Genomic DNA, 72,089 nt, shown 5'->3' on the forward strand with positions numbered 1-72,089 from the left:
TTTCCATCCATATTTATCCTAGAGAACGTTCTGGGTACATGTTAGCCTGTAGTAAACAATCCAGGCAATGGATTGTATCGTACAGAGAATGTTGGTGACACTGTAATGTGGAATTCAATGTGATAATAAAAGTATACAGGGAGAGTTTTCGGTTTATATATATATATATTTTTTCTGAGACTGAACCAGCTGAGTGTCTGGACAGAATTCACTTTTTTGTAAAGAAATAAAAATAATTTTTCAAAATTTCTTTGGAAGCTCCCCCAATTCAATCTGGTCATCCAAACCTGCCTTGTACTTCCATGGAGTGAATTGTAGGTATTCTCTTAAGGCACCTGGGAAGTGAACTTAGGCAACAGCCACCTTGGCTAAGCACCGGGAATACAAAAAGAGTCAAAATAATAACGGATGGAGTGCTGGAAGTAAAACCAGGAAGACCTGAAATCAAATCTGACCTGAAACACTTACTTGCTGTGTGGCCCTGGACAAGTTACTTAACTTCTGTCAGCCTCAATTTCTTCATCTTTGAAATGGGATAGGACCCAACTTCCATGGCTGCGAGGATCAAATGAGACAATATTTCTAAAATATATCAGATTTAGCACACATACCAGGTACCTAAATGCTTATTCCCTTTTGTCATCTCATGGTACTTTCAAATTCTGCCGAGTTTTCTGAAAATTCATTTCAAAATATCTTTTTAAAAAATTTAAAATTATATTTTTAATCATCAGGCAGTCATTTTCCCCTTCCTACCTCTCCATAAACACTGAAAAGAAAGAGGAAAAAAACCCACAAAACAGAAGGCCTGACCACAGAAGCATGTTGTTGTTCAGTTATTTTAGTTGCGTCTGGTTCTTCATGACCCTATTTGGGGTTTTCTTGACAAAGATCCCAGAGTGGTCTGCCATTTTCTTCTGCAGTTCATTTTATTTTTTATTTATATTTTGAATATTTTCCCATAGTTACATGTTTCATGTTCTTTCCCTCTCCCCAAATCCCCCTAACCTCCCTTGGCCGACGCACAATTCTACAGCTCATTTTAGAGAAGAAGAAATTATGGTTTCCTTAACGAGCTTAAGTGACTTGTCTAGGATCACACAGCTAGGGTTTAAGGCTGGCCTTGAGCCGAGGTCTGGTGATTTATCCACTGTGCCATCTAGCTGCCCTTTCCACATGAGTATAGACGTTTATATATTTCTACACTGGTCATGTTTACATATTAGTCCAAAATACATTTCACATTATTTCAACTTTGGCTTTTGAGAAAATTTCAGAGTTTATGTTTGGAATATTTTTAAAAAATTGAATACTGAAGGGTTTTCTATGTATAAATGAAACAATAAGCCTGGATTTGGAATAATTTATTCTAGAACCTGCAGGGGATGCCTATATCACTAGAAAGAGACAATAGGGAATAGATGATAGACTTGGAGTCAGAATTTTCAGATCCTAGTTGTGTGTCCCTAAGCAGATCACTCATCCTCTCCAAACCTCAATTCCTTCAACTATAAAATGGGGATGATAATAACATCTTTTTTCAAAAGGTTGTCATGAACATCAAATGAGATAATGCCATGTAGAGTATTATATAAGGGCAGGTAGGTGGCACAGTGTACAGAGGGCTGGACCTGAAGCCAGGAATATTCCTCTTCATGAGTTCAAATCTGGCCTCAGACACTTCAAAGCTTGGTGACTCTGGGTAAGTCACTTCACCCTGTTTGCCTCAGTTTCCTCATCTGTCAAATGAGCTAGAGAAGGAAATGGCAAACCACTCCAGTATCTTTGCCAAGAAAACCCCAAATGGAGTCATGGAGCATTGAATACCACTGGAATGGCTCAACAACAGCATATAAATGTGAGCTACTATCATTCGTAGGTATTAGCTCCTAAAATTTATCTTAAAGTTTTATCTATTTACTTAATTTTTTTCTTTGGAAAATTGGGCTACTTAAGAGTCATTGTTTTGTCTAATTTAAGTTTTTGTGGTTATACTTTAAACAATAAAAATACATGAATGTTTTTTTAAATTCAAGTTTATTATAATTCTCTTGGGTTACTTTTGGCCCCATGACTTATTCCATGGCTTGGAACATCTTTTTCAAATAACATTATATTACTACCAGCAGTAAGTATAGATAGAAGCCAAGGGAAAGAGGAAGGACAAAAGTGTGAGAAAGGGATTAAGGGCAGCTAAAAACTGGCAAAGATTCTCTGGGCTCAAGTCTCAGGCATGCTATAAGATTGAAAATCTCACTTTCCAGTGAATGGAATGCTTCCATGCCATTCATTGTACACTCAAGCCCCCTTTACTTCAATTTACTCACATTTTACCTGGCCTATCCTGCTACTTGGGCAATTGGTGGCTTGATAGATAGCTGGGTGAATAGCTTGCTGGATCTGGAGTCCAGAAGATCTGAGTTCAAAACCAGACTCATATACTTACTGGCTGTGTGACCCTGGATAAGTCATTTCATCTTGTTTCTCGCAGTTTTCTCATCTGTAAAATTAGCTGGAGAAGGAAATGACAAACCAATCCAATATCTTTGGCAAAAAAAGAAAAGAAAAGAAAAGAAAAAAACAAAAACCCAAATGGGGTCACAAACAATCAGACACCACTGAACAAGAACAAAATTTCTGCTATTCTCCAGTTATTTCTATTACTCTATTGCTAAGTGTCTCCTTTCTCTCGTTTTTTCCCTTCCCCATTAGATTCCAGAAGAGTAAGTAAATCCACATTACCATTCTTGGTGATGATGTGTAAGACCTCAGCTCTGACTTTGACTGCCATTTTCTCTGTCTTCTCTACCCAAAACACTCATCCCTGGCCTTTGCTCCCCTAGGTGTATTCTTTCTCTATTAATATTTCTTGAGAGGAGGGACTACTAGTTAATAAATCAACAAACTAGTATTTGTATCAGCAGGGTTTAACATAAATGCTTAAACAATACTTTATTAATTCACTCATCTATTCATTTTCTCTTTTTTCTTCATCTTTATCTTCCTCTCCTTTTTCTCCCTCTTTTTCTTGCTTCTTCTTTTTCTTACTTCTTTTTTTCTTTATTTCCTTCCCTCTGCCCTCTTTCTCCTCTAAATTCAAAGAAAGGGAACTCCAATAACTCACCAACCTTCCCTCCATTACTCTCTTTCAGTGTCAGCTCAGTTTTAAAATTTGTGTTGGATAAATGCCCTTTAATTTCTTATGTTGGGGAAAAAATGTTTTAGAATGAATTTGCATAATTCTAATTCCTTTTCCCCCTACGATTGTAGAGACTCACCATTTCCCAAAGACCCTAAAAAAGTGCTTTTTCTGTGGTTTTGACTAATGAAATCATTACTATCATGCTTTTGTGGTTCATTCATCTGAAGCCACTTCCTGGAAAGTTCATAATAGGGTAAACATTTCTCTAGAACAGATGGTAACAAAACCAATAGTATTCCTCTCCTGAGAGCCAATTAAAGAATGAAAAAAAATGTTTAAAAATCCTCCTTTCCAAGATTTTAGATTTCTTTTTTCTTTCTTTCTCTTAGAACACAGTTCTTCTTCCTAGACTATCTTCTTCATTCTTTGGGAAAATTTTCCACTTCTTGACTAGGAACTATATCCATAAGGATGCAACTTAATTTATATTCTCTAAAGTATTTTTTTGGTGGGGAGGGTGGTGTAGCCTACTCTGTTCATTTTCTAGATCAGGAAACTGAGAATGTTTAAGTGATTTATTTAAAAAGTTAAAGGATTTAATCAAGGCCATAAAAGATTAGGAGTACCTAGATGGTACAGTGGATAGGATCTGGAATAGGGAAGACCTGAGTTCAAATCCTTCCTCAAATATTCCCTTAACTGTAAGATTTTGAGCAAGTCAATGAACCTCTCTCAACTTCAGTTTCTCCTCTATGAAATAGGTTTAATAATAGCATTTAACCTCACAGGATTATTAAGGATTAAGCATAAAAACATATGTGAAACATTTTTCACACTTTAAGATACTATATGAATATTATTACCACTAATATTATTATGATAAAAGTTATTAATTAATTGTTGATTAATGATGGAGCACACTATTATATCATCAATATTATCAGTTATTAATCAATTATTTATTATGTATTAATGGAGAATATTATTATTGTTGCTGCTGCTATTATATAACCAATATTATTGTTATCAGATTCAGGATTAGAACCAGGGTTTCCTGTTGTCCATCCCAGCACTTTTCACACTGTGGCACGAGCCCACGACACCTCTAAGTCATCTCATCATCAGATACATGCATTGAGGCTCTTTAAGCACTATCCATACCATTAGGTTCCTATTTATATCTAAGAATGGCTATCTGAGCTCTGACTATTTAAAAATTTTTATTTTCTACAGATTACATGTCAATGCAATTTTTAATATTCATTTCCTGATATTTTGTAATCCATGTTCTCTCTTTCTCTCCCAGCCCTCCCAGGTAATAGGACATAGGCTGTACATATGTTGTCATACCATAGCTATGTTCATGTTTGTCATGTTGTGAAACAAGACACATATTGCTTACAGTAGATAAAATGGAAGCAGCAATTGTCTGGATTTTTCCTAACATTATGGCCACACATTTATTTTTCTTTCCTTCCACCAGATTACAAATTCTTTGTTAGCATGATTCTTCATTCATGTCGAAATCTTTGTTCCCCATTTGGAATTTTTTTGGCAAAGATCCTAGAGTTGTTTGTCAATTCTTTCTCCAGCTCATTTTACAGATGAGGAAACTGAGGCAAACAAGGTTAAGTGACTTACCCAGCATTATGTAACTAGTGACTGAGGCCAGATTTAAATTCAGGAAAACGAATCTTTGTGACTCCAGGCTCTCTGCTCTTTGGTGGCAGGTCTGCACATTATTTTATCTTTTTACTCCTAAATCCTAGAATAGTTGTTTTACACTTAGCATCATAGGATCATAGATTTAGAGAAGGAAGGGATCTCCAAGTCTAACCTCCCTATTATATAGATGTGGAAACTGAGTTCCAGAAAGTTTAAGTCATGCAAGTAGTAAATCTCAGGGGCAGATTTTGAACTCAGACCCTCTTTCTCCAGAGCTATTGATCTTTCCAGTGTGTTACTTCATAAATATTGGCCATATTAGCTGCATTCTTTTTATATGTGGGCCATTTTTTAACCTTTACCTTCTGTTTTAGAGTTGATGAAAACAGTGGCAAGTCAGAAGAGCAGTAAGGGCTAGGCAACTGAGGTTAAGTGACTTGCCCAGGTCATAAAGCTAGGAAGTATCTGAGGCCAGATTTGAACCCAGGACCTCTCATCTCCAGGCCTGGCTCTCTATCCACTGAGCCAACCAGCCATACTCCCTGCCCCCTTCAGTTTTAAATCTATAACCCAAGGAGAATAATGTTATGACTTAGGGTGATACAGGACTCCAGAGATCCCATGGTCTACCTTTCATGTGTTGTTTGGCCATTTTAGTTGTGTCCAATTCTCTGTGACCCCTTTTGAGGTTTTCTTGGCCAAGATACTGGACTGGTTTGCCATTTCCTTCCCAGCTCATTTTACAGATGAGGAAACTGAGACAAATAGGATGAAGTGATTTGCCCAGGTTCACACAAGTAGGAAGTGTCTGAGGCCAGATTTGAACTCAGAAAGATGAGTCTTCTTGACTCCAGCCTGGGCATTCTATCCACTGGGCCATCTAGCTACCCTGGTGGCACGTTAGGCAAAGGGGCAGAAGAATGGAGTTGTAAGATGATACCATCATAAATAGGATGCTGCCCCTTTTCATCTTAGAAAGTTGCCTAGTGTAGAGGAGCCCAATTTGGCTAGAATTTAGATCATATGAAGGAAAACACTTTGAGATAAGATTGGAAAGAGAAGAAGGTTCCAGGTGGCAGAGGGCAATGAATGCCAGGCTGAGTGTGCATTTATTCAGTAGGCAACAAGAATCCCATAAAGGATTTTGAATGAAAGGGGGAAAAAATTTGAACCGAGCCTCCTCATATTCAAATATTTCCATGGCTTTGTTGTAGTGGATAGAGTACCACACCTGGAGTTAAAAAGATCTGAGTTTGAATCCAGCTTCAGACCCTTACTAGCTGTGTGACCTTCACAAATCTCCTAGTATCTTTGAGCTTCAGGTTCCTTATTTGTAAAATCAGAATGAAGGCAGTGAACAGAGCACTGGGCTTGGAATCAGGAAGGCTCATCTTCATGAGTTTAATTCTGGTCTCAGACACTTACTCTCTACGTGGCCCTCAGCAAGTCACTTAACCCTGTTTGCTTCAGTTTCCTCATCTGTAAAATGAGCTGAAAAAGAAATGGCGAACCACTACCTGGATGACCCTAGGCAAGTCACTTCACTCCATTTGCCTTAGTTTCTTCATCTGTAAAATGAGATAGAGAAAAAAATGGCAAACTACTCCAGTATCTTTGTCAAGAAAACCTCAAATGGGATTACGAAGTCAGTTGCTTAGTTCTGTTTGCCTCAGTTTCTTCATCTGTAAAATGAGCTAGAGAAGGAAATGGCAAACCCCTAGCTGTGTGACCCTAGGCAAGTCACTTCACTCCATTTGCCACAGTTTCCTCATCTGTAAAATGAGCTAGAGAAAGAAGTGGCAAATCATTCCAGGATCTTTGCCAAGAAAACCCCAAATGTTTCAGTTTCATGAAGATTTGGACATGATTGAACAACAACAATGACAACAAAATCAAGATTATAATAGTAGTCACCTCTCAGAGTTGTTATGAATATCCAAATAGAAAATGTATTTAAAATTATTTGCAAAATTTAAAGTATCACATAAATAATTATTATGGTAATGAGTCTTATGATATTATTTCTGTTATGCTGGAGCCACAGAATTCAAAAACTGTGGATAGCTCACAACACCAGTATCTAGTACTAAACTCTATTCTAGGATTTCTTAATTTGGAGTCTGTAAACTTAATTTTTTTTGATAACTGCATTCCAATATAATTGGTTTCCTCAGTTCATTATTATTATTATTATTATTCCTTAGTTATTATATACTTTAGTGATCTATTATTTTATGCTTTTAAAAATATTATTCTAAGAAGTTATCCTCAGGATTCATGTGGTTAACAAAGGGGTCCACATAACAACAACAACAAAAAAGATGAAGAACCTCTTCTCTGCTCACTCAATAGCTAACCCTTCTGCTTCAACTGCCCAGGGGAGAGGCTTGTTTTACCCTACTCCATGACTCAAAAGTTAGCTTTGACCTCTCCAGCTGGTTGCCTACCTCCAATTATCCAAGGGCTGGCTACTTTTGCATGAATATATTTTTCTAATGATGGTACTGAGGCAATAGTCAGTCATAGCACAGGGATCTTCCATAGTCAAGAGTTCCTCGATTCTGATTCTAGGCTCTCTGATGGGAGTGTTCCTTCATCTATGCAAATGGATAAGTCATCAACAATGCCATCTCAGACCATGTGAGTCCAAGTCTTCCCATATATCCTTTAGTATCTATTTTTCAAGCATATTGGAGACCTAGTTCTCAGATTTTTTTTTTAAAGCTGGAAGTACAGAGGCCAGGGATATGGTGGTAAATGTTTAACAACCAACTCTAGAAAAAAAAGGACCTAAGTTTAACCATCATTTTTAATACTTTCTTAAGTCTAGACCAGTAATATTAAACTCAAATAGAAATGAGGCCACTAAGCTGTATAAAACTGCATTCATGGACATCATATTGACTTAGAAAGCCACATATTAACATTACCTATATTCTATTGTATTTTATTCATTTTGTTTAATATATCCTAATTACATTTTAAGCTTGTTTCACCTGGAAGCATTTGCCATCTCTGATGTGGATAATCAACCAAACAACAAATCAAGCCCAGATTTGTAGCATATGCCTACAGTTGTCGATACACTCACTGAATATTTAACAAGGGGCCCTTGAGAGTCAGTCAGAGCTGGCTCCAGCACAGCCCAGATTATATAATAATAAATGTTTCTATATTCCTTGCATTGCCACACTCTAAGCCATTTGAATTCCTGGTAGAACCTGCCAGAGACTGCGAGCTTACTGGCTGAACTTTCAAGTACATAGTGTCTCCTTGATGCATATGGAAGATAAATATGTCATATGTGTGAAGGAGAGAATACAAATCAGAAAGGCTGGAGAGAGAGAAATCAGGTAGGAGGCTATGAGGATAGCCCAGGTGAATTGAGACCTGTGTTAGGATGGTTGTAGTAGTAATAGAAAAGAAGGGAGGGAGATACTTAGAGATCGAATCCACACAATTTAGTAATTGTTGTTTCATGTTGTTCCTCCTTTGTTTTGGAAGAAGACCAATGACAGAGGGTGATGCCTTGACTTGTGAGTTAAGTGAGGCGGAGCCGCCAAAGTTGTCAGCATCACTTTCTTTTCCAGAGTCATTAGAGTCCAGTGGCAAGACAAAAGTCATAAAGACTGGTGATGGCCTGGAATGCAGTGGATGACCTTGGCATCTTCCATGACTGACCAAACTCTAAGCACCCCTTAGAACCTGCTTCAGTGCCTTCATGGTCACTGGAATAAATTGTTCCGATTTGCCCATTTTTCTGGAGGAAGTCTTCACGTGCTCCTCACTGATGGGTTTGAGGTCCGCTGGTCATCTTCAATGGGGTTTAGTCCGTCTGCCCATGGTTTTACTGAGGTATGACAGTTGAGCATGCTACAGCTTCTAGGAGCCAAGGGCAAGAGTTGTGAGCTAGATGGACACCAAAAGTGGATGAGCAGCCCTGAAGGAAGTTCTACAAAGCCTTCATACCAGAGGTGCTAGTCCTCCCTAAACACCCCAGGCTAGATGTAGAAGATGAAGGAGAGAGAAGAATCAAAGATAACATACAGGGGGACAGCTAGGGGGCTCAGTAGATTGAAAACCAGGTCTAGAAAGAAGAGGTCCTGGGTTCAAATCTGGCCTCAGATACTTTCTAGCTGTGTGACCTGAGTAAGTCACTTAACTCCTATTGTCTAACCCTTATTGCTCTTCTTCCTTAGAACCAAGAGACAGTATTGGTTCTAAGACGGAAGGTAAACATTTAAAAAATAAGAAGTAGGCAACTAGGCTTGTGTTGCCAATGTGGGGTGACTACAGCCCAGTCTAGCTATCAGAATACAGCTCTTGTGACACAACAGAATATAATTTATTGCCACTGTGACCCACACCACAAAAGGAGAAAGACACAAAACAAAAAAAGATAACATTTTGTTCCCATGTGAGATGTGCATTAAATCCCAAGGACTGCTTTTTTCTCTCGTTTATGCTGTGGCCAATCTTCAGCAAAAAGAATTTTCGACTCATGAAAAGCAGATTGAACTTTCAGAGAATGCACATTGACTCCAAACTAGCATTGGTAGGGAAGGACACCAACTGAACTCAATTTCTGTTTAGCAAAAATGAATATTAAGTCCCTGCTGTGGACAAAGCCCTGAGCTGGGTGCTGGGAGCACAGACAGCAGTGAACAATAGTCTCTGATGCATCCTACTGGGCAAGTCACTTTACCCCATTTGACTAGTCCTTGCCCTTCTGCCTTAGAATTGATACTAAGACAGAAAGTAAGGATTTGGAAAAAAAAAGAAAAAGAAAAAGAGTTTCTGCTTTTAAGGAAAGCACATTCTATAGGAAGTTAATTTCTGGAAACAATAATGACGGGAATGAATTTTAATTATCAAGCAAAAAAATATCCAAAACCCAAGCAAAATGATTTGAGTTCACCTTTGTGAGTCTGAATGTTTTCAATCTAGACATGGAATTTCCATTTCTGTCTTGTTGTTGTTGTTGTTGTTGTTGTTGTTGTTGTTGTTGTTGTTGTGTCGTTGTCTCTTTATCTCTTCCTGTTTCTGTCTTTGTTGAAGTTTGTCTATCTTTCTGTCTGTCTGTCCGCCTATCTGGGATAGAGACTAAACTTTTGATTTCACTTGTATAAAGAACTTCTAGCTTCCAGCAACTTCTTTTTGGCTTACAAGTATAAGAAAGTTAGTTAGAACAGAAGTTACTGAGAAGTACGTGACTTGCCTAGGATCACTGACATGGCATGACTTGAACTAATTCCCTTCCCTTCCACCCTTACCCTTGCCCCAACCTCTTCACTCCCTCACACTCTTTCTTTGGTAAAAGATTGCTTGTTTAAAAAAAAGGAATGTGGAAAAAATGGAGAAGCTCAAAGAACTAAGAATTTCTTATTTCACATATAGGGAAACTGAGGCCAGAGAGGCCAGTTTACATAGAGTGGCAATATAGTATAGGATAAAGTGTGCTGAATCTGGAATCAGGAACATGGGTTCTGATCCTGGTTCTAAAAATTGCCAGCTATGTGACTTTTGTATGAGCTATTTTTTTCAGCTTATTTATTTATTTATTTATTGGCATACAAATATATTTATATATTATTTATATAAAATATATAAAAATTATATATTTTTAAGCNAGAGGCCAGTTTACATAGAGTGGCAATATAGTATAGGATAAAGTGTGCTGAATCTGGAATCAGGAACATGGGTTCTGATCCTGGTTCTAAAAATTGCCCGCTATGTGACTTTTGCATGAGCTATTTTTTTCAGCTTATTTATTTATTTATTTATTTGCATACAAATATATTTATATATTATTTATATATAATATATAAAAATTATATATTTTTAAGCTATGAGCTGAACCATAATTTCCTGTCTGTGGAATGGGGACAATAATACCTTACCTCTCACCCAGGGTTATTGTAAATCTCAAATTACTCTGGGAATGGTATGCTTATGAGCTATTATTGCCTTTGGTTACACAGGGAGTAAGTGTGAGGGTTGGAATTCAGACCCAGGTTCTCAGATACTAAGCCCAGCATGCTTTGCATACTGTAATGATTAAATAAATTCCAAAGTGCCTTCCATTCCTAGCATCCACCACCTCTACAGTTCCCCTACAGTGTCAGGACCTACCCATCTTTGCTTAGTCTCTCAGGGACTAGGGGATCAGTTAGGGACATACTCCAGTCACACTAGCACTAATAAAAATATAGCACATTTGTGGAGTTATTTGCTGTTTGCAAGTACTTTTTTCACATCAATCTATGAAACGGGTTTTAGAATAATCATACTTACTTCACAGATGAGGTAGCTGAAGCTCTAAGAAATGCAATAATACATTGCCTAATATGGTAAAACAACTCTTGGGTGTCTAAGGGAAGATTCAAACCCAGGTTCCTTATGTTCTATTTTCTAAATTCCTCTCCCTTTTGGGAGCCCTTTGGGAGACTACTGGGAAATTAAGTGACCTGAAAGAATTTGCCTTTCTCAATGAAGTGGAAACATGTATTTATTTATTTGTTTTATCGAGCCATTTTTTTTTTTCAGTTGTGCCTGATTCTCTGTGACCGCATTTTTTGTTTTCTTGGCAAAGATACTGGAGTGGTTTGCAATTTCTTTCTCCAGCTCATTTTACAGATGAGGAACTCAGGCTAACAGGGTTAAGTGATGTGCCTAAGATCACACAGCTAGTTAGTGTCTTTGATGCCACATTTGAGCTCAGGAAGGTGAGGCTTTCTGATTCCAAGCCTAGTGCCTTATCCTCTGGACCATGTAGCTGCCCTGGATTTATTTATAAATAAATTTTAAATTAATTTAAATTTTAAACCTTATATCTTAATAGAAAACCCTGTATATTTCAGTGTGTAATCATTTGTGTCGGACTTATGTCTTTATCAACTAAAAAAGGGACTTTCTTAGGCAAATGAATAACTTCTAAAATCACAGAGTATACATGTAAATTTTTGAAATAATTGTTTTTAAATACTTTAGAATTATTCACTGATATAATAAACATGTTTTCTATTTATAAAAGAAAGTCTCATGCCTTCTTCATCACCAAACTGCTTATCTATGCTTTATTAGTCCTAATTTATTACCAAAAGTCCTTGAAAAAAACACTACATTTCTTTTAACAATTTCTGAAACAGAGACTTTTTTTATTAGTTTGGATTGACCTGTCACTCCACTTAATCAACATCCCTCAAGTTTGGCCAGATGTTTGTGACTCACCACTTAAAAACCAAAAAAACAAGAACACAAACGGATCCTATAACCAGACAAGTATGGGAGTGTTTTATGTCAAGCGTGAGCCCAGTTTTGAATGCTTACTGTTTATTACATTGCAAAGAAAGAGAATCATAGAATAGGAAGACTGTCAAAGAACTCAGAACATTCATTACTTGAAGAAACCCAGGGAATTTGCTTTTTGTTGACAGAATTTAAGTTCCTTGAAGGCAGGAACTAGTTCATTCTTGTTTTCTTATCTCTAGAGCCCAGTATAGTGCCTACCACCTAGAAGGCATCTAATAAATGATTGGTTGATTAATTGATCGCCCAGCTGGACATTAGTTGGTATGAGACTAGAATGAGTTTCCAGAGCTCTTTTCCCCCCACAACATCTCTAAGTCATCTCATCATTGGATACATGCACTGAGGCTCTTTACCATTAAGACCCCGTACCATTAGGTTCCTATTTGTATCTAAGAATGGCGATCTGAGCTCTATTTTAAAATTTTTATTTTCTACAGATTACATATTGATGCAATTTTTAATATTCATTTTCTGACATTTTGTTGTTGTAATCCATGTTCCTTCTTTCCATCCCAGCCTTCCCAGGTAATAGGACATAGGTTGCACATATGTTGTCATACCATACAAATTTCCATGTTTGTCATGTGAAACAAGACACATATTGCTTACACTAGATGATATGGAAACAGCAATTGTCTGGATTTTTCCTGACATTATGGCCACACATGACCACATTTATTTTTCTTTCCTTCCACCAGATTACAAATTCTTTGTTAGCATGATTCTTCATTCATGTCCAAATCTTTGTTCCCCATTTGGAACTTTTTTGGCAAGGATCCTGGAGTGGCTTGCCATTTTTCTCCAGCTCATTTTACAGATGAAGAAACTGAGGCAAATAGGATTAAGTGACTTACCCAGGATCACACAGCTAGTGTCTGAGGCCAAATTTGACCTTAGGAAGAGGAATCTTCATGATTCCAGGCACTCTGCTCTGTCTAGCTGCCCTTTGGAGCCAGATCTGCACATTATTTTATCTTTTTACCCCTAAACATAGAATAGTTGTCTTACACATAGTAGACACTTAGGATCATAGGACCATAGATTTAGCAAAGGAAGAATTATCCAAGGCCATCTAGCCTAACCTCCCTATTATATAGAAGTGGAAACTGAGTCCCAGAGCATTTAAGTGACTTAATGAAAGTCATGGAGTTGGTAAATTTCAGAAGCAGAATTTGAACCTGGATTCTCTTCCTCCAGAGCTATCAGTCACTTCATAAATATTTGTCAGATTTAACCGAATTCTTTTTATATGTGGACCATTTTTTAAGCTTTACCTTCTGTCTTAGAGTTAATGCTATCAGTGACAAGGGGCTAGGCAACTGGTGTTAAATGACTTGGCCAGGGTGATATAGCCAAGAAAATATCTGAAGCCGGATTTGAACTCAGGAAGATGAAATGTTTGTGACTGCAGGCCCAGGACTTTATCCATTGTACTACCTAGCTGTCTCTCTCTTTGTTTATGATCAGTTTTAGGGGATATGTGCAATACTTTGGTTGACTTGTGGTTTCCTGAGTGACCTTTTTTTCATTTTTTTCTAGATTTCTAGCTACTGGACCTCAAATTCCAGTTTCCTGCTTTCAGAAACGATTTGGATTGTTGTTCTTTCTTTATGCATTGGTGGTGAATGTTTCTGCATCCACCATTCAGCTCCAGGAAAGCACAGGTGAAAAACCAAATATGAAAAGTAGAAACTAGTTTGCTGTATATTTTTTATTTTTTCTGTGTGGAAGGGGGTCATTTTGTCTGAACACAGTACCTTAATGGTTGCATATATTTGACACCAAATGGACGAAATGAGTAAAATATGGTCATTTCAATTCAGTGGCCAAATCTAACAATGAATAAGTCTCATTATGCCTCCTGTCCTCACTGTCCAGTAGATGGGGAAAATATACACTCAATCAGTCAATATGTGTTCATGGATTTTGAACTGGAAGAGATCTTAAAGATCATCCAGCCTAACCTCTTCATTTTGCAGAGGAAGGACTTGGGAATTTGAACTTTTCTTCTTTTCTGCTAGATTTTAAGTGACTTGCCAAGGCCACTTAGTTAACAGAGAGATGAGATTTAAACCCAGAGGAAACTGGTTACCAAAGAGGTGAAATTTAATTCAATTAAATTCAATTAACATTTATTTAAGCACCTAGTAGGCACCAGGCACTGTCTGGAAGAGGAGTCCCCTTTCATAATATCTGAGGGCAAGTGCCCTTCTTGAGTTCTTTCTCTTTCTTTTTTCTGTCCCTTATCACCACTGAACCTTCTTGAGACTCACCAGATGTTAGCTGCCCAAGAAACCTATCCAATGGTGTTTGCTTTTGTCTCTTAAAATTCATCGAAAGGGCAAAATGGTTTCGTCATTTCACAAACGTACAATCCTACTTGTTAAAGCTTTATCAGGGAGACATTTTCCAATAAAGTTTTGTACTTCCACCCATTTTGCACACATTCCCTTGAGTAATGAAGTGGAGGCATCTTTCTTTGCCTCCTCACCCAAAGAAAACTCCCCAACATGAGTTGTTGTAGTTTTCTTAGAAGTTCCTGAATGTTGAGTTATTTGTGCTCCTGAACTAACAGAAGATCCTTTGCTTTGGCTGGAGTCCACATATGCTTCCCCAAATCTCAACACCAACATGTTCTAGCAAGCACATAGAGTGCCGAGCAAATGTTGAATATCTTACAATTTTTTTTTCTCCTCAAAATGTGTTGAATACTAAATATGATGAGTTCCCAAACCGTTGAGTACCAAGGTTTGACTATATATACAAAGCAAGCTATAAACTAGATAAATAAATAATCAACAGAGGGAAGGGACTAGAATTAAGAAGAATTGGGATGGCTTCTTGTAAGAGGTGGGATTTTAGGAAGCCATGGAGGTCAGTGTTCAGAGTCGAGGAGGGAGGGTTAGCCAGAGAGAATGCCCAGAGCAGAGCAATGACTAGCTCAAAGTCACACCAAGAAGTAGGCTGGCAGAGATAGGATTTAAATCCAGATTACCTGACTTCAAATCCAGTGTTTTTTTTCTACTAGTTATTACTACTTACTCACAGGGGTTCAAGAATCAAAGGCTAACTGTGACCTTCTTGATCCTTTCTTACTGTAGAAAACTGCCAGTATTTGGGAGAGAATTTTAAAAGATTGAAGGTAGAAGGCGAGCCTGTGGTCCTGAGGATTTTTCTGGAGAATTTCTTCAATTTCCCCTATAACCTATCATGGCATAAAAATGATTCAGAGAAGACTGTTCTAGGAGTGGACAAATCAGGCAGAACATGGATAAAAGGCAATGCCCTCTGGATTGTGCCGGCTTCAGTGGAGGACACAGGAACTTACATTTGCACCATTAGGTAGGAGCTTTTTGTGAAGTGATGTTGATGGTGGGGATTAGGAAGGGGAAATGGATGGCATCTTTGTATGTGTGTGTGTGTTTATATGTGTGTGTGTGTGTGTGTGTATGTGTGTGTGTGTGTGTGTGTGTGTGTGTGTATCCCCAGTTTCTACAGACCTCTCTGTCAGCCTCTCTCTAAGCTGCCATGCAAAGGAAAAATTATTCACTGTGACTTTTCTTATTTCTCCTGGTCAGATTTCAGAGTGGTCTACTTTCTAGATTGTTGAGGAAAAGAGACAGTGGGAAGCTTGGATCCATGGCTTTCTCTCACTCTACCATCTTGACTTTGCCTCTTGCTCTGCTTTTAAAATTTCATTTATTTAATCATTCATTTTTTTTGTATTTATGTATGTATATATTTCTTCATTCATTCATTCATCCATTCATTCACTCATTTATTTATCCATCCATCCATTTATTTATTTGTTTATGTTTTCATTCATTCATTCATTCACTTATTCATTCATCTATCTATCTATTCATCTATCTATCTATCTATCTATCTATCTATCTATCTATCTATCTATCTATCTATCTATCTATCTATTTTAAAAGCCTTACTTTCTGTCCTAGAATTGAGATTAAGTATAGATTCTAAGGGAAAAAATATTATAGTGACATTTACAACCTTTGAGTTCAAGTGTAGATAGCAAAAACTAGAGTCTGAATTAGAGGATCTGTGAAAAAATCATTCAACCCCTTTAAGACTGGATAAAATGGATTAAATAAGCACTAATTCTCATGCTTAAAAAAATGCCTTATGGGCTAGGTAATCAGGGTTAAGTGACTTGTCGAGAGTCATACAGCTTGAAGTGTCTGAGGCCAAATTTGAACCAAGGCTTTCCCAGCTCCAGACTTGGCACTCTATCCACTATGCTACATAGTTGCCCCAGGGTGTTTGCATAAAAAACAATAGAGAAGAAATGCTTAAAACAATTCAGTTTGATTTTTATGTAGTAGACATTGGCCATATATGTGAGTGAGATTCTGAAGAAGAAATAAGCTGTGGTCTCTGCTTTCAAAGAGCATACAATGAAACTTGGAGACTAAGATGGAGGAAGATAAATATGACACAAATTAGAATAGGTTAAGTACATGTTGCTCAGTTGTTTCTTCAAATCCAAATTTTCATGACCGCATTTGGGATTTTCTTTGATAGACACTGGGGTGGTCTGCTAATACCTTCTCCAGCTCATTTTACAAATGAGGAGATTGAGGCAAACAGGCTAAATGACTTGCCCAAAGTCATGCATCTAGTAAATTTTTGAGATCATAATTGAACTCTGGTCTTCCTGACTCCAGGTCGAGCACTCTATCCACCATAACTTGCTGCCCTAAGGATGAGTGCATAAGCAAAGTCAAATGGAAGAATATTTAAGATTCAAGGAGAATCATTTCTAACTGAGTAGATCATTGACCTCTGAGGGAAGAATTAGAAGCAATGAATGGAAGCGATATGAAGCAGTCTTGACAATGAAAGGAAAAACTTTCTAATAATGAGAACTGTGGAGATGTTAAATGGATTGCATTGAAATGTAGTGGCTTCCCCCCTATTGGAGCTCTTTGGTTGACAGTTAGAAGACTACTTATTTAGGGGGTTGTAGTGGGAGTGTTTGTGGGCAGCTAGATGATACAGATAGAGTTTTGGACACGGAGTCATGAAGACTTATCTTCTTGTGTTCAAATCCAGCCTCAAATACTTAGTAGCTCTGTGACCCTGGACAAGTCATTTATTTTAACCCTGTTGGCCTCAGTTTCCTCATCTGTAAAATGAGCTGGAGAAGGAAATGGAGAAGCACTTCAGTATCTTTAACAATAAAACCCCAAATGGAATCACAAAGAGTTGAACCCAACTGAAAAATGACTGAACAACAAGAGAGTATATCTGTCTGTACCTTGGCTAGATGAGGTTTTAAGTTTTCTAGTTTTAAACTTTATGATACTATGGACTTCTTGAATACTTATGTAGTAGGAGGGGGAGGAATTCTGGGAAGATGGTAGCTTAGATGGAACAAATCTTCAGACCTCTGCACTCTTTCCACACTGAGATAAAAAGCAAAGAGCTTAGAGAAGAAAGAAAACGAAATCTAACAACAGGATAGAGCAGGGAGATCCTACTGCTGGACAGCTCAAGAGGTATGCCAAGAAAAAGGCTTGAATTCTTGAACTGTTGGCTCTGAGGGTATAGAAGGGGAATCCTAGGACCCCTCCCCCATGAGCTATGTGGAGTCTCCAGTGGCCCCTGAAATCTCTGGCTGGACTCAAGGAGTTGAACACAGATGCCAGCAAGGTGGCTAGAGGAGAAAGGCAGAGAAACACAGTAAAAATGCTCAGAAGATAGCTTAGATGATGCAAAACTTCAAACCTGCCTAAGACCTTCAGGCCTTACCACACCAAGATAAAAAAAAACAAAGCACTTGGAGAGGAAAGAAAACCAAATCTAACAACAGGACAGAGCAGGGGGATCCAAATGCTAGATAGTTCAGGGAAAACACTCCATCTTGACCTCCACCCCCCTTTTTCCCTTGAGGTTTTAGCCTCAGGGCATATTAAGCACTACAGATTGACCCAGTCCAGGCTTAATCCCATCAACTGGACAGACAAGAAGGGCAGGGAAACTCCAACACTCCTCCTCCATAGACTGCAGAGAAAGTAACTACAAACCTCCATTGCCAGCTGGGGGAAGATCTTTCATCAAAGCTCATTGAATCATTATGTAATGTCAGAAGACAAGTAGAATGTTTCAAAGGTATCTCGTTTGGCATGTGGAAAGGTTCCTTGTGACGTTAAATTTGCTCTCATACTGATTATTATTTCTTTAAATGAAAATGCATTAAATGATAAAATTTATGTGGGAATGTGTGCCACATTAGACTTGGTGTATTGATAATAATATTCCTTTAATATTATCATGATATATAATTTAACATGGAATCTAATTTTCCTATTAGCTTTTATTGTTTTGAAAGTACTTCTCTATGCTCTACTGCCTTTGATCAAGTTGATGAGCTTGTGAAGGAGATTGGATAATTGTTATGGCTTCTTTTTTTTTTTTAAACCTTTACCTTCTTTCTCAGAATTAATACTAAGTATTGGTCCAAGGCAGAAGAGCAGTAAAGAACATGCAATTGGAATTAAATGACTAGCCCAGCGTCACATAGTTATGAAGTCTCTGAGGTAAAATTTGAACTCAGGACCTCCCATCCCCAGGCTTGACTCTCTATCCATTGAGCCACCTCGCTGCCTCTATTATGACTTCTTTATGGATGTGGAAACTGAGCTTGAGAGAGATGCTGTTGTTAGGAAGGGTTCTCATAATTAGGAAATGGTAGAATCTGGATTTGATTCCAAGTCTTTTGATCCCATGGTTGTTTTACTATTTTGTTTTACCTCTTGGACATTCTTTATGCATGTATATGATCTAACAAAATGCCATTTGTCATCTCTTTGCAGGAATGAATCTTATTGTGCCACAAAATCTATTGAGTTAGAGGTCTTAAAGAAGACAAAAGCTTCTCCAAAATTAATTTCCTATCGCCAAACTGTAGTCTCTTCAAGTCCTGGAAAGATAGTGTGCCCTGAAATAAATGATTTTATCCGAAACACAAATAAAATGGAAATAAAATGGTATAAGGTATATGCCCTTAAATTTTATGTTCCATCTACTAGATAGTTAGAATACTGGGTTAGAATATGTCAATCCACTAAGTGGCTAGCCACAAGATAGTTCACGTATAGATAATGCTTCCTATCTTTCTGTATTAACCTTTATGTTTCTAGTCCTTTTAAAAGTTAAATTTAAACAGCCCACAAATGTCATCAGTTTATTTAGGGATGATAAGAAAGAGCCAGGAGGAAAATGAGTTAAGGGATAGAAGCATGGAATAATATTCCATAATAAAGCATTGTGGTTGATTGGAGTGTAATCCAAACACATCTTTAAATTAGGAAACATGTGTTTACTTTTTTTTTTTTTTACAAAAATAATCATATCCACCTATATTAAGAAAGGTGAGAGGTTTTATTTTTGTTATTTGTTTACTGAAATTTTTCGTGGTTATTGGTGTTTGTTAAATTCACAGTAAAAAAGTTAAAAAAATAGAGTGCCAAACAATTAGCCTAAGAAATGAATAAATGCTTGGATATAAACAAAAAGAGACAGCTTCTGCCCTTCAAGAGCTTACATTCTAATGATGGAAAAGGATATATAAAATGAAGATTAAGATTGGGGATGGAATGGAGGTATCCAGGTCAGAGCCATTGCACAGAAAGTCTGAGAGAAGTGAAGACATGATTAGCTTGGCTAGCCTCAAAATAGAAGTTCTGGGAGGAGCCAGCCAATCAGAGGGAGAGTACTCCTAGTGTGAAAAGTCCAGGGATATTTAACCTTCCTAGGAAAAGAATTTTCTGTGGAACTGTAGTGAAAGTCTAGAGAATCAAGAGAGCATTTTGGAGAGGAATGTAGGTGGATGATATTTAACCAATCAATTTAAAACCAAAAAATTTAAGAAATGTTTGTTCTCTAAAGGATATTTATTGGGGATTAGGCGACTTGCCCAAGGTCATATAGCTAGGAAATATCTGAGGCTAGATTTGAACCCAGATTCTCCAGGCTCTAGGGCTGACATTCTAACCACTCTGCTACCTCTCTGCTACTGGAATTTACCTTTAACAAATTCTTTAAGAACTTTATGTTATAGTCCACTGTCATGCAGAGTCAGGGGCAATTGCTTCTTTTACTTATAGGAAAAAGCAATTTTGTTTCTAGCTATTATTTTCTTAGTCTACTTGTTCAGTATTATTTTTATATTTGTGATTCAACCTCTACATTCCTTCCCCATTCTCCCATTCTCTGTTCTGGTTGTATATGCCTACAGTGTAGTAGTGTTTACAAGAATTCCCCAATGGGTATATCTTGGTATTTGAAATAACTATAATAACTAATTTAAATGAAGGCAGTTATAAAAGCCCCATGTGTACTAAGGAATACACAAAGGGAAAAAGAAAAGGAAAAGTAACGTAGGTGCTCTCAGTTTGTATACTAATGGACAGCAAGTACATAGAGTACTAGGTTTCTGACTAGGAGTCAGAAAGATCTGTGGTTTTGGGGCAGTTAAGTGGTTCAGCGGATAGAGGGCCAGGTCTAAAGACAGAAGATCCTGGGTTCAAGTCCAACCTCAGACATTTCCCAGCTGTTTGACCCTAGGCAAGTCACTTAACCCCAATTGCCTAGCCCTTGGAACTGATACTTAGCATTGGTTCCAAGAGAGATGATCATAGTTTAAAAAAAAAAAAAAAGAGAAAGCCCTGTATTTTAATCCTGCCTCATTTATATTCGTATGTATATTTAAAATGTTTTTTGGCTTATCTTAAAAATAAAGGGAATAGGGGGCAGCTGGGTAGCTCAGTGGATTGAGAGCCAGGCCTAGAGACGGGAGGTCCTAGGTTCAAATCCGGCCTCAGACACTTCCCAGCTGTGTGACCCTGGGCAAGTCACTTGACCCCCATTGCCTACCCTTACCACTCTTCCACCTATAAGTCAATATACAGAAGTTAAGGGTTTAAAATAAAAAAAATAAAGGGAATATTATCATCACATTTTAGACAAGAAGTATTTATTAAATGATTACTGTATGCCTCGTGCTCTACTGAATGGTAGGGATACAAAGAAATGGAAAATCAGCATACCTGCCCTCAAGGAGTTTATATTCTGATGGGCAGTTAGGTGGCATAGTGCATAGAATGCTAGACCTGGAGTCAGGAAGTCCTGAGTTCTAATCTTGCCCTAGACATTTGTTAGCTATGTGATCCTGGGCAAGTCATTTAATCTTTCTCAGCCTCAGTTTTCTCATCTGTCAAATGTAAATAACAGCTGAACATATCTCTCAATTGAAACAGAATATGTGAAGTGCTTTGCAAATTTTAATGTGCTGCTATATATATATAGTTATAATGTATTAGGGGAGATGACACAAGATATATTCAGCATAAATGGAAGGTAATTTTAGAGGGACGGAATTAGCAGGGTGGGGGTTGTTTATAATTTCTAAGGATTTAATTATGATGAAATCACTCCATGGTTATATATAAAAAAGGAACATTTAGTATATTATAGGAGCAAATATTTTACTATTGCCCATAGTGCCTAGTACCTGGCTTGTGGTGCTTAATTAATGCTTATTAGATTTAAAGGTGAAGGGTAGCAATGAGTTGCTGGTGATTCTACTTATATATATATCGAGTAGAGTGTAATGTTTAAAAACATCTCTCAAAGGATTCAGTTCTTTTGGATGAAAGCAACAAGAAGTTCTCAGTATTGAAAGGATCCATTTACTGCCATATATACAATGTGTCCCTGAGCAACTCTGGTTATTACACCTGTGAGGTTCCGTTTGTCCACGGAAATGTGAAGTATAACATCACCAGGCACATTAACCTCCGTGTCCTGAGTAAGTATTGGCACTATATGGTCTCTTAGTTTTTGCTTAAAATGTTTTTACTTCAACTATATTTACTAATGAGTTTGTGGAGTTGCAATATCAGGGGTCACTGACATTCTGTCATTACCCTGAGTGTGCAGAGTGAAGAAAAATAAATAAGAGAGAAATGGAAAAAGAGACAGAGAAAGAGAGAGACAGAGACAGAGAATGAGGGGTTAGGGGAGAGAGAGAGAGACAGACAGACAGAAAGACAGGCAGAGACAGAGACAGAGGCTGAGGAGGTGGGAGAAAGAGAGAGAGAGACAGAGAGACAGAGAGAGATAGAGAGAAACAGAGAGACAGAGAGAGACAGACAGACTGACAGAGAGAGACAGAGACAGAGGCTGAGGAGGTGGGAGAGAGAGAGACAGAGAGAGGTAGAGAGAAAGAGAGAAAGAGACAGAGAGAGAGAAAGGGAGGAAGGAGGGAGGAGAGAGAGAAAGAGAGAGGAAGAGAGACAGAGAGAGATATAGAGAAAGAGAGAGACAGAGAGAAAGGGAGGAAGGAGGGAGGGAGGAGAGAGAGAAAAAGAGAGGAAGAGAGACAGAGAAACAGAGACAGACATATTTTCTTTAAAATATCACTCAAACGAAATAATTTTAGAAAGTATAATATATTGCACAAATGCAGAGATAATGATGTGAATAGAAGAAAGAGGTCACATATGTCTGACTTAATCCTAACTTCGCTGAATAGAAAGTGCAAGATATGGAAATAGTTTTCCATATAATGTATGAATCCACATCATCAAGAACAACTGTATAGCTTTGGCCACTTCTAGATGCGATAATAGTGTCATCTGAGGGAAATTGTAAGATTTTAGAGAGCAGTATACTATAGTGATAGAGGGCTTACCTGAATATCAGGGAGATTTGGGAACAAGCCTTGTCTCTGACATATACTGGCTGTGAGTCCCTGGTTAAGTCATTCAATCATTTCATTTGTATCAGACTCTTAGTGACCCTATTTGGGTTTTTCTTTGCAAAGACACTGGAGTGGTTTTGCCACTGCCTTTTCCAGCTTATTTTAAAGAACAGGAAACTGAGGTAAAGTGACTTGCCCAAGGTCACAAACTAGTAAATTTTGAAGCCAGATTTGAACTCAGGAAGGCGAGCATTCCTGACAGCAGGCCCAGCACTCAATCCACTGCACCATCTGAAAAGAGATTTTTCTATTCTGATCTACCCAGTGACTTCCTCAGTGACAAACAACCTCAGAGCAGGGGTGGGTGTGACTTTTTCCAAGTTGCTTGAGGCGTATTTTGTGGAACTGTTGAATCCATACCAAACTCTTGGAATGAAACTCTCATTCTTAGACATCCATTAGACATTACTGTCTGCCATCACCAGGGTTATTTATAGTCCATCTAAAAACGGTGGTTCTGAATTATCAGGTGGGTGCAATATTCCAAAGTAGCACCAGGGGGCACCAGTCTTATATTTTACGCTGTATATAACATGCCATCAAGAGACTTTTGAGATGCAGCGGCGGTATTGCTCGCCTTCAGGATGACGGGTTGAAGCCAAGAAGACGCCGAATACGGATTTTTTTTTTTTTTTTTTTTATGTGCGTGCTTTGGTCGTGGATTGGAATAGAAGGGAAAGGAAAGCCTCTTTCTGAGAGAACCGGGATTTTATGTTACCTCGTTATTAGATAACAAATGGCCCCTAGTGTTTTCACATACCACTCTTTGAACCGTCCCTGTAGCAGGTTAAGCAGGGATAATAGCGGGGTTGATGTCCTTCGTAGGCATCATCTCGCCCACTTTAGGGGGGACCTATTTAGCCCTCCCCTTCCTCCCTGCCACTCGAGGACTCGAGGTATTCCGTTGCTCTCTGTGCAGAAGAAATAAGATCCCTTGTGACAGCTCTCGTGGGGATCGTCTCTACTCTCCCCAGCAAAACCCTCGGGAATCTGTTTTCTGTTGTTCGAAATTAGAATTCTGGGCCCTAATGAATGGCTGTTACTGTGGCTAATTTGCTCGACCTTGTGGGAGAATTTGAATTTTGATAGAGCCTCCTTAAGCCGCAGTGCCTTAGTTTAAAGATAAGAAAGAACTGGGTGTCGGGAATTTTAGGTCAGAGAGAACCAATAGGTCGGGGAGAGCCAAAGGGAGGCAGCTGAGATTTTTGCAGATGGGCAAACTTTGAAGTGGCACCTTTCAAATCATAGATAAGGCAGAGGTTCTTAACTTGTGGTCCATGAAGTTGGCTTTTAAAAAACATATATTTTGATAACTACATTTAGTGTAATTAGTTTTCTTTCTGATCCTATGTTTCATGCCTTTAAAAATAATATTCTGAGAAGAGATCCATAGGCAACGCATTTGACACAAACAAAGCTATGAGCCCCTGTCTTAGAGGGGCTCTACTCTCCTGATCCTTTGGCAAGTTTCCCTGTTGCCTCGAATATGCCCATTTAACTGATATATATTTAAAACCCCTTACTTTCCATCTTAGAGTCAATACTCTGTATTGGTTCTAAGGCAGAAGAACAGTAAGGGCTAGGCAAAGGGAGTTAAGTGACTTGCCCAGAGTCACACAGGTAGTAAGTGTCTGAGGCCAGATCTGAACCCAGGAACTCCTATCTCTGGGCCTGGCTCTCAATTCACTGAGCTACCCAGCTACCCTGCTACTCCCCTTTAAATTCAATTATTTAATTATTTAATTTAATTATTAATATTTTATTATAGAACATTTTATTTATTTTTGTTAAATTTACATAATTTAATTTATATAATTTACATAATATACAAAACATATCTTATTATATTTATATAATTTAATTTATATAATGTATAAAATATATTATATTTTATTATAGAACACTGTTACTTCACATTGAAGAATCATGCCAGTGGTCATTTAAAATGTTATTTTAATTTTTGGTCATTTTCCCTAATGATGGGGTTAACAGTGCTAGTTACTTTAATAATAGTATCTGAGTTTTATGATTATAATTGCTATAGAAGTGTACTAATCTAAAAAAAAAAAAGCTAGGATTAATTGTCTTCCAAGTGTCTGGAATTAAGTGTCTGGAATGGGAGTTGGCCACATGTGTATTTAGCTTTGATCTTTGCTGCTAATTTCTCTTCTGGGAAAGGCAGTGAAGTGACCAGAGTTGCTCCTGACCTGTGGAGAGACTATTTCCTTTAAAGACAAAGGATAAATCTGGTATTATGAACAGGGAATAAAATAGAACATAATTAAGGCAAACAATGGGACTTAATAACTGGCTGGAAATGGAGATGACAGCTGTTATCTCTTCTAACACTTTGACTTTCTGGGAAGTGCTGAATTCCTAATGAAATCTCTGTTTCTTCCCTTCCCAGAAAAAAAGGAGGAGACCAGGCCTGTGATTATCTCACCCAATAAGACAATTTCGACTTCTCTTGGTAAGGCTTCTTCAGAACCCAACTCCTCAAATGCACTCACTGCAATAATGGAACAAGAATGGTCTTTTAAGATTTTTATGCTTGCTTCTTAGTCATAGGATTTAGAGCTTAAGGGGACCAATTAGAGGAGGTGTTCTTCTCCTAGTGTTCCTGGACAGATTTTGTCTTTGAACTACAATGGAGAAAAATTTCATTTTTATTTTTGCTCACCTCTAACTGAAATTTAGTATTTCCTTAAATTATTTAAAAACAATTATTCTAAGAAGGCTCCATAGACTTTATTGGACATCCAGAAGTGTCCAAGGCACAAAAAAGTAAAAAAAAAACTCTAAACCATAAACTGGCCCAGCAGTGCTGTTATTAGATCTTATTCTCAAGGTGACCAAGGTAAAAGGAAAAGAACCTATGTTCTCAAATATTTATAGTGGCTCTCTTTGTGGTGACAAAGACCTGGAAATTAAGGGGATGCCCATCAATTGGGTGCTGGCTAAACAGTTGTGGCATATCATTCTGATAGAATTCTATTGTGCTGTTTCAAGATGAGCTACCAAATAAAGACTATATTAATCCTAAAACAGAAATGAAAAGTAGGTCCCTTGACAGATATTTACTGAGTACCTATTTTAAGATGTACATGAAAGGATGGAAACTCATTGGATGGAAGGTTGAAATGATATTGCCTTTGATTTTTAGTTGGTTTATGTCAGAGAGAAAAACCTGGACAGAGAAATATGGGCTGATACTGGCTGTTAAGTGGATACTATTGGGAAGAATGTATTTAAAACAGATTTTGGGGAATTGGTACCCTGTTATTTGGCATCTAAGCATTCAAAAATTCCCATCAACTCTCATCTGGGCCAGTTAGGGGATGGGAAGGAATGTGTGTGTGTGTGTGTGTGTGTGTGTGTGTGTGTGTGTGTGTGTGTGTGTGTGTGTTTTAAGATCTATATGAGTGGGCAGAAAGCCATAAGGTGGGAGGACAAAAAATGTTTCCTTTGATTTTTGGTTGGTTGACATTACAAAGAAAAACCTACACAGAGAAATCTTGACTATCGATACTGGAATTTCTTCATTTAATTTGAAGAATGAGAAAGATATCAGGGCAGGGAGATGATTATAAAACTAAGAAGTATCTTCTTTAAAACTCAGAGAAGTCAGGGAAGAGATCTAATTGAAATGACAAAAAAAGTTTATTTTTTCAAAGGTTTTTTTTTTTTCCTTAGTGAGAAATATGAGAATGGGGTCTTTCAATGATAATAGGATCATAGAGTTAGAGCTAAAAGAGGTCATCTATTCCATTCCCCTTCACTTTACAAATGAAGTATTAAAGGCCAGGGAAGTGAAATAATTTGGATAGATTCCCAAAGGCATCTAAGGTAGAATTTGAACTCAGGACCTCATGACTCCAAGTACAATGTCTTATCTGCTATACAATAATGCCTCTCAAGTTCATTCTCTCTTTTTATTTTCTCCAACCCAGCCCCTCCTATTGCTTCCATCTCTGCTTCCTATTCCTTTATATTATAGGCAGCCAGGTGGCACAGTGGGTAGAGTGCTGGCCTTGGAGTCAAGAAGATTTGAGTTCAAATCTTGCCTCAAACCCTTACTATCTATGTGACCTTAGATAACTCACTTAGCTTTTCCAGTCTCAATTTTCTCAACTGTAAAATGGGGATGATAATTATAGCCTACATCCTATGGTGGCTGTGAGGCTCAAATGAGGTAACATGTATAGAACTCTTTGGCAAACTTTAAATACTATATAGATGTTAGCTATTTTTTATTATTGTAGAGAGACCATGAAAGATATTGGAATATAGATTAGCCATGGAAATGAATTGAAATGAACTCAGTAGATAATTTGGAAGTTTTAAGGAACTATTTTGAGGAATCTTGCTTTTTCTATATTGCAGCTAGGTGGCTCAGTAGGTAGAGCTCTCGATATAGAGTCAAGGAGACCTGAATTCAAGTCCATTCTCAGACACTTACTAGTTGTAGTTCCCTGGCCAGGCCATTTAACCCTGTTTGCCTCAGTTTCTTTATCTATAAAATGAGCTGAAGAAAGAAATTGCAAATCATTTTGATATTTTTACCAGGAAAATCTAAATGGGGTCACAGAGTTGAACATGACTGAAAGAACAACTCAAACACAAGCTTTCCTGTACAAAAGAAGAGTTGGATGGCCAGAATATTTTTAGAAAATAAGAAGTTCCACAAATGATTATTTGCTTGAAACATTTGTTGTGGTGAATCTGCTTCAGAAAGTCTAATGAGGTCCCTGTTAGAAGTTATGACAGGAAGTCTTTGTTTATTCTTATTCTCTACTAAATTTCCCCTTTTTGTTTAATCTGTCTTTTTAAAAAATCTAGGTTCAAAACTGATAATTCCCTGCAAAGTATTTGTCGGCTCAGGCCCAAAGTCTACAACGCTTTTGTGGTGGACAGCGAACAACACTTTTGTGGATAAAATGTTTAAAGAAGGCCGAGTGAAGGAAGGACAACACCAGTAAGCTCACTTGACAGAATTTAGAGTCTCATCACTCTTATTGGCTCTTTGGGCTGGCTTTCTCAGCAAATGATTTATAGCAAGAGATTGAATTTAGTTTTTAGCAGTTGTAAAGGGCTGTTGCTATTCTTAGAATACTTATAGAAAATATCTTTTGTCTCTAATTCTCTTATATTTTCACACTGAATTCTTCCCTCTCCTCTTCCAGAAAATAATTTCTTATGACAAAGAGTAGAAAAAAAGGGAAAAAAAGTCAAGGACTAACCAATATGGAGGGAAGGGCATATATTATATGCGTTACTCTGTATCTATAGTGTGCTATCCCTTCAAAGAAAAGTTAAGAAATTAGATACTTTTCTCATATCTTTCTTTTGAGGCCAGACTTGTTCATTATAATTTCCTAGTATTCATTTGTAAGTTTTTTGTTGACATTTTATTTCTGTTTATGCAATTGTAGTTATTCTTTATATTTTTTAAACTAATTCCTGCTTATTTTGTTTTGTATCACTTCATATAACTGTTTTGTTGTTCAGTCATTTCAGGTGTGTCCAAATCTTTATAACCCCATTTGGGGTTTTCTTGGCAAAGATATTGGATAGCTTTGCCATTTTCTTCTCCAGGTCATTTGACAGATGAGAAAACTGAGGTAAACAGGATTAAATGACTTGCCTAGGATCACATGGCTAATAAGCGTCTGAGGCCAGATTTAAAAGATGAGTCTTCTTGTCTTCAGGCCCATTGCTTTTCCCATTGCTCCACTAAGCAGCACATAGAACTTCCCTTTTGTTCCATTGTTTCAGATGTGTCAGACTCAACTTTGTGACCCCATTTCAGCTTTTCTGGGCAAATATATCAGAATGGTTTGCCATTCCCTTTTCTAGCTCATTTCACAGATAAGGAAACTGAGGCAACCGAACTCATTCAGGGTCATGCAGCTAATAAATGCGTGAAGTCAGATTTGAACTCAGGAATATGTCTTCTTGACTCCAGGACCAGGGCTCTATCCACTGTGTCACCTGGTTCTCCTCTTAGAAGTCTAGGGAAGTTTACTAAAGAGAAAAGTCTGGTTTTAAACATTAAGTTTTAAAAAAGAAAATAAATCTATCAAAATTTTTCTTCCCTGTAATCCATCTTTATTAAGTAGAACTGGAGGCAAAGCTGGTTGAAAGGTTGTAATTGAAAATAAATGCAGTTTTGGCATCTAAAACACCTTCACTAACAAGCTTTTATAGCCTAATGACAAATATCAGCATTGTTTGATCTACACAAGCCAGCTGGGAGGAAAATATTATCTTAGAACTCAGGACACTTTGGCTCTACCCCCTGCTTTTTCACTCCCCTGTGGCCAGCCTTAGGGAAATCACTTTCCCTTTCCATGTTTCCTCATTTGTAAAATATGACAGTTGGGTGGTATAGTAAATAGAGCCTTAGACCTGGAATCAGAAGACTCGTCTTTCTGAGTTCAAATCTGGCCTCCAAATAGTTGTATGACCCTGGACAAATCATTTAATCCTGTTTGCCTCTGTTTCCTTGCTTGGAGAAGGATATGGCAAACCAGTCTAGTTTCTTTGCTCAGAAAACCCTAAATGTTTTAGGAGTTCCTAAGAGTGAGCCACGATTGAAATGATTCAACAGCAAAACTAAGATGGCTGGAATATGATACCAAGGTTCTTTCCAGCTTTAATGGTTCCTAACTCTATGATTTAATAGAATGAAAAAAGGTAATCTGTAATTTGCACATTGTGGGGAAGCTCCCAAAAAGCAGTCTCAGGGTAGCGGGGAGAAAAAGACAGCCTCAGAGTAATGGGGAATAACTTATCAGTGCCTCAGGCAATTTTCTTAGTTGATAAGTTGCAAAAAAGTTTTAAATCTATATGATATTGGTAGAGAGAGATTCCTCATTGGGGATTCCCTCTACAAATGAAATTGTAGTTCTGTGTTTAGGGAAAAAAGGAAATATTTGGCAAGCAGTTATTTTGCTGTTTGTGAACTTGGAGACAGTTCTATACCACCTGTTAAATATCCCCTTTGGGTTTTCTCATAAATCCAGCCTTTCTTCCTGAAATTAGGGATTGGTATGAGCACCAGGATTCTTTATATTTCTGAGGGGATTCTGGAGTGGGGCGCAATACTGCCTTGATCTAAATTATCTAAGATCCAGTCACTGCTTTCTCCAGGCACTAAGAGCTATATTATTCCTGGATCTCTGTGTGACATTAGTCTCTTGAACTGCAAACTTCCAGCAAATCCTACATGGTCCCTTTTGGGCATAGTTCAGTTGCTGCCTAGTGTATGAGCTTTGGAGACTTCTAACCCCACTTTTGGTCTGGACCATAAAACTTTGCTCTAGTCCCTTATTTCAACAGAGTCTCTATTTCTAGAATGTGTAAGCCTAGCTGTAAGTCTCTGCAGGTTCAGAGAGTGGAGTTGCAGGCACTCTCCTAGCTGGCATTCCCTCTCCTAGTTACACTGACCCAGTTCTTGCCTACCAATGTGGAAAAGATTTGTCTAAAGGTACACAGATTTTACCCAAATGAACTGCTGCTGGCTTTAATTGACTTGGTTTGTCAAGTCTGTGATGTTTCCAGAAGAGAGTGAGGCTGATGACTTTGCAATGATTCTTGCCTCACTTAAATTCAATTCACAAGAAAGTCAAGACATTACTCCATGATGTCATTTGTCCTATGGAAAAACAATTTTTTTTTAAAAACCCTTAACTTCTGTGTATTGGCTCATAGGCGGAAGAGTGGTAAGGGTGGGCAATGGGGGTCAAGTGACTTGCCCAGGGTCGCACAGCTGGGAAGTGTCTGAGGCCAGCTTTGAACCTAGGACCTCCCGTCTCTAGGCCCAATTATCAATCCACTGAGCTACCCAGCTGCCCCCTGGAAAAACAAATTTTAAAATTGGTTTTTCATTACTTAAAGCAGAGCTACTGCAGTCATTATAATCCCGTGGCATTGCATTGATGACCTTCAAAAAGATTTCAAGCTAATCAAAATGAATTAAGAAGTTTTGTTCTAAGCAAAATGGAAGTCTGACTGAGAACGAGCTTTATAAGCTCATTGAAGACAGAATGGTTTCCCTTTTTGTCTTTGTATTGTCACTGGCTTGACATCCTTGACATATCTTAGGGCTTAATGAATTTTTGCAGAATCAGGAATGATTAATATGAAGATGAGTTGGTTAAAATTTTTTTATTTTTTAATTTTATTTTTATTATCATGAAAAACACACTTCCATCTTGGTCATTGTTGTAAGAGAAAACTCACACATAACCCAAACCCCAAAATAGAACCAAAGATACACTGATGTGAATGACTCCAACAGTTCTTTCTCTTGAGATGGAGAGCATTCCCTGTCATAAGTCTTTCAGGATTGTCTCAGATCACTGCACTGCTGAGAGGCAGCTAAATTTTTTTTTTAAACCCTTACCTTCTGTCTTGGAGTCAATATTGTGTATTGGCTCCAAGGCAGAAGAGTGGTAACGGTAGGCAATGGGGGTCAAGTGACTTGCCCAGGGTCACACAGCTGGGAAGTGGCTGAGGCCGGATTTGAACCTAGGACCTCCCGTCTCTAGGCCTGGCTCTCAATCCACTGAGCTACCCAGCTGCCCCCGCAGCTAAATTTTTATAGATAATCATTGTCTAATATTGCTATTACTGTGGACAATGTTCTCCTGGTTCTGCTTATTTCACTCTGCATCAGTTCCTGCAGATCTTTCCAGCTTTTTCTGAAATTATCTTGCTTATCATTTCTTATAACACAATAGTATTCCATCAATTTAGGTTTTTTACCTTCATTTTTATACAAACCTTTTTCTCATCCAGTACATATTTAGAAAACAATAAAAGTTACGTTGAAGCACCTCTGATATTTGATTCAGTGGAAAAGAAGGATTTGTACACTGAATTTATATGTACGGCCAGGAACAGACTGGGATACCAGACATTGCGTGCAAGAGTTAAAGAAGGTAAGTAACTTTATCCCCAGGAGAGAAATATTGCAAATTCTCTGTGCATCAATTACCAGAATCACAGAATTTGAGAGTTGAAAGGGATGTCAATGGCCATCTAGACCAACTCATATCCTAAAAGTAATCTCTACTCTAATATATTTGAATCTCCGGTGAGAGGGAAATCTCCCCCACTCCAAACCCCATATTTTAGTGCATTCCATTCTGGGGTAGCTTTAATTGTTAGGAAGTTTTTCCTTACATCAAACTAAAATTTGCCATTGTTCATCTTAGGAACCCCATTTTCCTTTAAAACCTAGCTTTTTCTTGATCCCTTCTCCAATCTCATTGATCACCTCCACCCTCCCTAGCATTACCTTGATTTATTTTGAATAATGTTCATGTGTGTTTATGTGTCTACCTACTGATGTTCTCTGCATAGGATGTAAATTCTTAGAAGGGGGAAAAGAACAAGTATTTATTAACCACCTACTATGTACCCAGCACCATGCTAATGTTTTACAAATATTAATTTATTTGATCCTCACAACTCTGTGAGATAATTGTCTTTGTGACTCCCATTTTACAGAAGAGGAAGTTGAGACAACCAGAGATTAGGTGATTTGTCCAGAGTCACAGAGCTACTAAGTGTCTGATACTGGATTTGAACTTAACTTTTCCTGACTCCCTGCTTAGCCATCTCTTCACTGTACCATCTAGCTGTCTCTGGCAGGGACCGATTCATTTTTGTCTTCATATCCCTAGCATCTAATACAGTGCCTGGAACCTAATAGGTGGTTAATAAATACTTAGTGGTCCATTGATTCTATTCTTTGCTTCTGGACACGACCCATGGAGCACACAAAAAATATCTAATCAGTACTTTTTCCCCTAACAGCTTTTATATATTCTTCCACAACATTATTAACATCAAGGTTCTTAACTTTTTTATGTGTGTCACAGATCTCTTTGGCAGTTCACTGAAACCCATAAACTCCTTCTCAGAATAATGTCTTTAAATGCATAAAATAAAATACATCGACTTACAAAGGAAAACCAAAGCTAGTTAAAATAAAGATGTAATTTTTGTCCCCCATCTACGTTACCCATGAAATTTATTTTTAGACTCCTTGGTTAGAACCTCTCTTTTAAAGTTCACTTTTACCCTTTTAACTGATGGATGGTAATATGAAATTATACTCTGGACAGGATGAATATTTCTTGTTTTAAAATTTGTTTTATTTTATAATTTGTCATATAACTATAAAACTTTATCTACATTAGGGTGTAAAACTCCTTGTAACCCTAAAGTGCTCTACCCATATATACTACTAGTGTTATGGAATTTATCATAAAATGACCCATGGTCTCTCTGGAAGCCTTTTTAAAGTATGTATTACTGATCTCTAGAGAGAGTATCCTGGAAAACCTTCCCCCCCCCCCATTATTTATCTGATCTCAGATATTAAAGGCAAGGAAGATAGTCAGGAAATGTATAGTTAATTCCCCCTTATGTCCAACAGTGTGGAGAATGGTGTGGGGAAAATAGGATTTGACAATGCTCATTCTGGAATGGTTAGATGTTGTGATTGAATAATGAATCGAAAACTAGGAGTCTGGTATGAAAATGTTAGCTGTGACCATTCCATTCTTGGTGATTCACTTGCATGTTCATTAATTTACTTTTTTCTAATTTGTGATTTCCACTTATATGATGAGAGTAAAGGAAGGGACTTTGAAGTAAAGAGCTCTCCATGAATATTGCACATCTGATATTTGTAATGAATTGAATCTTAGATTTTTTGTATTTTGGGTCTCAGTTAATTTTCTCAAATTTAGATAGAGAAGGCTAGCTTTGAAGGAAGGAAGACCAGATCAAGTCCTACCTCTGAAACACATCAGTTGTGTGGTCATGAGCAAGTCAATAAAATACCTCAGTGTGACAGGTAATTTGCCTAAGGCTATGAGTTATATACAAGTTCTCAATTTGCATGGATGGAGAGTTTCCATTTGTAGGAATCCAATCCTCTGCCCCCACCTCCCCTAAAGTCTATGAACTAGGGGAAAGAAAACTTCTATTTCAATGATAGGGGAAAGAGGGGAACCTGAAGCCTAGAAGTGTGAAGTCATAAATGTACAATGTCACAGTTATTATTTTTTATCAAGAAAAGATTCATCCTTCCTTACAAACGTTTATTACAATTTCACGATAGACAATTAGAGAATGCTGTATACAGTAACTGGGTTCTGTGGCTTCTTCCAGAACCTTCATTCTCCTGGGGAATTGCTGTGGCTCCACTCTCACTCATCTTGTTGGTCTTTGTTGGCATATGGATACATAGAAGGTGGAAACAGAGGTCTGGGAAAGCAAATACTCCTAGCAAATCAAAGATTATCAGTCATGAATGTCAACCCTATACTCCTTAAAGAAAATAAATAATTTAAAATTACAATCATATTCTTTTTTTAATGAAGTTCTTCTATTCTGATAAATTCCCCCCACCTCCTTACAATTTACCTCAAAAAATTTACCCCAAAGCCACTGCACTCCTGGTGTAGTATTAATTCAGAACAGAAAATGTGCAGAGGTTGCCTGCCTGCATATGGCACTGGAGAAGCCTTTTCTTTTGATTACTCTTAGCTTAAATGAATGGATTGAAGGCTTTGCCTTTATGGACCTTAATACTTTGGTACCTGAATGGAATTGTGTCCTAATACATATGAGTAGGTCACTAGACCCTTCACTATTTCTCCTGTGTTATTCTAGTTCATATCCTGGCTCTCCCCTCCAGGTAATATTTAATCTACTCTCTCTCTATCTCTTATGTATCTACTTACTGACATCCTGTCTCCCCCATTAGAATGTAAGCTCCTTGAGGGCAAGTACTGTTTTTGTATTTCTTCACAGTTCCTGGCATACAGTTAGCACTTATTACATGTTTGTTGATTCATAGTAAGGACTATTATTCTAGGCTAGGAATTCTAAACCTGGGACCTACAAATGTCTGTGTATATTTAAATATTTCGATAATTATATTTCAGTATCATATGTTTCATTTGTAATCCTATGTATTTTATACATTTAAAAACATTATTCTGAGTAAAGCATATAATACCTAAAAAAAAAGACTAAAAATACCTTCTCTAGGTCTTCACTTGGGTTTCTCTCTGTTATCTTGCACTTCCCTGCATGACTGACCCATTTTCTTTCATGTCACACCTACCTTTGATGATGTCTTTATCCAGGCCTTAATAACGGATGGAAAAACCAAACAAGATTTTAAAGGAGGTAATGGGCATGAAGCATTATAGAGGGGGGCAATGGGATTCTTGTAATGGGAATAGAATGTGAAAGGCATGGATAGCTATGGGAATCAGAAGTTAGAAGAGTGGGATGGTGCGTGAATTAAGCTGATTTGAACAAATGGCCAGAATTTTGTAGTAAAGAAAGAAGAGATTGTATCCTAAATGACTGGAATTGCTATCATAGGGAACTATTTTGAGTTCTTGGGTGGGGAAGTGAGATTCTTAAAATCATGGATGACTTAAATTGGATAGAACTCAATTGGATGTCAAATAATTTAAACTCTTCCCCAAGCAGTTACTGCTTGAATAATTCTGATGCTATGCAACTTCAGAGTGGCTCATTCCATTAAAAAACACATTTAAGTTAATGTTAACATTAAGATAAGTGAACGTTTAATGATTAGTGATGTTTAAGGAATATCGTTGGGAGACATTTTGCTGTTATGATCACCCTAGAAGGAATGAATCCTTTGCAGTTGGCCAATGTAACGGTACCACAAGGGCCTGCCTTCACTCTGCATGTGGTTTGTATCTCTTCATTTCTCACTTGGGCTGCCTGCCTCTGTGTTCTTCACCATCCCCCCCCCCCAACTCATCTTCTTGTTAGATAACCAGCCCTAGTACTCACACCCCAGCAGTACCCTGTACCCCCGGAGCCCCTCTGATCGGAGAGTAGAGTGAGAGCTTTTGCTAAAACTCCCATTTAAGGAAAGTGCCCAGGCTGTTATCTCCCCATTTCTCACCCAGCTCCCATTCCTCCAAACTTTTTCAATATGTCCCCATACCAGGTACCTTCCTTCTCTCTGCCCTCACCCTGTTAGCTTCCTTTTGGGTTGTCTTCCTCCATTAGATTGTAAGCTCCTAGGGCAGCTGAGTGGCTCCGTGAGTGGAGAGCCAGGCCTAGAGATGGGAAGTCCTAGGTTCAAATCTGGTCTCAGACACTCCTGGCTGTGTGACCCTGGGCAAGGCACTTAATCCCAATTGCCTAGACTTTACTGCTCTTCTGAAGGTAAGAGTTAAAAAAAAAGGCAAAAACTATCTTTTTTTTGGGGGGGGGTGTATTTTTATTCCCAGAACTTAGTACAGTGCCTGGCATGTGGTAGGCATTTAATAAATACTTATTTACTGACTGAACTCAATTATAGGTGGGAGGAACTAACCTTTGTCCATCTCTTCACATTCTAGTAATGACTGGCTTTTAAGGTAAAAAAGAGCAAAGAGTAGACACAAATGGAATAATATATTTGTCTTGTAAGTCATCACCTAAGTCTGAATAATGAGGCAAGTCTCTATTAGTAAGTAATTCAGAAAGATTAATTCTTACAGTTAGACATGAATTGACATGCTGATTATAACAAAGCTAACCAGTTTTCCAATCCAATCTCCTTCAATAATTATGTTGGGGAATTCTTTGTAGTCTGCACCATTATTTTAATTGGGTAGCAGAAGGTACAATGATAGTTCAGTTAAGATTCATCTTTTATTTTTTATTCCTTTAGTGTCCCTGAAATTATTTCCTTTTAGACCTAGATATTTTATATTCTCAGTGGCTCAGAATGATGGCTCATGGATCTCAAAAATGAAAGACTGGAAGATCTGAAACAATTTCTAAAAATGAACCTCTTTTTTTTTTTTTTTTTTAATTTTAAACCCTTTACTTCTGTGTATTGACTTATAGGTGGAAGATTGGTAAGGGTAGGCAATGGGGGTCAAGTGACTTGCCCAGGGTCACACAGCTGGGAAGTGTCTGAGGCCGGATTTGAACCTAGGACCTCCCGTCTCTAGGCCTGGCTCTCAATCCACTGAGCCACCCAGCTGCCCCTGAACCTCCTTTTTTAAAGAGCTCTTTCTTTCTTTTTGCTGGAGCCACCAGGTTCTAAGTGGTCTTTGAGGCATGTTAGATTTTTCTTTTCAATCATGTGACCTGGATGTGAGTACACCTTCCTTTCTTTAATTTACTTTAGAGAACTTCAGCACCCCCCATGAATCCATTTAGATTATCCTATACCCTTTAGGAATGTACTGGAGAGGGGGCAGCTGGGTGCCTTACGGATTGAAAGTCAAGCCTTGAAATGGGATGTCCTGGGTTCAAATATGGCCTCAGACACTTCCTAACCATGGGCAGGACACAACCTCCATTGCCTAGCTCTTAATGCTCTTCTGCCTCAGAACCAACACACAGTAGTGAATCTAAAATGGAAGATGAGGGCTTAAAAAGAAAGAATTCTATTGGAGAAATGACAGCCAGTCGGTCAAAAGGTGTTTAATTAAGCTCTTACTATGTTGTAGGCACTGTGCCAAGCACTAGGAATGCAAAGAAAGATAAAAATCATGCCTGACCTCAAAGAGCTTACATTCCAATGGGGGAGACAATATGTAAACAATTAGATGCATACAAAGATATATTCAGAATAGATGGAGGGCACTCTGAAAGGACACTAGCAGCTGAGGGGCCTGGGAAAAGTTTTGCAATGCAGTGTAGTTTGGTTTCATGTCTGAGGGTGAGGAGATGGACTTCTACTTCATCCTAACTCCCAAGTCCTTATTTGGAGAGCCCCATGTACCATGGAATCCCATCTGGAAATAAACTTGCCTTTTGAGAGAGAAAACCTGTATGTGTCTCCCCCCCCTCCCCACTTTATGAATGCAACATATATTTGAACCTGCCAGAGATGTGATGATAAATGCTGAACAATGAGCTCACTGAAAAAAATATCCTCTCCACATCCTTTTAAGTTTAATTTACATTATTAACACTTTCCCCATCACTTCCTAAATATAGACAACCAACAAAACAAGAAATCAAGCCCTGATCTGTAGCTGTTAATGATTTCCAAAGGGTAAATGCTAACACTGAAAATTTAACAATCTGCTCTCCCCTGCCAGTGAGAACTGGCTCTATCATACTGTTAGCTCTGCCTAGAGGATGTAGTAACACTCAGAGCCCTGGGTGAGGGGAGTGTTAGGGGGAGAAGAGGGTTTGGATCTGAATTCACAAGCTCCAGGATCACTCCTGACCTTTAACTGGAATAGATTTGTTCCAAGAGGAGGAAGAAGTAAAACCTCCCAAGTCCTAGGATTATTGTCTCCAGTGAGCACAGCCAAAGCCTTGTTGACATCTTTTTACCCCTCTTGTTTTATTTTTATTAATTATTTTCTTTCCTAATTTTTGGGGTTAGGCTACACGATTTTTAGAATTGAAAGGCATTACAAGTAGGTCCTCTGATTGGAGGGCTGGAGGGCAAAGCAAAGAACTCCTCCATTTAAAGAGGACCCAGGCCAGCTGTCACATCATTTCCTGCTCGACTACACTGCTTTGGACTGGACTCCACTGTGCCCACAGGAACCTCATCATCAGGAAACTTATGGTCCTGCAGGATTCCATCAGCCACCAGCTCATCCGTCATCAGTACCCTCAATGCCTTCTGGTTTCTTCTGCTTGGGGGGCTGGAGGGTGGTGCAAAGCTTCCCAAACCTGCATTTACAAGGGGTTCCCAGAACAGCAATCTTTTTATTTTCTTATCCACCTGTATTCCTTTGGAGTGGATCCTATCATGGCCCCCCATAGGGTACTTCCTCTCACCCCATCCACCAACCCCTGCCTTAAAAAAAAGTGTACTCCTAGCACACAGCACGTTGCCTGATGTAGAGTAGACACAATAAATGTTTATTGACTGGCATGACCTATAGAAGTTTTGTAAAACTTTCTTTGCGTCTTGAATTTGGGGCTTCGAGTTCTTGGAGTTCTTCTTCTTGAGAGGCCTTCAGGCGCCCTCCCTCCTTTCACCTCTTGCTCTGATGAGTCATGCTGCAGCTCAAGTGCCATCGTCTTGGGAGATGGGGCAAATCTATTAGGAACACCCCAGGTTGTTTCCCCTACTGCTGGGGGAAAGCGGGGCAGGTATGTAATAGGTCCGCTTGTTTGGTCAGACGGGCAGCTTCTGCTTGAGCCGACCCCAATTCCCACCATTGCTTCTATGCTAGTTTTATTACATCCTATGTATGGCCCCCGAAGCAGCACAGATTGGGAGCTCTGATAGATGTTGGTGAATTCTCCCATTCACCTCCCAAAAGATGAGGGGAAAGGGAAAAGCCCCAAAGGGTCTGTGCCCATAGTCACACACTTAGGAAGTGTCTGAGGTCAGATTTGAACCCAGTTCTCTCTGATTCGTGGCCTGGTGCTCTATCCACTGAGCCACCTAGCTGGCCCAGAATAACTAGCTGTTAAAGACTGAGTGTAATACTACAGGGGGAGGGATGTATTTTAAGGGAATAGAAGTACTTCTGGCATTCGTGAACAAAACAAAGTAGTTTCTTTGAAATGTAACAAAGGGAAAAGACCCAAACCCCATCCTGCAGCTTCCCTGTCCCTCTCTGTCTAAAATTCAAGTAAAATGACCTTCCCCTCACATTCTCCTACAAGCCCCATTCACCATGTGCCAGACCTAATTGGATCCCCATTTAATCAATAAATGTCTTCTACGTGCCCGGCACCTGGGATACAAAACCCCAAACAAAACAATCTCTGTCTCTAAGGAGCTGACACTGAACTGGAGAAAGATACAATATGGATTCCTATTATTAAATGTAAAACATGGGCATAACAATAGCATAGCAATTGGCAGAAGGCATTGAACAAATAGAATGGGGATCCTATGGAAGGTGGTACTTGGACCTTGAAGAGAAATAGGGTCTTTTTTCTTTTTCTAAATCCTTATCTTCTGTCTTAAAATCAGTACTGTGTTTTGGTTCTAAGGCAGAAGAGCGGTAAGGGATAGGCAATGGGGATTAAGTGACTTGTCCAGGGTCACACAGCTAGGAAGTATCTAAGGCCAGATTTGAACCCAGGATCTCCCATCTCTGGACCTGGCTCTCAATCCACTGAGCTACCCAGCTGCCCCCAGAAGTAGAGGTTTTGTTTTTTATTTTTATTTAGAATATTTTTCCATGGTTACAAGATTCATAATCCACCCCCTCCACTCTTTCCTCTCCCCTCCCAAAGCTGACAAGCAATTCCACTGGATTATACGTGTATCATTGTTCAAAACCTATTTCTGTATTATTCATATTTGCAGTAGAGTGATCTTTTAACAAAAAAAAATCCTAATCACATCCCTGCCCCACTATGTGATTGAGGTACCTTCCATCTCGGAGTTAATACTGTGTATTGGTTCCAAGACAGAAGAGTGCTAAGGGCTAGGCAGTGGGGATTAAATGACTTTTTTACCATAGTGTATCAGTCTCTGTGTACAATGTTCTCCTGGCTCTGCTCCTTTTCCTCTACATCAATTCCTGGTGGTTGTTCCAGTTCATATGGGATTCCTCCAGTTCTTTATTCATTTGAGCACAATAGTATTCCATCACCAACAGATACCACAATTTGTTCAGCCATTTTCCAATTGAAGGGCATTCCCTCATATTCCAATTTTTTGCCACTTCAAAGAACACAGCTATAAATATTTTTGTACAAGTCTTTTCCTCTATGATCTCTTTGGGGTACAAACCCAGCAATCGTATGGCTTGATCAAAGGGCAGGCAATCTTTTATTGCTCTTTGGGCATAGTTCCAAATTGCCATCCAGAATGGTTGGATCAATTCACAACTCCACCAGCAATGCATTAATGTCCCAATTTTGCCATATCCCCTCCAACATTTATTGATTTCCTTTGCTGTCATGTTAACCATTCTGCTAGGTGTGAGGTGGTACCTCAGAGTTGTTTTGATTTGCATTTCTCTAATCATGAGGGATTTAGAAGAAGGAGCAGAGATTCTAAGAGGAATATGGGAGGTGGTGTCTGGGCAAAGGCAGAAAGGACTGGGAACACTGGGTTTTCAAAGCCCAAAGGACTCAAATAACCTGGCTAACATATTACTTTATTTTTAAGAGGGAGAGGGAAAAATTTACAATTTCTAGTAAGGACTTCTTGAAATAGAAATAATGTATGGGTGGTTAGGTCTGGAAGAATACTATTTGTCACCTTCTGAGTATATTGACCCATTTTTATTTGAGTAGTTGAGGAGAAAGAAAATGTGCTGATCGCCAATTGATGTGAACAGAAATGGGCATCCACCATCTTCAGGTCCATTAGATAGCATCAGAATGACATGTTTTCTGGTATTACTGGTCAATGCTATTTTTCACCCATTTTTCAGTCATGTCCAATTCTTCCTGACTCTATTTGGGGTTTTCTTGGCAAGATACTGAAATGGTTTGCCATTTCCTTCTCAGAGTTTATTTTACAGATGAAGAAACTGAGTCAAACAGTTAAGTGACTTGCATAGGGTCTCACAACTAGCAAGTGTCTGAGGTCAGATTTGAACTCAGGGAGATGAATCTTCTTGACTCCAGGCTCTAGACTCTATTCATTATGTGACCTATCTGCCATGATTCTTGTCAATAGGCTGGTCAAATTCTTTTCTCTTCAGAAAACTCAGCTGGTGCAGAAAATTTTTCATCTCATGTGGGCTCAGGACAGTAATCTCCTCCAATGAGGAGAGAGTTCCACAACAACAAGCTTTGGGGTTCAAGTTACATGAGTAGATTCTTCTTCTTGGGTACCCCAACTAATAGAAATAATAAGTCCCCACCCTTACCCCTCATTTCTCTCCTAGATTCTTCTATTTCTTTCCTTTCTTAATATTTTCAAAAGTGATGAAAAACACCTCTGTCTTTTTTTGACTTCTGTGACTGCTGAAGACTTTAGGGTTCTGAGTGGGGAGAGGACATTAGTCTCTTTGCTCTCATTATAATATAAACACTTCATTAGCTCCTTTCCATTGCTCAAATGTATTTACCTTTTTAGGTTTCTCTTAACTCTTATGTTTACATTTCAAGAATCTACTTTTCTTTTATCACGAAATGCCAGAAGTACTTCTATTCCTTTAAAATACATTCTTCCTCTTGTAGTATTATGCTCAGTCTTTAACAGCCAGTTATTCTGGGGCAGCTAGGTGGCTCAGTGGATAGAGCATAAGGAGGGCCTGAGTTCAAAACTAGGCTTAGACACTTCCTAGCTGTGTGACCCTGGGCAAGTTACTTAACTCCCATTGCCTACTTCTTACTGCCTTCTGCCTGGGAACCAATACAATTCTCAGACAGAAGGTAAGGGCTTACAAAAGAAGAAAAATTATTTCAGATAGTAGGTAGCTCACATTTTCTTCATTTATTCAATCTTTTGATTGAAGACTAATTAAGTTAGTATTCCATATTCACTACCAGAGTCATTCAATTTTGCTTGCTTCATTTTAAATTTGAGAATCTATTACTTGGGTAACATTTTCCATTTCCTGTTCTAAATAATTTATTCTCCTTTTAATTAGTTCTTAGAGAGTTTTCATTTTACTTGTAATTTTATTTTTTATTTTTTGCTTCCTCTCTTTTAGGTATTTATTTTTATTTGTTTAATAGAAATTTTTTCCCATTGTTACATGATTCATGTTCTTTCTTTCCCCTTTACACCCCACCCCCACCCCCAGGCGATACATATTTCCACTGGGTTTTACATGATCAAGACCTATTTCCATATTATTGATAGTTGCACTAGGTTGGTCATTTAGAGTCTACATCTCAAATCATGTCTACACCAACTCATGTGTTTGTGCAGTTGTTTTTCTTCTGTGCTTTTATTCCCACAGTTCTTCCTCTGAATGTGGGTAGCGTTCTTTGTCATAAGTCCCTCAGAATTGTCCTGGATCATTACATTGCTGATAGTACAGAAGTCTATTACATTCCATTTTACCACAGTGTATCAGTCTCTGTATACATGTTCTTCTGGCTCTGCTCCTTTCACTCTGGATCAATTCCTGGAGGTCTTTCCAGTTCACATGGAATTCCTCCAGTTCTTTATTCCTTTGAGCACAACAGTATTCCATCACCAACAGATATCACAATTTGTTCAGCCATTCCCAAGTTGAAGGCATACCCTCATTTTCCAGTTTTTTTTTTTCCACTACAAAGAGTGCAGCTAAAAATATTTTTGTACAAGTCTTTTTTCCTTATGATCTCTTTGGGGTATAAACCCAGCAGTGGTATAGCTGGATCAAAAGGCACAGTCTTTTAAAGCCCTTTGGGCAGAGTTCTAAATTGCCATCCAGAATGGTTGTATCAATTCACAACTCCACCAGAAATGCATTAATGTCCCAGTTTTGCCACATCCTCTCTGACATTTATTACTTTTCTTTGTTGTCATGTTAGCCAATCTGCAAGATGTGAGGTGGTACCTCAGAGTTGTTTTGATTTGCATTTCTCTAATAATTAGAGATTTAGAACACTTTCTCATGTGCTTATTGATACTTTTGATTTCTTTATCTGAAAATTGACTATTCATGTCCCTTGCCCATTTATCAATTGGAGAATGGCTTGATTTTTTGGACAATTGATTTAGCTCCTTATATATTTGAGTAATTAGACCTTTGTTGGAGTTTTTTGTTATAAATATTTTTCCCCAATTTGTTGCTTCCCTTCTAATTTTGGTTGCATTGATTTTGTTTGTAAAAAAGACTTTTTAATTTAATGTAATCAAAATTATTTATTTTACATTTTGTAATTTTTTCTAACTCTTGTTTGGTTTTAAAATCTTTTATTTCCCAGAGATCTGACAAGTATACTATTCTGTGCTCTCCTAATTATATTATAGTTTCCTTCTTTATATTCATGGCATTCACCCATTTTGAATTGATCCTGATGTAGGGTGTGAGATGTTGATCTCTTTTAGGTACTCTTATACTTCTTGTTGCCGCTTTATTTTGAAAAAGTCTCTCAGGCTCTACTTGTAGTTGTTATAAAATTACTCTCCTGAGTTATATCTCCTGGATATTCCTTGATCCACAACATCTCTCCCTAATGTTTGGTGTCTTCTATTTCTCTAAATTTCTTGTCTCAGCTCCTGATTTTGAGTATTATGTCAGGGTCCAACTCCTTCCCACTGTTATTTGGGATAGTCAGGCACTTCTAATCCTGACCCCAATTACCTTGGCTCCTACCAGTGACTTTCATTTCTTTGGATGTGTCTGTGATCACAATGCAGGCAGATTTAAAGCTCTTTTGGGTCATTTGGTTTTAGATCACTGTAGACTTCAGAGTCTTCTTGAACACCACAAGTCAGATTGTGGTAGAATTCCCTCTCCAAAATGTAAGATTTAAATTAATATCTAATAGCTCCAAATATTATATTTTATAAAGTTTATTAATAATCACTTCAAGTAGAAGAAATAAAAGGAACAAAAATAAAACCTGAGTAAAAAACACCTGAGTAAAATTCTCTTGCCTCTCACCTCACTCCACCTCCATAGCTGCATTTCTGGGAGAAGAGAGAGAGGGCAGAGCTACACACAACATATCTTCCCTACATTAGCACGTAAGGTGGATCCATAACTGGGATGCTAGGAGAGAGAGTCCCTGGGGAGCAAATCCTAATCACACACTTACAATGGTCCAGTCAGAGAATGACTAGAGTATCTGATATTTCCAACTATCTTGGGGCTTCCCAAGTCCTTTTCCAAAACTTTTTCAAGTCCTCTGGGATCTTCTAACCTGAGATACAAAACACTGTAGGTTTCTGAGGCTTCTGGAGCTCCTGAGATTTGTTTGTTGTTCAGCCATTTCAGTTGTGTCTCACTCTTCATGACCTCATTTGGGGTTTTCTTGGCAAAGATACTGGAATAATGCCATTGCTTTCTCCAGCTCATTTTATAGATGAGGAAACTGAGGCAAACAAGATCACACATCTAGTTAAGTGTCTGAGGCCAGATTGGAACTCGGGAAGATGGATCTTCCTGTACACCTCACTATCTAACTAACCACTCCAGTTTTCTTCACTTTACCGCCTTCCCTAGTATTTCAGGTATTCCTGGAGTGACTCTGATTTCAACATTTGATGGACTTCTGCCTTATTTACTGTAATAATAAAGAGAGCCAGTGACCAATGTTATGATAGAAGGGAGAGAGAGAGAGTCTTTGTAGGTGAGTCTCTCTTCCAGCTCTCCCCTGGGTCTAAATATACTCTGAGAGACTTCAAGGGTGTGTTACCCTGAAACTGGGTGATCCAGATGGTCGTGCTGTCCCACAGGAGTTGGGGGCAAGGTTTCCCTATAAGATGAGGTATGTGGTACTCCAATCCAATTCTGAATGAGGGTGGGATTCACACAAGCCTCCTCCGAGGTCAGTCAACTTCACAGCGGGTGGTCTGTGGTCAAGATGGAGGCAGCCAGACTAAGCTGTGGTTCCCCTCTCCCTTGTTGTCTTTCAGGCACTCTGGAATGCTATCTGACTAATGAATAGCTTTTATTATTCACAATTCAGGGATTGGGGAAAGGAGTGAAGGGCAGAGGGATTTTGGGGTGCCCTCTTCTTTATTTCTATGGGGTCTGTCACTTGGGTGGGAACTTTTGGGGTTCCCACTCCTAAGCGTCTCCCTTCACCCCTTCTTCTGATTCTATTTCTATTATTCTATTTCTACTCCTTTCTATAATTATAAGTTTTTACTGAAAGGTTTCTCAGCAAGGTTGGGTAATGAGAGGAGACTAAGAGATCACTTCCAAAATGGAGTTCAAAAACTTAGCTTACTCTATGGTTGAAGTCTTGAGTGAGAAGCGATGGGATGCCCTTGACCAGGGAATCAGTGTTTCAATTTCCAAAGAAGATCCTTAGTAATCCTATAGGACTGGATTTGAGCTGAGATGTCCTCCTCCTCTTTCCTCACAGTCTTCTACCCAAAGCCTCCCCTCTCCTTCTTCCTCCAAGAAACTCCCAGAGTTTTCTCTGGTCTCAACTACCAGTCACTGTCACCAACTGTCAGCTACTCCTTCTCTGGCTCCTTTTGTCCAATCTCCCTTGTACAAATCCCTTCCTTACATTGCCTACATTCACAAGAACTCTCCTTGTAGAGAGGCCTCGTGGGCTTCTGGATCTTTTTCTGTAGCCTTTGGCTAAACAAAGGCTCTAACTGTGGTTTCTTTTTGTATTTCTTGATCATTATTTGGTTAGGTGCTATTTTTAAAATCTTTGGTGGAGAACATATGGGAGAGCTGGGCTCTTCTGTGGCCTTTACACAGCTATCTTAGCTACCTTAAAGCATCTTAGAGCTACCATGTTGCAAGCTGAAGTTGCAATGGCATTCTTTTAGCAGTTATTAGCTTAATGATTACTAATGATTATATAGCTCTTATATTTGCACCATGATTCAGTCACATGAAAATCATCTCCAGCATGATTCCTGGCTCAGGGTACTGTGGAAGAGAAAAAAATTTTCCACCAAGTGAGTCTGATGAGGGTCTCAGCCCTGTTTTGATTTGGCTTACCAGTATCCCAGAATGGTGAGGGTACCGAGACATGGTATCACTTTCCCAGCAAGATGGGTAGTTGATTTCATGCTGGGTATGGTGAGCCCATAGGGGGATGCCCACATGGGCTGGAGAACTCCTTCTCACATTGTCTGTTTGGTCTTCACAAATAATATTACTCTTGAGCATAGATAGGGTAGTTCTTCAGTGAACCCCAGAAATATCTATCTGACCATCCATTCAAGTATGTACTCTAAGCTCTGGACCTCTTTAATTTCAAGCTTCAGGATGGAATTGAATTGGGACCATGAGCACCAGAGGCAGTATAGACAAGTGAGGAAGCCCATTCTCAGTGCCATGAAGGAAACTAAACACCTGTTGATAGATGTAGTGGGACTGGAGGATGCACTTCTACTTGAGAGTGAGAATGTGGGAAGAAGGGACATCAGGATGAGGCTGACTGCTGATGGGGAAAAGCACTTCCAGAAAGGTGATGTTCTGTCATTGTTCAGTTGTACCCAACTCTTCATAACTACATATGGGCTTTTTTTGGGCAAAGATACTGAAGTGGTTTGCCATTTCCATCTGCAGCTCATTTTACAGATGAAGAAACTGAGGCCAGTAAGGTTAAGTGCTTTGCTTAAGGTCACAGTAAATGACTGAGGCCGGATTTGAGGATGAGTTTTCTGACTCCAAAACAGGCACTGTGCCAAGGTGCTGTTACTGCCCTCTGAATTATATGCCTGGGCAAAGCTTTGCCAACCACTGAGACCTTATGCTATAATTACACAATTTCTCCCTTTCAACATTTTCTTCTTCTCAAGTTAAAAGAAAAAAAACGGGGCCACAAGACTGTGGGGAAACATAATCACAACCCTGGAATTAAAGTCAGAAACCTTAACTTTGTATTTCAGCTCTGATGTTTACTACTCTTTATTCTGATATTGGGTTTTACTTCATCTTGAACCTCAGTTTCCTCATATGTAAATCTAAGACTTAGGATTTAAGAAATTTCTTTTTCCATTTCCACTTCCTCCCTGGACCCTTATTGCCAGAGCAAGATCTTGCTTCCATTAACAGCAAATAGCTTCTTCTCTCCCTTCTCACTTGTCTTCTCCATTCCCCAAAGTTTCCTTTGCTGCAGAGAGCTTGGGATCCTATTCTATTGGGAACATATTCTCAGGGCTAACAAGGAGTTTTGGCCTTGGAGAGACCAGACTTACTTTGTTTATTTGGTTTAAAAATACTTTTAGAAACTTATTCCAGGAAATTTTTCACTCAGCAGCTGGGAACTCCTCTTTGCTGAAGGAATTAACAGCTGCCAAGCTGGAATCTGCCAGGAAAAGCAATTTCAGCTCTGAAGTCCTCTCTATGAAAGTCATGTTTTTATATAAATAAAAACTGCCTAAATAAAGTAATAGAATATTAGAGCTGAAGGAACTTTAGAAAACATTTAGCTCAACTCCATTATTTTACAGATGAAGAAACTGAGACTCAAAGACAGTGAAGTGAGCAGAACCAGGAGAACAATTTCTAATAACATTATAGAGACAAACATCTTTGAATAATTTAAAAATTCTGACCAATCTCATTTCCAAGGTCAAACTGGTAGTAAGTGACAAAAGTAGGTTAATTAAAGAGAAAAGTCTAGTTTTAAACACTCAGTTTTAAAATCAAACAAATCTACAAAATTTTTTCTTCTCTTTATTATTTTTTCTTACTTTATTTAAAGACAAACTTTGTTAAGTGGAACTAGAGGCAAGGTCAGTTTTCAAGTCAAAATTGTTTCAGTAAGAGACAGGACTAGAACCCAGATTTCTTGATACTTTAGGCTGAACAAGAGACAGTATTAGTTTGGAGAGGTCTTGACTGACCTGTCTAGCAATTTTGGTACTTTAATGCTATTTTAGCAAAACAGAAAACTATGGGTCTGTTATGTTCACTTTGATTTTCTTTTAAATATATAATAAAATCAAGTGTAACTTTCAAAGTTATCCTGTTTGTTATTCTTTCTGGCCTTCTTTTATCTTTTGTGAATTCTTTGAAAATTTTATTGGCCCTCTTTTCTTTCTCTTTTTTGGGGGCTATCCAATCCCTACTGGTCCTCCCATCCTCATCCCTATTGAATAAACAAATATGTGTGTCAAGGAAAAACAAACTCTTGCATTGCCTATGTCCAAAAATCAATTGCTCGTGTTGCATTTTGAGTCCATCATGTCTCTGCCAGGAAGTATGTAGCGTGTTTCATCAACATGCTCTGGAAGTTTGATCTATCATACTATTGATTAGAATTTCTAAATGTTCAAAGTTATTTAACTTCATAATGTTGTTAGAAATTGTTCTTCTGGTTCTGCTCACTTCACTCTACATGATTTCATAGAAATCTTCCTAAGTTTCTCCAATATTATCTCCTTCATCATTCTTTCAGTACGTTCGTATTTCTTTACATTTACAGATATGTATACAATTTGTTTAGCAATTCTTTGACTGATAGATATCCCCTAGTTCCTAGCTTGTTGCCACTACAGAAAAAACGATTTTATAAAACTTTTTTTGTACATACAAATTCCCTATTTCTTTATGACCTTTTGGAGTGTTCTCACAGTTTTCACCTATACTTTCTTATTGAAATCAGGATGAAAGAGGTAACTTACAACTAATGGATTTTGTGATTATTAAGAACAAAACTAAAAGTTTAGGTAGACAACCAAGGCAGGGGCTAATTTAAGAAGTACTACAAGGTGAAATTGAAAATATTTAAGAGCTGGCCTCTAGGTCATTGCATAGAACAAACAATTCTTCTTAATTTCTCTTGAGGATTCTACAAAAGCTTTGTTAACTGATCAATGATTCTTATATTTTCTTTTAGTCAATATTAGCTCCCAGTTCCCTGACCTACTCCTTCTTGTATTAATTACCTTAGCACAGGCCTACATATGGCCAGATAATTCCTCTGCTGATTTTGACTGGTAATAGTCAAGAAGGCAAAATATATAGCAAAGAGGTATGACTTCATAGAGGTTCGTTTGGCTCCTATTGCTAAATCCCCTTCAACTCTTTAATAAATGTATTTTTTTAAATCAGTTGCTGGGCAGTAAGGTGACACAGTGTATAAAACATCAGTCCTGGAATCAAGAAGATTCATTCTCCTGATTTCAAATCCTGTCTCAGACACTTCCTAGTTGTGTGACCTTGGGCAAGTCACTTTATCTTGTTTACCTCAGTTTCCTCCTGTGTAAAATGAACTAATGAACTGAGAGGGGGAATGGTCAACCATTCTAGTATCTGCCAAGAAAAGTCCAACTAGGGTCCTGAAAAATGACTGAAAAAAGTGACTGAAAAACAACAATAAGTCACTATGGTCAAGTTTCTAATGAAATCTTTGATGACCTTAGCTAGGCAGACCCTCCATCAACATACTTATTATCCATCATTGGATCTATACATGTAGCTCATCTGTCTTGTTAGAATTCACCAGAGACTAAGATTACTTGGCATGACCTTGAAGGACAAAGAGATGCCTTCATGTTAAATGACTGGAAAATAATAGCAATGAACATTAAACTTTTATTAGGAACCCTGAAGAAAGCACTGTGCTGGGTGCTGAAGGAGATACAAAGAAAAATAAAGCAGGATCCATACTCTCAAGGAACTTGTCATCTCAAAGGGAAGGTATACAAATATAGAAATAATTTATAACAAAAAAAGATATAAGAAACACACACACATATGTGCAAACAAACCTATTTTCTGAATCAATAAGAAACCAGAGAAAATAAGCTATGAGTTTAATTTTCTGTTGTTTCTTTCTCTCTCTCTCTCTCTCTCTCTCTCTCTCTCTCTCTCTCTCTCTCTTTCTTTCTTTCTTTCTTTCTTTCTTTCTTCCTTCCTTCCTTCCTTCCTTCCTTCCTTCCTTCCTTCCTTCCTTTCTTTCTCTTTCCTTACCTTTCATCTTAGAATCAATACTGTATTGGTCCCAAGGCAAAAACTGGTAAGGGCTTAGGCAATGGGAGTAAAGTGACCTTGCCTAGGGTCATACAGCCAGGAAGCATCTGAGGCCAAATTTGAAACCAAGACCTCCTGTCTCTAGGCTTGGCTCTCAATTATGGGATCTTCAAGGATGGATAAATCCATCCAACTTGGGAGATCAGAGAATGTAGAATTTGAGCTAATTCTTGAAGGATGGATGGGATTTCAACAAGCAAAATTTGGGGATAAAAGCTCCAGGTATAAAAAGATATTGTATATTTGAGTGCCTGGAACATGCTCAAACTATCTAAAATGACATTTCTCCATGTGGAAGACAATCAGGAGATGCTTTCAGAGAATCATGATGGTACACAAGGAAAGTGCCTTGGAGAGATAAGAGACTGCATGGACCTTCTGAAATTGGTTCCATTTGGCTAACCATATAATTGACTACAGAAGCTTACAGCAAGGACTTTCAAACTCAGTGACTTGATTTTAGTTTCTCATTTCTGTTTACATCTGGAGGAGTTAGATGCCTCCTTAGTGATGGTATTCTATGAGAGAATAAGGTAATAAGAAAGGTCTCAAGGTCTTTGCCCCACTGAGGAATATGGTCCTTTAGGAACAGAGCCTCTTGGGTCTTTTGATTCTTTTCCATAGTAGGTACAAAGAGTGGAATCCCTGTTCTAGGTTTGGAATGTGAGTTACAGGAGTCCATGAGCTGGAATCAAGTCTGAAGATTGTAGTGAGCCCAACATCAATGATCTTAGGGAACAAAGAACCATGTGTAAGACTGTGCTTCAGGGCCACAGCCCAAAGAATGGATTTATTTGGCTGCTGTGGTCATAAACTTTGGTCATGAAAATGCTACATAGAAATTGAGCTAAATTTTGAGGCTAATCTCTCTCTTCCCCCACAGATTGACATAGTACAGAGTAAGGCTATAGTGTATTTATTACAAATAGCTTTTATTCTAAATTTTTTCTTATTTATTAATCTCATTTAGTCCTCACAACATTCCTGTAAATTATAAAGAGGCTCAATTGTACTGTTGTACTAACTTCACAGAGGAGAAAACTAAGTCCCCAGAAGGTTAAAGTCATAAATTCAGTGTTACAAAATTGGAGCAGATTCAGGCTTAGAAGAAACTATGGTCTCCTGATTCTTTGCCCTGGTTTTTATTTCTCACTTTGTTTATTTATCAAATAATAGGAATTGAAAAGGACTAGGAACCGAGTATCAGGTAGTCTAAATGATTTGTTCACAGGTAGTTGGAACTGGAGGGCTAGGAAGCTAGAATTCAGAGCCTGGAGTCAGGGAGACTCATCTTTGTGAGTTCAAATCTGAACTTGGATACTTATTAGTTGTGTGATCCTGGGCAAATCACTTGATCTTGTTTGCCTCTGTTTCCTCATCTATAAAATGAGCTGGAGAAGGGAATGGCAAACCACTCCAGTGTCTTTGCCAAGAAAACTCCAAATGGGGTCATGAAGAGTAGAACATGACTGGACAACAACAGCAGTAAAGACTGAGATGTGAGTTTAAATTTTCTGCCTCTAAAACCATTTGTGTTTACTATACTACTTTCTGTAAAGCCCAAACAGCAATAAATCATACAATGAATATTTATTCATTTCCCTTAACTATTTGGAATATGGCTGAGAATTCAGAAGGAAACAAAATAGAAGTCTGAATAGCCAAAAGAGACACCTCAAAATTCATGTACTAAAGCTCACACAGTTTCCTTGCAAGATCACTTCTTAGGTCCTCAGTCAAGAGTAGAAATAATGATAATTTTTAAAAATTAAAAAAATGAAAACCCTTGTCTTCTGTATTAGAATCAATACTAAGTATCAGTTCCAAGGTAGAAGAGTGGTAAGGGCTAGGCATTAGGGTTAGGTGAATTACCAAAGGTCAAACATCTAAGCAGTGTCTGAGGTCAGAATTAAACTCTTCTCCTCTCTTCTCCAAACTTGGCTCTCTATCCACTGAGCCTCTTCATGCATAAAACTAACAAACACCGTTAGTTGATTTCATAGATAATCTCAGCAATTTTAATAAACTGACCCAATCTCCTATTTTTACAAAGGAGATAACTGATATGGCTTGGCCAAAGGCACAGAATAGTTAATGGCAGAACAGAATTGGCTGTAGACCTCTAAGGAAAGATTTCTATTATAAAGGTTTCAATTAATATAAAAGCAGATTGATGGAAGAGAATAGAAATGCAACAAATAATTGTAAAAGACTATAATGACTGTATATTGGATGAATGTAAAGCTACAAGTTTTTGGAATAAGAATTCACTATTTGGTAAAATTTGTTGGGAAAACAAGAAAATGGTTTGGCATAAACTACATACAGACTAATATCTTACAATATTTACCAAGATCAAAATGGATACATGACCTAGGTATAAAGGGAGGTATTACAAACAAATTAGAAGAATAGAGAACATATTGCCGATCATATTTGTGGATAGGACAAGAACTTATGAATAAATAAGAGATAGAAAACACTGTGAATTATAAAATGGATATTTTTGAATATATTAAATTGAAAAGTTGTTGCATATAAAAACTAATATGATCGAATTCACTTGTGAATCCATCAGGCCCTGGCGATTTTTTCTTAGGGAGTTCTTTGATGGCTTGTTCAATTTCTTTTTCTGATATGGGATTATTTAGGTATTCTGTTTCTTCTGCTGTTAATCTAGGCAATTTATATTTTTGTAAATATTCATCCATATCTCCTAAATTGTTATATTTATTGCCATATAATTGGGGAAAATAGTTTTTAATGATTGCCTTAATTTCCCCTTCATTAGAGGGGAGGTCTCCCTTTTCATCTTTGATTCTGTCAATTTGGTTTTCTTCTTTCCTTTTTTTATTAGATTGACCAGTACTTTGTCAATTTTATCTGTTTTTTCAAAATACCAGCTTCTAGTCTTATTTATTAATTCAATAGTTCTTTTACTTTTGATTTTATTAATTTCTCCCTTGATTTTTAGTATTTCTAATTTAGTTTTCATCTGGGGATTTTGAATTTGCTCGCTTTCTAATTTTTTGAGTTGCATGCCCAATTCATTGATCTCTGCCCTCCCTAATTTGTTAATATATGCACTCAAGGATATAAATTTCCCCCTGAGTACTGCCTTGGCTGCATCCCACAGAGTTTGGTAGGATGTCTCATCATTGTCATTCTCTTCAACGAAATTGTTGATTGTTTCTATGATTTCTTCTTTGACTAATTGGTTTTGGAGAATCATATTATTTAATTTCCAATTAGTTTTTGATTTGCCTGTCCAGGTGCCCTTACTAATTATTATTTTTATTGCATTATTACCTGAGAAGGTTACATTTATTATTTCTGCTCTTTTGCATTTGTTTGCAATGATTCTATGCCCTATTACATGGTCAATCTTTGTGAATGTACCATGTGCAGCTGAAAAGAAGGTGTATTCCTTTTTGTCCTTATTTATTTTTCTCCACATATCAATTAAATCTAATTTTTCGAGGACTCCATTCACCTCTCTTACCTCTTTCTTATTTATTTTTTGGTTTGATTTATCTAGATCTGAAAGAGGAATATTTAGATCTCCCACTATTATGGTTTTACTATCTATTTCCTTCTTGAGCTCTGCCAGTTTCTCCTTTATGAATTTGGATGCTATGCCACTTGGTGCATACATATTGAGCAGTGTTATTTCCTCATTGTTTATACTGTCTTTAATCAGGATGTAATGACCTTCCCTGTCTTTTTTAATCATATCTATTTTTGCTTTGGCTTTGTCAGAAATCATAATAGCCACTCCTGCCTTCTTTTTCTCATTTGACCCCCAAAAGATTTTGTTCAAGCCCTTAACCTTAAACTTGTGTATGTCCACCCACCCCATATGTGTTTCTTGTAGATAAAATATGGTAGGATTTTGGTTTCTAATCCACTTTGCTATTTGCTTCCATTTTATGAGCAAGGTCATCCCATTCACATTCAGAGTTATAATTATCAGTTATGCATTCGCTGACATTTTCGTATCCGCCCCTATTCCTACCCCTTCTTCTTAAACTATTTCCTTTTAAACCAGTGGTTTGCTTTAAGCCAGTAACCCTTGTCCCCTCCCTTGATTAACTTCCCTTTCTATGCCCTCCCTTATTATTCCCTGCTTTTTATTTTAAAAGACCTAATGAATTCCCTTCCCCTTCTTCTCCCCTCCCTTTTTTGGCCTCCCCACTCCCCTGCTCCCTTTGGTTTATCCCTTCTGACTTTCTAAGTAGGGTTAGATAGAGTTTTATATCCCAATGGATAATATAGCTACTCTTCCCTCTCCGGGTTGATTACACTGAGAGTAAGGTTTAAATATTACCTCTTAATGCTCTCTTCCTCCCCTTCTTATAATAGTATTTGTCCCCTCCCCTTCCCATGCCCTCTTTGTGTGTAATAGAATATCCTATTTTTCTCATTCTCTCAAGTTTCTCTTGGTGTCCCCTGCTATTCACCTGCCTCTTTCCCACCCCCTATATCATCTTAGACCATTTAGTATTCCACCCTCTCCCTGTGAATTATTCTTCTGATTACTATAATAGTGAATACTATAATAGTGAATAGAGTTCACTACAGAGAATTATACATAGCATTTCTCCACATAGGAATACAGATAATTAGATCTTACTGAGGCCCTTAAAAAGGCAAATTTAAAAATTATGAGTTTTCTTTCTTTCCCCTCTGTTTCTTATTTACCTTTTCATGTTTCTCTTGATTTTTGTGGTTGGATATCAAACTTTCCAAAGAGCAACTAATCCCAATACTATACAAATTATTTGATATGATAAGCAAAGAAGGAGTCCTACCAAATTCCTTTTATGACACAAATATGGTACTAATTCCAAAGCCAGGGAGATCAAAAATAGAGAAAGAAAACTACAGACCAATCTCCCTAATGAATATAGATGCAAAAATCTTAAATAGAATACTAGCAAAGAGACTCCAGCAAGTAATTAAGAAGATCATCCACCATGATCAGGTGGGATTTATACCAGGAATGCAAGGATGGTTCAACATTAGGAAAATCATCCACATAATTGACCATATCAACTGTCTAACAAACAAAAAACACATGATTATATCAATAGATGCTGAAAAAGCCTTTGACAAAATACAGTATCCATTCCTATTGAAAACATTGAAAAGTATAGGAAGAGAAGGAACTTTCCTAAAAATAATAAACAGTATATACCTAAAACCATCAACAAGCATCATATGCGATGGGGATAAATTAGAAACCTTCCCAATAAGATCAGGAGTGAAACAAGGATGCCCATTGTCACCTCTATTATTCAACATAGTACTAGAAACACTAGCAGTTGCAATTAGAGAAGAAAAAGAAATTGAAGGTATCAAAATAGGCAATGAGGAGACTAAGCTATCACTTTTTGCAGATGATATGATGATGTATTTAAAAAATCCTACAGAATCAAATAAGAAGCTTATAGAAATAATAAACAACTTTAGCAAAGTTGCAGGATACAAAATAAATGCACATAAATCATCAGCATTTCTATACATTTCCAACACATTAGAGCAGCAAGAGGTAGAAAGAGAAACACCATTTAAAATCACCCTAGACAATATAAAATACTTGGGAATCTATCCACCAAAACAAACACAGCAATTATATGAAAACAACTACAAAACACTTTCAAACAAATAAAACTGGATCTCAACAATTGGAAAGCCATTGATTGCTCATGGGTAGGATGAGCTAACATAATAAAAATGACAATTCTACCCAAATTAATTTATCTATTTAGCGCCATACCTATCAAATTACCAAAAAAACTTCTTTACTGAATTAGGAAAAACTATAACAAATTTCATTTGGAATAACAAAAGATCAAGAATATCAAGGGAAATAATGAAAAAAAATGTGAAGGAAGGGGGCCTAGCAGTACCAGATATTAAACTATCCTATAAAGCAGCAATCATCAAAACAATATGGTACTGGCTAAGAGACAGAAGGGAGGATCAGTGGAATAGACTTGGGGTAAATGACATCAGCAAGACAGTATATGATAAACCCAAAGAGCCCAACTTTTGGGACATGAATTCATTATTTGACAAAAACTGCTGGGAAATTTGGAAAACAATATGGGAGAGATTAGGTTTAGATCAACATCTCACACCCTACACCAAGATAAATTTAGAATGGGTGAATGATTTGAATGTAAAGAGGGAAACTATAAACATGTTAAGTGAACACAGAATAGTATACTTGTCAGATCTCTGGGAAAGGAAAGATTTTAAAACCAAGCAAAAGTTAGAGAAAATTACACAATGTAAATTAAATATTTTGATTATATTAAACTAAAAGGCTTTTGCACAAACAAAAACAATGTAGTCAAAATCAGAAGGGAAACAACAAATTGGGAAAAAATCTTTATAACAAAAAACTCTGACAGGGGTCTAATTACTCAAATATACTAGGAGTTAAATCAATTGTATAAAAAAATCAAGTCATACCCCAATTGATAAATGGGCAAGAGACATGAATAGGCAATTTTCAGGTAAAGAAATCAAAAGTATCAATAAGCACATGAGAAAGTGTTCTAAATCTCTAGTAATTAGAGAAATGCAAATCAAAACAACTCTGAGGTATCACCTCATACCCAACAGATTGGCTAAAATGAAAGAAGGGGAGAGTAATGAATGTTGGAGGGGATGTGGCAAAATTGGGACATTAATGCATTGCTGGTGGAGTTGTGAACTGATCCAACCATTCTGGATGGCAATTTGGAGCTATGCTCAAAGGGCTATGAAAGAATGCCTGCCCTTTGATCCAGCCATACCATTGCTGGGTTTGTACCCCAAAGAGATCATAAATAAACAGACGAAAATATTTATAGCTGTGCTCTTTGTGGTGGCAAAAAGGTGGAAAAGGAGGGTATGCCCTTCACTTGGGGAATGGCTGAACAAATTGTGTTATATGCTGGTGATGGAATACTATTGTGCTCAAAGGAATAATAAACTGGAGGAGTTCCAGGTGAACTGGAAAGACCTCCAGGAATTGATGCAGAGGGAAAGGAGCAGAGTCAGAAGAACACAACTCAGAGACTAATATACTATGGTAAAATCAAATGTAATGGACTTCTGTACCAGCAGCAGTGAGGGATTTATGGTAAAGAATGTTACCCACATTTAGAGGAAGAACTGCAGAAGAGGAAACATTTAAGAAAAACAACTACTTGAATGCATGGGTTGGGGTGGACATGATTGGGGATGTAGACTCAAAACTACCACACCAATGAACTATCAACAATTTGGAAATAGGTCTTGATCAATGACTCATGATAAAACCAGTGGAAATGTGCATCGGCCATGGGTGGGATGGGGGTGCGGGGGGGTGAAGGGGAAAGTAGGAGCATGAATCATGTAACCATGTTAAAAACGAATATTAATAACTGTTTATAAAAAAACTAATATGGTCAAGATAAGAAGGAAAGCAATCAATTCAAAAAAATTTTGTGGACAGTTTCTTGGATAGAGATTTAATTTTCAAAATATATAGAAAACTTTGTCATATATATAAATGTGAGCCATTCCTCAATTGATAAATTGTCAAAAGATATGAACAGATAATTTTTGGATAAAGAAATCTAAGCTATAAATAACTTTATCAAAAATACCTTCAATCATTATTGATTAGAGAAATGTAAATCAAAACAGCTCTGAGATTATTTCACATGTATTCGATTGGCTAAAATGATAAGAGGAAAAAATGACAAATGTTGGAGGAGATTTGGAAAAATAGAAATATTTTAGTCAAAATGGTTGAAGAAGGAACATTTTTTGTGCATCAAGGGGAAATTTTTTGTTATCTGGAAAACTTATTTATTCATAAATCCTCACCAGGAGTAATAGATAAAGGAAATGACTCACTAATATCTTTCTCATCCCTTCTCACCCAATAATCTGACTCTCCCAGTGGAAAATGTTGCTTTTTCTTAATGTATAGTCAGAAAAATCAACCCATTTTTTTCACCAAGAAAGATTGTATTTCCATTCCTTTCCTGTAAACATCAATTTACTCAGACCTTTCCATTAATGTCTCCAACGGACAATTTAGAGACTGGAGATTTTATTTTCCTTGACTGGTTTTGGATGTGGAACATGGACACACAGATGATTGGACACATAGAGTAATAGGATTTCAGGTCGGAAGGGATTTTAAAAGAAGTCACACTTTGTGCAGCTAGGTATCACAGTGTATAGAGTGCCAGGCCTGGAGTCTGGAGGACCTGGGTTCAAATGTGACTCCAGATACTTCCTAGCTATGTGAGCTTGGGTAAATTCCTTTATCCCAATTGCCTTAGCTTTTGCTACTCTTCCGTCTTAGAGTTTTTACTGTGACAGAAAGTTAGAGTTTAAAAAAAACTCATACCTAACAAGTGATCATTGTGAGAATCTACTTTTCATATACTGTACTGTATCATTTCTATCTGGGTCCTGCATCACAGCCTCCAATCAATCTATTGATCTTTATATAGTTTTTGTTCTTAGGAACTCCAACAAATGCATCTCCCCATTCCCCCCCTGATATATATGCAAACTAAAATATATTTTATGTATATCATATGATATATATTTATAATAGATTTTATTTAGATAGGTCACATTTATATATGCTTATATATTTATTATATACCCTGTATTTTATAGTTGAGAAAACATATGTTTTTGTACATTATACTATATATAAATATATAATGTGCACCATATATTCATGATATAGTATATAAAATATATTGTATTTTATATATTATATTATAGCTGTGTGTTTATTATATATTAATTATATATAATACATAATGTTATATTTATATGTAATACAACAAAATATAATTCCAAAAATGAATAGTCCTTGCTCTTAAGGAGCTTATATTCTAGGGAAAGACAATACATTTGGGGAATGATAGAGGGAGTTGGCAGTGGCTAGAGCCAGTTCAGAAAAACTCTTGTGAACTGATTATTAAATTTTCAATGTGAGCATTTAAAACTTCGAAATCCATAAATGCTACGCATCAGGGTTTAATTAATTATTTTGTTGATTGTCTAGACTTAAAGAAGTGGTAGAGAAAATGTTAATGCATATTAAAACTAAAAGTGTTTGGGGAGTACATTCTCTACCCCCCTCTCCCCTTTACTCTCCCAAGAGTCACTTGTTAAACATTTAATGGTACATTTTTGCTTAGGAAGGTACATTTTGGATTGGAAAGTCATAAGGAGAGGGAATAGAGTCATAGGAGATTGAAATGCTCTTTCTAAAAACAATGGCAGTATTGATTTCAGTATGATTCTATAAGTGACAAATAGGAAATGGTTGGCAGAAGATATGAGCCTAATGATTTTGGGAAGATGTAAGGGGCAAAATAAAGCAAGGTTGGGGCCACCTAGAGGTAGACTTGTCCAAGATCACACAGCTAGGATGTGTCTGAAATCAGATTTGAACTCAGGTCCTCCTAGCAGCTTCCATTTAATAACTTTGCTTACAAAGGAAACGAGGTTAGAGAATTGGGAAAGTATGCTGATCTAGAGAAATGTGATCATTAGATAATCAGAGAAAGAGAGGCAGACTCTCTCACCCATGAAGAAGTGGTCAGAATATATTAGAAAGCCAACATTTCCATGTCCTTCTTTGTGAGTTTTCAGGGTCTCTTAGGTTGAGGGTGGAGGGTTAGGAGAGGAGAAGGTTGATTATGTAGCCAGAGGGTAAGGCTGACATGTTTCTTTGGGAAATAGAAAATGGGTTTGCTATGGGTAGTTTAAGTTACTCGATATTAATTTTAATCTTAAAGTAATGTCTTTTTAGGACTACAGAAAGCCACTGTATGATGAAAGATTGTCCACAAATTTATCTGTTTGCCACCCACATGAATCTATCCTCACTGAGGCACTCCCTTCCCTTGAGGCTGGAGGCATCAGCTTATTGTCCAGTGGACTGTACTCTGTATTACCTTAGATTTTGTGGGCAAAAGCCAAATTTGAGGTAAGAGCAGTGTGTAAATCACAACTGTGTGGCTATTTAGTCATCTAATGCCAGAGTTAGCTGGTTAATTCCTTATGCCTGTATCACATTTGTAGGACAATGTCAAACAATGGTCAGTATTATGGGATCAAAAGGGACTTATGGTGTAAGTCTAGTTCATTTTTTTAACCCTTTCTTTCTTAGTAACTGCTCTAAAATAGAAGGGTAAGGACTAGGTAGTCAGCGGTAAGTGACTTGCCCAGGATCATACAGCTAGGAAGGGTCGGAGTTCAGATTTGAAGGTCCTCCCAATTCCACACGTGGCTCTCTATCTACTGTGTTACTTCACTGCCTGGAAGACTAGTTCGTGTTGCAAGTTTGCAAAGAGTAAACAGGAATCTGGGGATGGAGACAGAAGTAGCCCATCCAGAGTAACAGACTCTAGTGCAAACCAAACTTAAGCCAAGTGGAAAAAAGTGGGAGGCTAAGCAAAACGGAAACAGCTGGTTAGAATGGATGACTAGGAATTCCAGAAAGGAAAAACTAATATTTGAAACAAGAAGTACAGTTATCCCTTTCACATCTTGAGGTTAAGGGCTTGGAGCCTCCATAATCTGGATAATCCATGTAAAAAATTTTGGCCCTCTTTTCATACCGGAGAAGAATGAATTTTTTCTTTTCTTTTTATGGTGAGTTTACAGTACCCTCTTTAAAGTTTGGGTCAAGTACCCATTTCTGAGTTTCTAAACCTTTTCTGTGTCATCTGCTGGCCTTTGGATGTCATTTGTAGCTTTAGTAAATCTTCTAAAAATCCCCATTTAATTTCTTATGCTGACCCTTTACAAAGGAAAACTTCCTCATTAAGAAGACAGAAATTAGCATGTCTTAAATACTTCTGTGTGATGTTGTATGAAGAGCTTCACAAATATTATTTTATCTGATACAACAACCCTAGAAGTAGGTGCTATTATTATTCCCATTTTATAATTGAGGAAACTGAGGCACAGAGGCTACCTGACTTGTTTTGACAGTGGTGTTTACTACCTGATTACTGACTCCTGTATCCCCTTGCCTCCAAGTTTCCTATCAGGGACAGAGGAAACCTTGGCACTCTGTCTAAAAGGGAGGATTACCCAACTAGTCAGCTTACATGCACACAACCTGACTAGTCATTTATTTAATGTCCATAGGGGTTTCCCTATTTACTTTTTAACAGTACTAAATTCCTGAGTTTGGATTTGAATTCACAACTTTCTCACTAGATCCTGTGCTTTATTCACTGTGCCACTGAGATGCCTATAGTATTGAAGCTGTCACTATCATGACAAAGACAAATTATTGTAGGCTAAAGAATGCTTAGTCTTACAGACAGTTTTTTAGAAGAGTACCAGGCTATGGTGACTGTGCCTAATTTTTTTTAATACCCTTAGCTTTATCTTAAAATCAATACTGTATATTGGTTCCAAGGAAGAACAGCATTTAGGACTTGGAGGTTAAGTGACTTGCTCAGGGTCACACAGCTAGGAAATATCTGAAACCAGAATTGGACCCAGGTCCTCCTGACTTCAGGCCTGGAGCTCTATCTACTGAACCACCTAGCCATCCCCTGCACTTAAAATTTTCAATTTCAATTAAATGCAACAAGCATATCTTAATTATCATTTGCATGCCATATGAAAATGAAGCACCAGGAGGTGTTTGGCTTGGGAACAGAAGACAAGGTAAACAAGAGGATTGTTGTCTTGTATTTGAAAGGGGAACCTCATGGAACAGGGTTTTTTAGACTTGTTCTGTTTGACACGATAGGGCAGAACCCAGGATGGTGGGTAGAAGATGCAAAGAATCTAATTTATAATTCATATTGGAAAATATCTCCTAATGGTCAGAGCTGTTCCAAGGTGGACTGGGTTGCCAAAGGAGGAGTGGGTTCTCCTTCAATGGAGGTCTTCGAGTAGAAGCTTGAAGGTCAAATATTACATCCACATCTAATGAATTTCATTTTAGATTCAATCAAATGTTCTAGGTTAGATAGTTTAGGTCTTTTTGGATCCTGATAGTCATCCTGTGCCATCTAGCTGTTCCTCCAATGGGCATGGTACTAAAAGGTTATTATGGTGTCATCATCATGGAAGTTAAGATGACTTTGTTGTTCTATCCCTTATATGTGGGGGTTTTCTCCTTTATCTTTCCAGATGAGATTCAGAGTACATAAGCAATGTTGAATCTAGAATTTTCCTTTTCTTTAAATTTTAAAGTTATTTGTTTGTTACATCAAAATTCCCTCTCTCCCCCGCTTGCACTAGAGAAGGTATCATTTGACCAAAAGACATATTATATATATATATGTATATATATTCCATACATATAAACATATCATATATTCCATATATAAACACATTATATATTCCATATATATAAACATATAATAAATATACCATATATATAAACTATGTCTTATTTCAGACAAATCATTCTTCAAACAATATTTCTGTTGCTATGTATAATGCTCTCTTGGTTCTGCTCATTTCACTCTTCTTAATTTCGTGTAGATATTTCCATGGTTTTAAAGAATTAACTTTTTCATCATTTCATAGAGTGCTGTAGTATTCCACAACTTGTTTTGCCATTACCCAATTGATGGGCGTCCCTTCAACTTCCAGTTCTTTGTCACCACAAAGAGAGCCGTTCTAAATATTTTAGAACATCTAGGTTCTTTTCTGTTTCTCCTGCTCACCATAGGAAACAAGCCTAATAGTGGCATTAATGGATCCAAAGGTATACCCAATTTTATAACTCTTGGGGCATGATAAATCTGGAATTTTTCAGTGACTCTAGAACCACATGGAAACTATTTGCCAGCTATTGGTGATATATAATATTTACATAATAATATATATAACATGACTAATCACCTACTCTGTGTCAGGTACTATGCTAAATATATTACAAATACTATCTCATTTGATCATTACAACAACTCTGGAAGGCAAGTGCTTTTATGATGCCTATTTTACAGCTGAGAAAAAAGAGGTAAAGTGACTTGCCCCGGGTCACAGAGGTATTAGGTGTCTGAGGTCCAATTCAAATTCAGGTCTTCCTGACTCTAGGTCCAGTACTCTATCTATAGCTAGCTGCTTCTAGTAGAGATTTTTTTTCTTTTTAAAAACCCCTACTTTCTGTCTTAGCATCAATTCTAGGATAGAAAATTGGCGAGATCTAGGCAATCAGTGTTAAGTGACTTGCCTAGAATCACACAGCTAGAAAGTATCTGAGGTCAAATTTGAACACAGGTCTTCCTAACTTCAGGCCTGGCTCTCTGTCCACTGTGCTACCCAGCTGCCTCTAGGAGAGACTTAATAGCAGCAATTACATAGGTATAGATGACCTTACTATCCTCTTTGCTGAGAAAATATCTGGAAAGTATATAGTGTGGATCTCTAAGGAGTTGTAAGAAACTTAAGAAGCCTTTCCAGAAATTACTTGTCTACAGTTTCCTGGCAATGTTTAACAAACCCACCAGTAATTAAGTGATACTGTTGTTTTTGTCGCATGAATCAAAGGACTGTGTATATGTAGCCCTGCTGGGCATTGTGTTCAACTTTGCAAGTGTTTCTTTTGGATTCTGTTCAGAGGCAGAAAAAAATCCCATCAAGAGCTTCAAAATGGGGAGCCAAGATTTTGATCATATTTTTCTAAAAACGGTTGCCAAGTTCAGAGCCATTAAAGTTTATATTGTCTCCTCCAATAAACACATCTAGCAGAGCTGCCTAGCATTGTAGATCAAGAGATGGTTGTGGAGCTAAAAAGGCATGGGTTCAAATTCTGTGTCTGATGCATTTTGGTTCTGTGATCTGAGGAAATTACTTAACTTCTCAGTATTCCAGGCAATTTTTTGAGACTATGAGTGGCAAAGAAAGTGTGACCTGCATTGGTAGGGGGAATTTCCTAACCTGGAAATTCCTTGTGCCAATGAAATTGCTGTATCCCTATTATAAATGCATCTCCATGTTTATGGGTGATATTTTTGTCTTAGAAAGCACTTTAAGCGTAAGCAGATAGGATATCAAGGTCATTGAGAGCCTGGTGTAGATGATATGGGAAGTGAGGTTGCAAAGACTCATCTTCCTGAGTTCGAATTCATCCTTGGACACTTACTTGCTATATGACCCTGGACAAGTCACTTAACCGTATTTGCCTCAGAAAAATGCTTGCACAACAAGTGTAAATTATGTAATATAAATTAGTTTTGAGCCCAATCAATATGGTATCCTAATTTTCTCTAGCACCATTCAATAGCATTTGAATAGGAGCACTGGCAGAGATGTGGGAGTAGTCTAAGTTTGGGATGCAGCATGATCAGATATAGAATAAGTGGGTAAGAAATTGGTCATGTAGAGTTGAACTATTTCACCAAAGGGGCAGTGCAGAAGAGAATAGCCAGTGTAGGGGTCATCTGGCAAAGAAACAAAAGGCAGAGGGATTTGAGGCCACGGAGAGATAAAGGATTAGGGGTTGTAAGGCAGAGGTTAAGCTGGAAATATATCCTATTATGATCAGATGAAGATATTTTAGATTTAATGAACAGAAGTGGAACACTCTGCGTTGATGGCAAGAACAAAGGCGTGATCATCTGAAGTGGAGGGACAGCTCTGTGTGTCAGTTGTTTGAGGAGAAGTCGAGTCTCATTCATTTTGAAAAGGCTTATTATCAGGTGGCCAGAGACAGAACCTCAGATATTCAGTCAGTTACTGAGAATTAATCAAATTCTTACCAAGTAACAGGCCCTGTGCTAAAAGTTCTGAGTACAGCAACAAAAGGGAAACAGTCTGCACACTCAAGGAGCTTACATTTTATGGGAGAGATAGCATATGAATGATTAGGTAAGGCGAGGTATCTACAGAGAATGGAGAAAGTAATCTTAGAAGGAGAGGCAGTTAGGTGGCTCAGTGGATCAGAGTTCAGAGGACCTGGGTTCAAAATCTGGTCTCAGACTCTTCCTAGCTGTATGACCCTGGGCAAGTCACTTAACCTCAATTGCCTAGCCCTCACCTCTCTTCTTTTTCGGAACCAATACTTGTATCTAACAAGACAAAAGGGAAGGTTTTTGTTTTGTTTTGTTTTGTTTTGTTTTGTTTTGTTTTGTTTATAAATGAGAAGGATTTAACAACTGGAGGAATGGAGGAAAGGCATAGAAAATGAGACTTGAGCTGAGCTTTGAAGGAAGCCAGGGAAATTAAAGACCAAAATGCTGAATGTTGTGATATGTGTAGGTGAAGGCATTGCTGATTTACTTTGGTGAGATTATGGATGTTTTGAAATATAGGAGATACATAATGGAGTATTTGAAATTAGTTCAAATGAAGGAATAAAATTCAGATTGCCATCTCAGGTCTGGTACTTACTCTTTTTTGATCTATGACCAAGCACTGAACATGGAGTTAGAAGACTCAGGTTTACCAAGTAGGGACTACAGATGGGGAACATTATTAATGTTGATTTTTAAATTTTTGTTTCAAAGAGGAACAATGACAATCGTGGTGTCTTGACGTGTGTGAATTGGATTTAAGTGAGGCAGATTTTCACTCTTGCTTCCAGAGTCATTGAAGTCCAAAGGCAAGACAACAGTCAGGCTAACTTGTGATGAAGTCAGTGACCTTGGCGTCTACAATATCTAATCAAGTTCTTAAGCACTCCATAGCTCCCACTTTTGCCACCATTATGACTATTTGAACAAAGTGTTCTCATCTGCCCAATCTGCTGGGGAATTCACATGCTAAACGTAGATGTCCCTCTAACTCACCAATGGGCTTGAGGGCTTCAGGTTATCTTCAACCTGGTTAAGCCCATCTCTTTGAGGCAGTTTACTGGGGTATGGATGCTGATGGTACATGGTACATAGCTTTTTTAAAAAAAAAACTCAACACTGTTTTATTAATAATACAACACTGAACATCAGTGCATCCAAATTTGCTTAGTGACTACTCACATTTAATTTCAACATATAGGTGGCAGCTTGGTGGCTTAGTGGATTGAGAGCTAGGAGTTCCCAGGTTCGAATCTAGCCTTAGACACTTCCTAGCTGTGTGACCCTGGGCAAGTCACTTAACCCCCATCGCCTAGCTCTTACCACACTTCTGCTTTGGAACCAATACACAGTATTGATTCTAAGACAGAGGTAAGAGTTTAAAACAATAATTTTAACATACAAAGTATTATTATAATTTTTTAGTCACTTGAGTCAAAAAGGTATTTGTAAGTCCTCTCATTATTTCCTTCCCTATTATATAGTAGCAGTTTTGTCCTCCATTCTCCTGGCTCATTTTTTATCAAAGTCTTTCCAGATTTCTCTGAATTCTTCTTCATAGTTTTTGGTGTAGGCTACATCAATGTAGTCCATTACATTAATCTGCTAAAACTTAAACCCTTCTCCCTGTTGTTAGACACTTAGGTTGACTCCTACTTTTTTGTGATTGCCAATGATACCATGAACATCTTTTAACAGTTTTAAAAAATGTTCTCAGAGTATATGACAATGCTGACTTTTATGTTTTTAAATAAAAATAACTCTTTAATATAAAGCTATTTTATTCAAATGTCACTTCAAATAAATAGAACATCTGTGAATATGCTTTGGATTCATGAATGAAAATGTTTCCAGCTGTTAACCTCCTACATACTTTCAAATGAAAACTCCTTACTCAGACGCTGTTTTTTCCATGAGCTATGTACAAAAATGACAAGTGAAGGGAAAGACCAACCTCACGTTGTGTGGCTGCCTCTTTTGTAGTAGGGGAGAGAGGATTCTCAAGCTGTCCAATCTCTCTAAATTATAAATAAAGTTCAACATTTTCTAGCTAAATGGCATTTTATGGGCCTCTAAAAGACCCAGAGGAAAAGGGATCTAAGGATAAGTAAAACTAACTAAAAGGCTCTTCTTGTTCCTCATTTTGAAAATTGAGACTATTCTCTACAAAGTGAATCTTACTCTATACACCAGCATTTGTAATACTTAGACCCTAAGATTGAGATTGGATTAGACATAACTTCAGATTTCTAACCAACACTCTTACTTTTAATGGATATAGTAAAGACAGCCTCCCCCCAGTAGAAAAAAAATCTGGAGGTTTCCACTTCACAATCTCACAATATTAAAAAGTTCAAAGGCATATTATATAATTGAATAAAATCTTCAATATATTAATTCTTTATTTTACAGTTTGCTAGAGTAATACTAAAGTTTGGCAAAACAGTTTAAACGTGTCTTGAAGAGACCATATCATGAATTTTAAAGTCAAATGCTGGAGAGTGTAAATTTTTGGTACAAAGAATGTTATTTTCTAATGAAACTATTAAATCCTTACAACACTACCACTATTACATTGATTTTTACAGGTACAGCCTGTAGATACTTTCAGATGGAGTTGGTGTTATTTTTGTTAAAATGCTTCCTCCTTCTCCTCTCATCTCCTCACTTCTTTTTAAACCTTTGTTACAAGCATTGGTTTATTGGATGGAAGAATGGGGAGGGATATATTCAGAAGTGAAGATGATATAAACACAAAAACATCATTAAAGTCAAATATTTTTTAAAGACAGATTTGAATCTCAGCTCTGTTTAAGAGTTCTATCCTGGGCCCTTTTCATTTTTCTCTATTTTTATTTCTCTGTTTCTGTCTCTGACTGTCTTTATCTCTGCCAGCCTCTATGCATTGTCTTAGTAATGGAAGAAAGTGGCTTAGGCAATTATAATCAGTACTAGATGGATGACTAAACTCAAAGGACAGTGTTTGATGGCTCAATGTCAATGGGGCAAGAAGTCTCTCTAATGGAGTACTTCAAAAATATGTATTTGGTCCTATACTGTTTAACCTTTTCTTTTTTTTTTTTTATCAATGTTGTGGATAACAATTTCATCAAATTTGCAGATGACACAAAGGTTAGAGAGATTGATAACACACTAAGAAATTGGGTTAGAAACCAAAAAGATTTTGATAGGGTAGAGTATTCGGTTGACTTTGGTACTCTGAAATTCAGCAGAGATGAATGTAAAGTTTTACACATTTATTCAAAAATATAAACTTCCCAAGTACATTATGAGGAGCCATGATTAGATAGCAGTTCTGAAAAAATACAATATGAGCCAGGAGTTTAATATGGCAGCCAACCAAGTAAACTCCATAGGGTACCAAGAGTTCCAATATATTCTGCCCTAGTTAGACCTCATAAGGAGTACTTCACTTCTGATTTTCATCAGAGTTAAGAAGAGCACTGAAAAACTTGAGTGTATGGTGAAGAGGGCAATATAGATACCATTGGTCCTTAAGCTCAAGACATATAAAGATTAATTGATGGAAGCAGACATTTTTCACTCGGAGAAGAAGAAAATACTCAGAAGAGTCCTTGCTCTCTTGTAAGGGCTGCTATAAGGATATTCTTGTTTCATTTGGAATATGGTTGTTCCACTTGGTCCCAGAGGGTTGAAACAAGAACAATAGGTGGAAATTACAAAGAAGTCAATTTAGGCATGATGTGAGGGAAAATATCCTAATAATTAGAGCTGTCTCAAGGCATAAAAGGCTGCCTAGGGAAGGTGGTGAGCTCTTCCTTCTTGGAGGTCTTCAAGAAGAGAGAGACAGGGTATGTTGGATATGTTGTAGTGGCAATTCCTTTTCTATATGAAAGGTGCTAGATGACTACTGAGGTCTCTTCCAACTCTAAAATTCTGTGGTCAAATGAGCTAAATAGATATGAAGATACCTTGAAAACAATTTAAAAGTGTTAGAATAACATAAGAGCATATTATTACTTTATTGAATATGCCACATTTATTTTCCCTTAGTGTCTATTCATTGGATTGCTAGGTGGCACAGTGGATAGAGCACAGGCCCTGAGTCATGAAAACTCATCTTCCTGAGTTCATATCTGGCCTCAGACATTTACTAACTGTGCCACCCTGGCCAAGCCGTTGGACCCTGTTTGCCTTAGTTTATTCATCTGCAATGACAAACCACTCCAGTACCTTTGCCAAGAAAAATCCTGATGGAATCATGAAGAGTTGGAAACAACTGAACAAAAACATCTATCCACTGGGCAAGTGACCTTCTTCTTTGCTAATATGCTAAACCCTATTATTCCTACTACCAGGGCAGCAAGGTGGAACAGTGGACAAGGCACTGAGACTGGAGTCAAGAAGACCTGGATTCAGATCAAGTCTCCTGCTGGCACCAAGACGGGGAAGGGAAGGGAAATAAATTGTGTGGATATTTGTTATTATATGTAATTGCTAAAAAATATTATTTATATAAAATAAAACAAATAAAAAAATTTAAAAGACAGAATTCAAATCCGGGCTTAGACACTAAACTGTGTGACCCAGGCAAGTCACTTAACCGCTTTGCCTCTATTTTCCCATATGAAAAGTATGGTTAATAATAGCACCTACATCCTAGGTTTGTTGTGATGAGTTAATAATTGTAAAGTACTTAGTGCAGTGCCTGATACATAGTAGTTGTATATAAATGGTAGCCTATTATTGTTAACTTTTTTTTTTGGTTTGTTTTAGTGACATACAAGTCCCCATAGTCTAGATTCTCCAGAGACCTTGATGTTGCCATGATTCAGAGGTAGGTAGCATCTTAAAAAATGGCCTTTGGCATCAGTGATTATTAAATGCAGTTTCCCTTGGTGCTATCTATCTTTTTCTCTCCTAGTCATAAATTGGGGTTATTGTGAAAATATATCTAGATAATGTGAAAGATCTTTCCACATTTTGGATTCCTAAAGGCCAAAAGCATCATATGATTGAAAATAATTTTATCATTTGTTCATGTTCTCTTAATCATTTTTTTCCCTTTGCCTTAAAAAAGTCTCACAGGAAAGGGGAATTTTGATTATCATTAAATTGTTCGATTCAAAGCTGACAAAACAATGAGTCATTTCTAAAGGGGCTTTCCTTAAGGGAAAGTCTTTCTGGCAATTCTACAGTCTCGATTCTCAAGAAGAAAAAAAATCATCTTTTACTACCACAATCAAATAAAATGAATCATCCAAATTATACAAGTTTAATTCAAGTGACTGTGCTTCAAACACTTATTTATACAGTCTTTTCAATTTTATATAAAATGGATTGATTTATGTATGGACTAGTGAACTAACACATGCTATATTTAGAGTTTAAATAGATGGGATTGAATTCTGGTTTTCCTACCACTATCTATTTTAATTTTGGGCCAGTCACTGGGAAGGTAGGTTAACATAGTCCTTAGCAGCTAGGTGACTCAGTGGATAGAATGCTGTTCCTTGAGTAAGGAAGACTCGCCTTCCTAAGTTCAAATCTGGTCTCAGACACTTACTAGCTGCATGATCCTAGGCAAATCATTCAATTCTCTATGCCACAGTTTTCTCATCTGTATAATGAAATGGAGAAGGAAATGGCAAACCACTCTAGGATCTTTGCCAAGAAAATCCCAAATGGACTCATGAAGAGTCATACATGCCTGAAAAGCAATTGAACAAGCAAACAGGAGGCATTTATTAAATACTTGTTGACAGGCTACTCTGGATTCAAGGACCTGGTTTCAGATCTCACCTCTGATGCTTTTTGTATGACCTTGCAAGTCTCTTAACTTCTCTGGACTTCATTTTTTTCCATAAATAAAATAAAGGGTTTGCCAAGACCAATATGGCCTCTGTTAGCTTAAGATCTCTGATCTTCATGATTTAAAAAAATTGCACAAGATTTCAATGTTAATTAGAAGAGCTATGAGATGAAATGAATTTCTAAAGGTTCCTTTTAACTATAAAATTCTACAAACCATTTACTATGCACTTACGATGTATAAAACACTATTCTAGGTAACTAGGAGGAAGAAGAGAAGATGCAAAGATGATCTTAAGAAATTGGAGGCAGTTAGGTGACTCAGTGGAATGAAAATCAGGCCTGGAGACAGAAGGTCCTTGGTTAACATTAGGCCTCAGACACGCTCTAAATGTGTGGCCCTGGGCAAGTCACTTAACCCCCATTGCCTAGCCCTTACCTCTCTTCTGTCTTGGAATGAATACACAATATTGACTCTAAGATGGAAGGTGTAATAGGTATAGGGGTTTTTTGTTTGTTTGTTTTTTTAAACCCTTACCTTCCGTCTTGGAGTCAATACTATTGACTCCAAGGCAGAAAAGTGGTAAGGGTAGGCAATGGGGGTCAAGTGACTTGCCCAGGGTCACACAGCTGGGAAGTGTCTGAGGCCACATTTGTAGGTATAGGTTTTAAAAGTTTAAAAGCAGTCAGTTACTCAGCTCTCTCCTCCTACCCCCTGCATTCTATTCAGAATGTACATGACTCTCAGCAAAGGCTTTCTCTAACATGCTTACACAAATCTACCTCTTAAACTTTTAAAACCTATACCTATTACAAAGGTAAGGGTTAAAAAAAGAAACATAATCTACAGAATTGCATTTGGGAAGTAGCATAAAATATGTCATCAAGGATATGAATGATAAGAAAGGAAGGTGAAGGTAGGTTGGTTATGTAGGAAGGATGGGGGATGTAGAACCCAAGTACTGTGGTGGTCCATCTCTCCCCCTCATGCTCAATAATGTAGAGAAAGGCCGTCAGGGTATCAAATAAGATTCTCTGTGATGATTTGTGGTAGAACATGATCTATTTAGGTATACTGGACAAATTTC

The 72,089-nt window shown here is 37.6% G+C and overlaps 1 protein-coding gene across 1 annotated transcript; it reads left to right on the forward strand.

Moving 5' to 3' along the window:
• Positions 1–8,677: 8,677 nt before the first annotated feature.
• Positions 8,678–38,826, forward strand: IL1R2 (interleukin 1 receptor type 2). Its single transcript, XM_044669312.1, has 9 exons — positions 8,678–8,781; positions 13,658–13,782; positions 15,220–15,460; positions 18,955–19,135; positions 21,776–21,950; positions 25,312–25,374; positions 27,744–27,879; positions 31,707–31,849; positions 38,317–38,826. The coding sequence occupies exons 1-9, from the start codon at positions 8,678–8,680 to the stop codon at positions 38,352–38,354; spliced, it is 1,206 nt and encodes a 401-aa protein (XP_044525247.1). The 3' UTR covers positions 38,355–38,826.
• Positions 38,827–72,089: the final 33,263 nt, after the last annotated feature.

The sequence above is a fragment of the Gracilinanus agilis genome, chromosome 3 (genome assembly GCF_016433145.1).
Source record: "Gracilinanus agilis isolate LMUSP501 chromosome 3, AgileGrace, whole genome shotgun sequence".
Taxonomy (NCBI): Eukaryota; Metazoa; Chordata; class Mammalia; order Didelphimorphia; family Didelphidae; genus Gracilinanus; species Gracilinanus agilis.

Excerpts from the sequence above, each read along its gene's own strand:
- IL1R2 (XM_044669312.1), top strand. The coding sequence starts at position 8,678 with ATGCTACAGCTTCTAGGAGCCAAGGGCAAGAGTTGTGAGCTAGATGGA. Across the intron at positions 8,782-13,657 it reads ACAAAGCCTTCATACCAGAG|ATTTCTAGCTACTGGACCTC; the intron begins GTGCTAGTCCTC and ends ATTTTTTTCTAG. Across the intron at positions 21,951-25,311 it reads CATTAACCTCCGTGTCCTGA|AAAAAAAGGAGGAGACCAGG; the intron begins GTAAGTATTGGC and ends TTCCCTTCCCAG.